The 72089-nt window shown below is 39.1% G+C and overlaps 1 protein-coding gene across 1 annotated transcript; it reads left to right on the forward strand.

Annotated features, from left to right (window-relative positions):
- Window positions 1-32873: 32873 nt before the first annotated feature.
- On the forward strand, window positions 32874-38383 carry LOC125348341 (40S ribosomal protein S3a-like). Its single transcript, XM_048341472.1, has 2 exons — window positions 32874-32878; window positions 37545-38383. Exon 2 carries the CDS (start codon window positions 37564-37566, stop codon window positions 38356-38358), a length of 795 nt encoding a protein of 264 aa, XP_048197429.1. The 5' UTR covers window positions 32874-32878; window positions 37545-37563; the 3' UTR covers window positions 38359-38383.
- Window positions 38384-72089: the final 33706 nt, after the last annotated feature.

Here is a 72089-nt window from a genome sequence, read left to right on the forward strand (position 1 = left end):
GAGGAGGGGGAGGAGGGGGAGGAGGGGGAGGAGAGGGAGGAGGGGGAGGAGGGGGAGGAGGGGGAGGAGGGGGAGGGGGCGGCGGAGGGGGAGGAGGAGGAGGAGAAGGAGAAGAAAAAGAAGGAGAAGGAGAAGAAGAAGGAGAAGAAGAAGGAGAAGGAGGAGAAGAAGAAGAAGAAGAAGAAGAAGAAGAAGAAGAAGAAGAAGAAGAAGAAGAAGAAGAAGAAGAAGAAGAAGAAGAAGAAGAAGAAGAAGAAGAAGAAGAATTATTTTACATTATCAATTATTTGGCAAGGAATATGGCTTAGTTGTAGTGGTAGAGTGCTTACCTAGCATGGACCCTGGATTTGATTCCCTGGTACCACATAAACACAAAAAATAAAAATAAAGAAAATGAAAGTGTTAGATGAGAAAGAAGACAGGAATTAACAGAGAAAAGATGGTAAAGATCATAGGTTCATTAGCTGTTATCAAAATCCAAAGAACACAAAAAGAGAGATTAAAAACTCTTCTCTTGGGGCTGGGGATATAGCCTAGTGGCAAGAGTGCCTGCCTCGGATACACGAGGCCCTAGGTTCGATTCCCCAGCACCACATATACAGAAAACGGCCAGAAGCGGCGCTGTGGCTCAAGTGGCAGAGTGCTAGCCTTGAGCGGGAAGAAGCCAGGGACAGTGCTCAGGCCCTGAGTCCAAGGCCCAGGACTGGCCAAAAAAAAAAAAAAAAACAAAAAACTCTTCTCCTCTTGTGCCTCTTAGCATTATCTAATGTAGGAAACTCTGAAGCTGATCTGTGAAACCTGGAAAAGGTTTGAGAGGTTGGAATGCCACCTTGACAATACCCGTAACACCAACAACTGGCCATAGAAGGGTTAAAACAGACAGCTCTGCGAGGGTTAAGAGACAAGAATGCCACCACCCTTCCTTACTGTTGAAAGAGCTAAGGGATACACCTTGGAGACTAGATAAAGCAAAATATATGTCTGGACTTTGCCTGGGTTGCAGTCTCCTTTCTCAAAACAATAATGGAACCAGTGTCTCCTATAAACTCTGTTTTAGCTCAGATGTTAATATTAATATAGATATTTTACTTCTTGCATGTATCCATGGTAACCTTCCCTGTGTGAATTCAAATAAATATGCTTGCGTGTGGGAACTGGGGCTCAAATGCTGATGAGCCTTGGGACCCCTGGTCCCTGCTGAATTTCTTTTTTTCTCTACACCTGTCTCTGTATTTTCTAATTTTCTTCAGCTCCGGTATCCCATCACTCTGCCTTGGGTTGCAGTTAGTAACAATCTAGAAATGGGAAACACTTGTTTTATTAAATTTCCATAATGCATATAATGTCTCCTACTCATATATACAAATATACATATATATGTATATGTGTGTTTAAGTACTTGTACACAGGACCTGCTGTTCCACAACGCAGTTTATGAACACAATAAATCTTGATCAATGTTACCTCTTTCAACATTGTCATCCATCCATCCCAACTCACCCCCTCCTTATTTTATATCCTATAAAACACATGCTATCCATAGTCACATAGTAACCATATATAGCCACATAATCATTCTGTATTAAGACAATAAGATAAGAATCTTTATTCTTTCTTTCTCACTCTCTCCATTTCTCTTCCCTGTATTAGGCCTTCAGGAAACAAAAGAAATCTCCATCATGTAGAGATTAGCTAATCATAAGATTAGCTAGTATTGAGATTAGCTAGTATTGAAATTAGCTGGTGTGGACTCTACTTCTATAAAAATTTTATAGTGGCTGGGAATATGGCTTAGTGGTAGAGTGCTTGCCTAGCATGCATGAAGCCCTAGGTTCAATTCCTGAGTACCACATAAACAGACAAAGCTCGAAGTGGCACTGTGGTTTGTGTCAGAGTGCTAGCCTTGAGCAGAAGAAGCCCAGAGACAGTGTGCAGGCCCAGAATTCATGGACCAGGAATGGATAAAACAACAAAAAAATGTTGTAGGTAGCTTTGGTGACTCATTCCTGCAATCCCAAATACCGGGCCAGAGATCAGAAGGACTGCAGTAAGATGCTATCCTGGTTATCAAAATCCAGTCTCAACTAATAAATGTGGCACCGTGATGTGTTCCTGTCATCCTTCCTACATGGAAGGGATATATGAGAACAAAGTTCAGAAAGGCCAGGCAAAAAGGCAACACTATATCCAAAAAATAACTAAAGCAATGGTGATGTGAGTTGGGTGTAGAAGAATGACAGTCTAGCTAGTATGAGGCCTTGAGTTCAAACCCTTAAGTACTACCACAAAACCTAACTATAAAATTATCAAATATAACAAATATAATAATTGTGATGACTCTAAAAGTTAGTTTCAAAGTGCACCAAAGATAACATTTTCAGGGACTGGGAATATGGCCTAGTGGCAAGCGTGCTTGCCTTGTATACATGAAGCCCTGGGTTCGATTCCCCAGTACCACATATAGAAAATGGCCAGAAGTGGCACTATGGTTCAAGTGGCAGAGTGCTAGCCTTGAGCAAAAAGAAGCCAGGGATAGTGCTCAGGCCCTGAGGCAAGCTCCAGGGATGGCAAAAAATAAAAAAATAAAATAAAATAACATTTTCATGTGCCTATTTCCAACCATGACCAATGTATAGTATGGCTGTTTTTTCCACTATTAAAACATTACAAAGAGTAAAACTACTCTTGGATAAGAAATGTACTCACTGCCTTACATATGAAACTGTAACCCCTCTGTACTTCACTTTGACAATAAAGAAAAAAGAAAAAAGTAGACATATCTTTTTTCCAACGTAAGGGTCACATGCTCATAATCATTTAGGAAAACACATTAAACTATAAAGAAGAAAATCCTAAAACTCGTTCCTCCCACCATAAAGAAGGTATAAATAGTTCTGAAGCATTCAAACTCCAAATGACTCCCAAATTTAAATGTAATTTTTCACTGGGGACCTGTGGCTTATGCCCACCTACTCAGGAGGCTGAGATCTGAGGATCTCAGGTCGAAGCCAGTCCAAAGAAGTAAAGTGTGTGAGACTCAAGGCCAATTAACCGAGCAACACTCTGGAAATGGAGTTGTGGCTCAAGTGTTAGAATGCTAGCCTTGGACAAGAAAAGCTAAGGAGCAGTGCCCAGGCTCTGGGTTCAAGCCCCAGAACAAAAACAAAGCAAAAACCTTTTATTTCTCTACTGCTCTTATTTTGTGCAGGGAGAACTTGAAGGCTAGAGCTTCCCAAATAAACGTCCAACACTTCACAGTTGCTTACAGAATTGGCAAGTAAAAGAAACAACTATCCAAAAACATGTTTGTTATTATTTTCAGATTTTAGAAATTACACATGTTCATTGCAAAACCGAAAATCAAATACATGACAGAGAAAAACAGAAGATACTCGCTATTCATTACCATTAGATAGTTGTTATTGACATTTTCTTCTGTTTCTGTCTTTTTTTTATTAATATTTTTATTTGAAAATGCTAAAAACCAAGTGGTTACAGTTACATAAGTCAGACAAGGAGGACATTTCCTTTTGGATAATGTCACCCCTACCCTTATTCGCTCCCAGATTTTCCCTCCAATCCTACCCATAAGTTGTATAGCTCGTTGCATTTCTTTACCCTTTGTTTCTCCATTTCTGTGCCTCCCCTTACATTCCCAAAGATATTTTGACAGACAAGACAAGAAGAAAACAAAACATAAACATAAAAAAGAAAAAAAAACCTCTTGTTTCCATTTCCTGGGGTTCATTTTGATAAGATGCATATAGCTATTCTCTCTAGTTTAGTCATATTATTTAACATACAATTTGTGTTCTTTCCTAAACTAGCATAAATATCCTATTATAAACCTTTTAAACTAAATGGAATATTTGAGGAATTTGGAGTTTTTTGTTCTGTTTGCCAGTACTGGGGCTCAAACTCAGGGTTAGGGTGCTGACCCTACTGGGACTTAAACTCAGGATAGGGTGCTCTTTAGCTCAAAGCTGATGCTCATCACTTGCTCTCCCACTTTCAGATTTTTTGGTGGTTAATTGGGAATATGAGTCTCAAGGATTTTCCTGCCCAAGCTGGCTTTGAACCATGACCCTCATACCTCAGCCTCCTAAGTAGCTAGGATTACAGATGTGAACAACCAGCACCAAGCTAAAATGTCCTTTCAAATAAAATCAATAGCTTTATAATAGTTCATCTTGTGGTTAATACACAATGGCCTCAAGTGTATCTATAATGTTAACTATTCAGGTCTCCTTTGTGAGATTAAATGCAATTAAGTTAATGAATATGAACTGATTTCCAAAAGGATGGAATTAATATAAACTTCAATAGCTTTTCTTTTTTAAAAAAATTTTTTTTAGTTTTTATTATAAAACTGATGTACAGAGAGGTTACAGTTTCATACGTTAGGCATTGGATACATTTCTTGTACTGTTTGTTACCTTGTCCCTCATACCCCCCTCCCCCTCCCCCTTTCACCCCCTGAGGTGTTCAGTTCACTTACACCAAACAGTTTTGCAAGTATTGCTTTTGTTGTTGTTTAAAAGCCTGTTTCCCTAGGGACAATTCAACACTGAGGGATGGGGGGTAACACATCTTTTTTCCAGTGCTCACAGTTAAATTTCATGATGTCTTCAATTTGCATTTGTTTGGTGTATTGTCTCTTTACATTCAAAATAGAGATTTTTCTTATTCTCTCTTTTAGCTCAAAATTAAAAATCTTAAAAGTGTTCTTTTTACCCCCTCTGTCTCTTCCTTTCCAACAATAGAAAACGCAATCCATTTGAGCCCCCCACCCCCAAATTAAAAAGCAGTGCAGATGTTTCTGAAAGAAATGTGAGGCCCATGTCAAGTTTTTCAAATGAAGTCATCTATTCTATTCTTGTAGAGAATGGGAATTCGTCACAGAATGGTAGTCCAGAATTACAGCTTTTTTGAATCCCTCAAGAATAGCACTCCACTGAAGTTATTTGCAGTAGTCTCTGAACTCTCACTCAGCTGATACAAATCAGGTTTTCCCACCTTTACTCCATGGTGCTGCTCTCTGCTCAGAAGAGGCTGACTAGAAGAGACATAAACAGGTTTCTACATCCTCTGGCTTCCAGTTGGAAGCCACTGAGGACACCAGTCAGGGCCTTGGAAGGGACAATGAAGAGAAGTCAGAATAAGGATTCCCTGGCTTTATTCTCACAAGTCACTGTATTGCCACAACTTCCATCTCTATGTATTTCTGTCCTGCATCCCTCCTCTTACTCCTTCCACACCGGAAGGTATATTGCTTCCCAACCTCCTGAGCAGCTAAGAGTGCAGGTATGGGCCACCAACTCGTGTCATGAGCCCACATTTTATAAATTCTTTTAGAAACCAGTACTGAACCGTATTCTAAGTATGGTCTGAAAATGAGTGGAATGCAAAATAAGCATAATTACTAGGAGATGTTCTTGCTTTCTTATCTGTCCAGATGCACATTGAAAGATCTTGTACTGGTGCAAGAATAGAGACGGATCTGTTAATAAAAAAAATGACAAATGGCTCTGGAACATATTTATGTGAACAGATTGTGCAAATGATAAAAGTATCATCAAAAATTCACAGGGAAAACATGAAACAAACAACTATGTAATAATTGTTCCATAATTACATTGGAAACACATTGGTGAGTTGTTGTTTTTTTTAATGTAATACCATGCAGTAAAATAGGGAGCAAATTCTAAATCAAACAGAAAACTCAATGAAAATAATGTAAGAGTCATCAACTCTTCTAAGGAGTTTCTAATAAGTTGATGAAAAATTACCTAGAAGAAAGAAAATACTTCATTTGTCTAGAAAAAAATGTGCAAAGGAACATGATTTAAGTAAAAAAATAAAAAGATTAGGCAAAGTATTTGTAGCTGGATTTAACAATTCAACCACATAACTAACCTTTAAATGGGTAAGAGAAATACTAGGACAGTAAAAGTCCAACTATCAAAGGACTTGAACAAATTCTAAAACAAAAAGACAAAAGAATGAGCTACACTATACCCATTAAAATGGGCAAAAATTACCATTCTATGGAAAGTTAAAATGAAATGTGTTTTGACTTTATAAATTTCACTTGGTGCAATAATGTCAATATCAGGAAGGCCTTATAAATATTTTAACTTTTCATAGTTTTAATTTCATTAATTTTTATTATATAATATTGTAAAGGTGATGTTCAGAGGGGTTATGGTGACATACATCAGGTAATGGATACATTTCTTTTTGGACAATGTGATCCCTTCCCCCACTCACTCCAAGTTTTTCCCTTGCATTCCCACTCACAAGTGGTATAATTCATTTTCAACTTGGTGTCTAGTGAGTACCTAATGAATATATGAACAATTCTGAAAGCTGAATGCTCATAGTTAAGTACTTATGGAGCCTACCCTCAAGGACTTTTCAACTAGCTCATATGATGACTTAAGTATCTGTGTAATAACATGAAAAGCAATTATGAGTAATTGAAGGAATACATCTAACTCTAATGCAATACAATAAAATGATGCACAGCAGAAAATGAGCAAAAAGAAAAAATAGTTAAGAAATGACCATTTATTTGGTAAGGACTCATGTATGATTTATGTCTAAATTTTCCTAATTACTACATTTTTTTTCTAAGCACTTAAGCTTTGAATCATGAAACATATTTCAAATCAATCTATCAAATAACCACTCAGCAGCCTCTCCCTCTAACTTCTTCCAGGAATAATAACACTACACAGCTGAATGATGTTCAGACTAAACTGCCAGAATATAATATTATATAAATTAATTTTACATTCATCCATATTACATTTCATCAGAATATATCAATGCTGTAGAACCTCTAGTTTTCCTATTTCAGTAACTCACAAATGCTTTTAAAATCTTTTCCTGGTTGAAACTTGTGGTTAAACACTAAAATTTGAAATTATTTTGAGGAAAGCACTTGCTTTTTAAAATAAAACCTTTTTCTCTTTAAATGATGATAAGAACAATCTATCTAAGTATAACAATACTCAATGCAAACACCACTTCATGACATTATAAATCTAAATAGGAAAGCCTACTGCAAATGTTCAAATCACATACATTTCCTCAACAAACTGTAAGCCTTCAAGTTGTGACTGGAGTTTTTATGAGCCTTGCAAAGCTTTCTTGCTCTATTATTTGTTTTAAGTCATTGTCTCTCTATTGCTGGGCAGATAGTGAGTGCAATTTATTGAATGAACAGCAAACAAGCTTTTGTTTATTCCCCACTATTTACAAAATACCAAGAGCTACATACGATCCTAAAGTTATACTCAGAGAAAGTTTTTTTCAGAACAATGAAATGCATTGCAATGAACATATCATTACGAAGATAGACATGAGAAAGTACTCAAATTGGGGGAAATTAGGATATGATATTATCCATTGAAAAACTCATTTAGAATAATTAAGCAGAAAATAGAGCTGTGGCTCAAGGTAGGAGAGCACTAGCTCTGAGCAAAAAAAGCTCAGGGACAGTCCTCAAGCCCTGAGTTCAAACCCTACAACCAACAAGAATAATAGTAATAGAGTCAAGGGTAGTATCTAGTGCCTATAATCCCAACTACTTAGGAGACTGAGATTGGGAAGATCATCAAGGGTACCACTGGCAAAAATTCCAAAAGATCACATTTCAAGAGAAAAGAGCTCATTATATTAACAGTATCTCATTCCTTCTTATTGTTAAATATCATCCTGTTGTAGAGGCAAAGTACGTTTTAGTTAACCTGTCACTAGTTGGTGAATATTTGGTTTGTTTCTAGTTTTCCTTTTTTTATTAATAATGCCACTAGGATTATGCCTATGCCAGCCTCTGGGTGGATGTGAGTTTCTTCTGAGTATTCCAAGTAGAATTGCTAGACCATGTGATAAATCTACATGCTACTAAGATCATCATGCTGAGGAGACCAGACAATCCTCAGACAATCATGCATGTTTTCCACTTAAGTGATATACGTCTAAAATGATGGTGATGGTGACGGTGATGGTGGTGGTGGTGATGATGTGATGATGATGATGATGATGACGATGACGACGACGACGACTATGGGTTATGAGTATAAAGGGGACCGTCTGCAAAGGAAGGAATACTGAGCTAAGGGAGACCAATATATTACACATTGATGTAACATATTATATCTGTGTGTATATATATATATATACATACATAAGATAGATGGATAGGTATATAGATAATATACAGTTATATTATATAGTACATACCACCAACTGTATTTGAAAACAGGGGCAATATGAAATATAATGGTGGAAGCAAAACTCATTCCAAGTACACTGTACGCATCTATGAAATTCTCACAACAGAACCCCTCACACCATTAATATTTGCTCACTAAAAATAACAGAAAAGTAACTGCCAAAAGTTTGCAAAGTGGCTATCCCATATTACATTCCCACCAACATTGTACAGAGTAGCATTTCTTCCCCAACTTTACCAACACTTGGTATGATCTGCCTGTTTTGTTAGAGCTATTCTGCTCAGAGTATAAAATACACCGTGATGGCTTTGCTTTTTATTCCCATAATGACTAAGGATACTGAACACCTTTTCATGTGCTTCTTAACTGTTCGTTTACATTCCTTGGTGAAATACTCCAATCCTTTCCCCAATTTCCTTCAGGTTATTTGGCTTCTTATTCTTTACTTCTAAAAGTTCTCCTGCTTTAGATTTATGTCCTTTGTCAGGTACACTTTTTTTCAGATATTTTCTCCCTCTCTGTGGGTTTCTTTCCTAGTCATTGAATGACATATCTTGAAGTATAAATGTTTTCATTTTGATTGAATCAAATTTATCATATTTGATAGTGTTATAATTATTATTCATGCAATCATATATCTTTTAACATGTAAGAAAATGCAAAGGGAAAATATTAATATACTCATCTCAGGGCCTCATGCTCTTGCTTTTTTTCACTCAGGCTGTTGCTCTATCACTTAAGTCATGGCTCCATTTATGGATATTTGCTGATTAATTAGAGATGAGAATCTCAAGGATTTGTCTGCAGGGCTGGTTTTGAACAGTAATCCTCACACCTCAACCTTCTAAGGCTTGTAGTCCTTAGCCACCAGCACCTAGCTCAGTATCAACTTTCTTCAGGCTGAAAGATTTGCTTTACTATTTTTCATAAGGCCATTTCTGAGATAAAAACTTACATAGAGTAGAAAAGGTTGAAGTGAATATTAAATAAAGTCATTCACTTAAAGCACACAGCATAGCATTTGCCACAGAACAATTATTCCATAAAGATTATGAAGATTTGGTCATGAAACTTTGAGCTATATTAACCCTCTGGTGTGTTCTCCCTCCTTTACTTCAGCAGTGTTGGAAATGAAATACAACTCTGGAGGTGGGAGGAGAAGGAGGAAAAGCCAAATATAATAAGGACCCAAGAAGATGGAACAGAATCATCTGCCCTTGTTGACAATGTATCTGTATACAGTTTATCAACTATATTTCTACCACTTCTATAGTAATACTGTTTTTCTCTTTACAGATTCTTTCCAATGCACAACCCAGAAACTACAGAGGTTAGAATTCTCCAATACAAATTTGGACTGTCTGTGAATGTTTCCTGTTGTCTGCCCCTGCAAAGGAAGAACGCTGATGAATATGGTCTTGTCTGTGCTAAGGGATTTCTCTGAAACTCTCCTCCATTCCCTTAATGCATAAAGCTCACTCCTTTATGATTCTATCCTGCCTCAGGATACAAATATTTATATGTCTCAGGACCCTTTTTCTCTTGGAGCTAAGCCTAGTCTGCCTATCCCAGAACTTTACTGCTTCATATTTAGTACATTATGTTTACTTATGTTTGTTACTGGCATTCCACCACTTACCATAATACCAGATGGTGGAATAAAAATATGAAGCATAGCTAACTCAAATGTGAAACCTAATTATTTCAAAATATTTGTCCAGGGGAGTACCTTTAAAAATTTATGAAAACTGAAATAAGTAAATGTCTTCTTTGAGTTCTCATGGAGTTGATAATGTAATGCAGAAACTGTTAGCAATCATAAGTTAAATTTGTGCAGTTATTGTGTTGTGCATTACTATGATTTGTCTGTATTATCCCATTGAAATCTAAAAGCCTTCTGATTTTGGTATTGTCAATTTTATGAATAACAAAATATGGTTAATGGAAATTTACAAGCTATCACAAGGGAAGAATGAAGATGAAAGAAGCAAGACGAACTCAGAGCTTAGGCTCTTTCCTCCTCCAGTGAATTTCATTCCATGGTCACAGTTAGCACTCTCATGGTGCTTACTGTCCACCAAAGTGTTCTAAATACAATGCACATCTAACTCCTTTCATCTCAATCTTATACCTAGAAAGTTGTAAAGTTATCAACCCCATCTGACAGATGAGAAAAAATGCAATCATTGATGTCCCTAGGCCTACAAAAAAAAAAAGTGCTTTAAAATTAGTCTTAAAGATGAACCTCACAGGGGCTGGGGATATAGCCTAGTGGCAAGAGTGCCTGCCTCGGATACACGAGGCCCTAGGTTCGATCCCCAGCACCACATATAAAGAAAACGGCCAGAAGCGGCGCTGTGGCTCAAGTGGCAGAGTGCTAGCCTTGAGCGGGAAGAAGCCAGGGACAGTGCTCAGGCCCTGAGTCCAAGGCCCAGGACTGGCCAAAAAAAAAAAAGATGAACCTCACAGCACTTGATTTTTATGATCAGTGGGTTAAATAAGGAAGATTCAAGAGAAATTTTTCAATTGTTTTTTTCTTCTTCCATTTGTCAGAGCATCTGACAGCCCGTGGGACCAGGACTTAATAGTGCTTTTATCTCTGGTGGTGACTCTGCCCATATAGTGCCCATATATGACCCAGACAGATTCACTGCTATTTTTTAATCACAGCTTAGCAAAAGCAAAGAGGGTCAGGGCTTTGTTCACTGAGTATTTTTATTTTATGAGAGAATTGAATGAAGACAACTCAATGTAATTTTAAAAAGAGAAAGAAAGAAAGGTTTCATTTTTATCAAAAAGAAGTTTATGTTGGTCAACTTGGTTCTTTACTCATGTGTTCACAAATACTTAATCCAACAAAACAGTGTGAATTACAGTGAGAGGTTATTAAATCAAAATAAAAATCTAACCACAAGCATGTCCCCGGTATTTTTAAATGTACAAAAGAAATGTAGTATCAATAATAGTCTATCTTACTATCTTCCATCAATGTTTACCAAGAACTACAATGGCAAAACTTCTATTTGATTTTTTTCTAAAATAAAATTTTTCAGTCCTATCATTTGAACCTGCAAAGTCTATTGACAATAACATAATAGTGGAAAAGCTTGGAGAATGGTTGTTTTTTAACCAAGTTGAGGGAGAAAACTATTAAGTTTTAACTTTCCACATTCAATATTACTATTAAGACAAACAAATATTCAGGCCCTGAGTTCAAGCCCCATGATCAGCACGTGCATGTACACACACACACACACACACACACACACACACACACACAAGAGAGAGAGAGAGAGAGAGAGAGAGAGAGAGAGAGAGAGAGAGAGAGAGAGAGATTTGCCTGCTGCCAGTGGCTCATGCCTATAATTCCAGCTACTCAGGAGGCTGAGATCTGAAGATCAGGGTTCAAGGCCAGCCAGGGCTGGAAAGTCCATGAAACTCTTACCTCCAATTAACCACCAGAAAACCAGAAGTGGCACTGTGGCTCAAAGTGGCAGATTACTAGCCTTGAGTGAAAAAGCTCAGGGACAACTCCCAGGCCCTGAGTTTAAGCCCCATGATCGATTAAAAGAAGAAAAAAAAAGATAAATATAGCCAGGTACCAGTGCCTCACACCTGTAATATGAGAATAGCAGTTCTAAGCCAGTCAGGGTAGAAAAGTCCGTGAGTCTCTTTTCTCCAGTTTACTAGCAAAATGTTGGAAGTGGAAGAGCACCAGCCTTGAGTGAAAAATCTAAGCAAAAGCTTGAGACCATGTGCTAAAGCCCCGGTAACTGGTCCAAAAAAGAAAAAAGAAAAGAAAAAGAAAGGGAAGGAAAGGGAAGGGAAGGGAAGGGAGGGGAGGGGAGGGGAAGGAAGGGGAGGGAAGGGAGAGAGGAAGGGGGGAAGGGAGGAAGGGAGGAAGGGAGGAAGGAAGGAAGGAAGGAAGGAAGGAAGGAAGGAAGGAAGGAAGGAAGGAAGGAAGGAAGGAAGGAAGGAAGGAAGGAAGGAAAAGGAAAAAACAGACAAGCAAAAGTGAAAGTATCTACAGACACTCATATTGTACCCACAATATATTAGATAGCATATCTATATCAGCTAACGCTATTTAGTACAACAGTAAATTTAAAACAGTAATAATCTGGGCTGACCAGATTGTTTTGCAATAGGAGTGCATGACCATGGAATCAATGCAACCAGGAAAAATCATGAACTTTTGACAAACAACTTTCAACTTCCATCAGACCAGGGCTCTAATGGAAGCCTCAAGGAAGTATCCCCTGGCAGACACCCACATGAACTCTTCTGGAAAACTCCATTTCTATAGAGAGAACATCTCAGATTGCCATGGGTCATTATTGAAACATGAAGTTGCCTTGAGCCAAGAGTCAAAGAAGAACAAGATGAGCTTTTGAGGAGTCAGAGCCAGAACAGAATAACGCTTCACAGTCTTAAAAGCAGAAATACGTATGTCTGACTGCAGAAGTCTGGGACTTGTTAAATTCTTACTGACTAACAGAAGCTGACCTCTCTTCCCTCAGCACTAATGTGTGACAAAAGGGGACTGGTGATGTTTGATTTTTTTGTTTGAATTTACCAGTGCAGAAATGTCTACTTTTGTGGTGGGGGAGGGGAATAGTATGGAAGTGTGTTGATAATTTCTAATGTATATTTTCAATACATAGTATTTTTTTAATGTGCTTTCATTCAAAAGATGTGAAATTGATCATATAGGGGTCACTTAGTAGCTATGGAACAGTGCTTAGGCATAAATAAATCTTTAAAGAAAAGAGTTTTTAAGAGCTCATACTGGCTACATGTACAAATCTTCCCCTAAAGCCAAGAATAGGGATGCAGAATGCATAGAGACAAAGAGCCTCTGGGCCTCACTCTGCTTTTCCACCTAGGAAAATAGAGCTGGCCTATACATTTACTCAATCAAGAACAGATGGAGGGAACCAGTTGCCAGGGAGAAAGGAGAGATAGACAGCATGTTCTAATTATGAGCTTCAGACACACAAGGAGAAAGAGAAGAATATTGTAAAAACCAAAGGGCAAAATGGCCTCCCTGAGAACCATCTCTCTAGGAAGGGCAAACTAAGGACAATATGACATCTTCTCAGGACCATAAAATGCCCATAGAACGAACTTATTTTCATTTTTCAGCCAAATCCCATTCCCCTTCTTTTGGTTATAACAACCAAAACCTTTACTAATTGTGATTTGGTCAATCTACTCTGACTCTGAAGATGGGCCAAGGACTATGTGGTTGAGATTAGGTCAGTCCATTTAGCCTCATGTGTAGTGCAGAATATGTCAGAAATATCCATGTCATCCAAACAGGTTCAACTAGAGTAAATCCTAGGCTTTATACAGAAGCACCCTCAAAAAGAAATTATATATGTGTGTGTGTGTATATATATATGTATACATATACATATGTTCCTTTCCTTTGAGGTTAAGGTTATAGATGAATGTGGGTCTCAAGGTGCCGAGAGTCATACTGAAACTATCCATAGGTAAAATGGCAGCACAATGCAGGAGGATAGGCTGAAGGATAGACATTGGGGCCTGATATAAACATTGAAGCTCCTTGACCAAACTGTTTCTGAAGCAGATAGTCTCTGGAATTTTGAATCACTAAATTTTGAGTAAATAAGTTTGAATCAATAAACTTTTTTAAATATTAAGCTTGTTTAGGTTCAATTTTTCCTATGGAGACCAGAAAATGTCTTCACGATCAAACTCCAGTAGCAGAAAGAACTATGGCTATATATAAAAGACAAAACTGCATCCTCTACATTTAAGTCCTTAATAACTCTTCCCTCATAAAGGGATTCAGGAAACCTGATGTTGTTCCCACACACACACACACACACACACACACACCTTTTCATTTGAGATAAGGGAAAAAATTGTAAGAAGTCACCATTCTGAAGCAAAGAGCAGGCCTCAGATATGCTATTTGCTGGTGACTTGATCTTGGATTCTCAACCTCCAGAACTATGAAATGAACTAAGACATACCCACCCACCCCCATGACAAAATGATGAGAGGTCTCTTCTTTGCTTTCAGAGAAACATGTGAAGCAAAGTAGTGTTCTGAAATGCAGGTGGAGGAATAAAAATGGTTGTAAATAAATGAGGCTCCACAAGTAAAATCTATGGCACTCATCTTACATTTAGACAAGAAAATACTAAAAGTCCCCAGGCAAGAATAATTCTATGACTAAACAAGCCTAGAACATATTTTGAACAAAGAACAAAAGCCTATAAAAAGCACACTGTGTTCCAAATAGAATAATATTCCGATTGCCACTGAAGTACTGTTGATATACGTGCTCCAGAAACTGAGGCTCAGAGACATGGTGAAAACATTCCAGCAAAATGGGGTAAATCAGTGCTTACTTTACAACCTTTCCATAATTTTTTTGTGATAGTCTCTTATGATCCTTTTTTTGCTGTGAAATTGGATACAATGTCTCTTTTACATTTTTATCTTTTTATTTGAGTAATATCTCAAAAAAAACTTTAATATTATTAGCAATAATCTCTTAACGTTACCTTGCTTTGTTAGGCTTCTAATCTCCCTGAGGATGTAGCACGTTAAATAATCATGGATGATGTGGTAAGTTAAATAATGGGTTCTCCAAAGATGTCCACATTCTATACCCCAGAATTAGGGAATATATTACTAGCTAAAAGGGCGGGGGGGAGGGGAGAAATGTAATTAAGTTAAACATCTTGAGATTAGGACAATATACTGAGGACACCAATGTAGTCACCATGATGAGATATTTGGCTGATTGTGGGGCTTGAACTAGGGCCCTAGGGGCTGTCCCTGAGCTTTTTCCCTCATGGCTAGTGCTCTACCACTTTGAGTCATAGCGCCACTTCAAGTTTTTCTGGTGGCTAATTGGAGATAAGAGTCGGGCTTCACATCACCATGCTCATCTCAACCTAGGATTACAGCTGTGAGCCACCAGTACCTGGCTCAATGTGGTCTATGTAAGAGATAGACAAAGCCCTGTGAGAGAGATGTGTCAACAGAACAAGAGTTCAAACCAGTGTGAGACCACAAGCCAAAGAATGTTTGTAGCCTCCAGAAGCTTGACAAGCAAAGAAAGATTCTCATCCTGAAGCGTCCACAGTAAATATAGCGCTATCAACCTATCTAAGGCTTCTGAACTTCAATATTGTAAATTTGTGCTGCTTTAAGGCAATTATTTAGTGATAAATCATGGAAGAAATAGGACACTAAGATAGAAGAACTAATTGTCCTTGGTTTGTTGGTTATTTGTGTGTATACATGTGCTGGTACTGGAGCTTGAACTCAAAACCTGGCCACTGTTCTTTTAGCTTTTTTTTTTTTTTTTTTTTTTTTTGGCCAGTCCTGGGCCTTGGACTCAGGGCCTGAGCACGGTCCCTGGCTTCTTCCCGCTCAAGGCTAGCACTCTGCCACTTGAGCCACAGCGCCGCTTCTGGCCGTTTTCTTTATATGTGGTGCTGGGGAATCGAACCTAGGGCCTCGTGTATCCGAGGCAGGCACTCTTGCCACTAGGCTATATCCCCAGCCCCCTCTTTTAGCTTTTTGATCAAGGCTCATACTCTACCACTTGAGCCACAGCTCCACGTCTAGCTTTTTTGCCGGTTAATTACACATTAGTGTCTCCCAGACCTTCCTTCCCAGGCTTACTTCAGGCATGAGCCACTGGCACCAGGCTACAACTATATTTTCTTAGTGAGAGTCTATAAGAACATTAAAATGCCAATATTAAAATATCATGAGAAGTAGATGGTTCTCCACTATACAGTAATTTTAAAAGCTAGACACTCAGTTGCCTGGTACCTAAACTCCACCAGGTGAATCTGATGGCTCATTTTTTGCTAGACCATCATTTCTCAATCAATATTCAAAAATCTACTTTATGTATACAAAACAAAGAAAAATTTCAAGAATTATAAAATATAATTATTGAATATTCAAAAGTAACAAATACCCAGAAATAAGTCCAGTAAAATATATATATATAAGACTTGGGCTGGGAATATGGTTTAATGGCAGAGTACTTGCCTAGCATGCATGAAGCCCTGGGTTCAATTCCTCAGCACCACATAAACAGAAAAGGCCAGATGTGGTACTGTGGCTCAAGTGGTAGCGTGCTAGCCTTGAGCAAAAAGAAGCCAGAGACAGTGCTCAAGCCCCAAGTTCAAGCCCCAGGACTGGCAAATATATATACAAGACTTTACACAAGCAACACTAAAGGAATATTGGAAGAAATTAAAGAAGGCATATACAAAACTACAGAAGGGTGACACTAACTGAGATGCACTATACTCATAAGCCGACTTGTTAAATTAAAACTACTTTGTACAAATACTTAAAGAGGAAGGAAGGAACAAACGAAGGAATGAAGGAAGGAACAAACGAAGGAATGAAGGAACAAAGGAACGAAGGAAGGAAGGAGAGAAGTGAGTTCTAAGTATACTTTATAATACTAATATTGGTAAATCAAGTTAATATAATTTAAATTCAAAGATCACGGATTTTATTTTAAAATCTGTATAGTGTGTGGGTGTGGGACATCCATTACCTATTCATGAGCATCTTGGTTGATATACCATGTTCTTACTTATCTAACTCTCAGAAGCAATTCTAAACTCTAAAACTAATTATAAGACGTAATTCTAAAACAACTTGGCCAGTGTTCCATACATATGAGTAATCCAAACATTAATCAGAACATTAACTGTTCTTGATGATTTGACTAAATCATGCACTATAGCAGTATACTTCTTTTAGGAATATTTCTAGCAGCCTATATTAAGAAGTTGCATCTTAGCCAGGCACCGATAATTCACTCCTGTAATCCTAGCTACTTGGGAGGCTGAGATCAACAGTATTGCAGTTCAAAGTCAGCCCACGCATATACCCAACACTCCTTCTCAACTCACAGCTAGACACACGGCCACATGAAAGGGTGAGATTAGGAGGATCATGGTTCCAGACCAGCCTAGACAGAAAATTCCACAAGATACCATTTCAACAGAAGAAGGTGGACATCGTAGTGTGTGTGTATCATCCCAGCTCTGAGGGAAGCCTAAAATACAGTTGAAATATACCCTTGGGCAGGAAAAAAAGGATATTCTCTGAAAATAATCAAAAAGAAAAAGGCTAGAGAGATAGTTCCGCAGGAGAACACCTGACTAAGCAAGCACAAGGCCCAGAGTTCAAATCTCAAAAGAAGTTGCATTCCTGTTTGTCAGGTTATGACCTGATAATCAGAGTCAATCACTCCAGACAGCATCTTAATGTCTTTTTGGATTTCTTCATCCATAATACAAGGAGCAGAATTGTTAGAACTCAATCTAATTCTTAGAAATGCTCTAAGAACTAAGACTCAGAACTGCCTTCCTCCCGCTGCTAGTGCTACTCCATAGACACATTTAACCTGTTGATAAAAGAGAAGAAGAAAAGTATGGACTTAACAAATTCTCTCAAGCCTCTGTGTCCTGGGCTACTATCTTCTCACATTGAGGGAACCTAAGTGAGCTTTACTTGAAACTCCAAATATTAGAGCAAAAATTTCAGCATGAGGATTATTATATTTTGAATCACTGAATTGACTTCCACATCTCAGGTACACAAGCAATTTGAACGTTGTTACTCTGGTCTAATTATATGTAAAACACTGAGCAGCAACTTTTTTTAGACATGCAAGAAAGCTGCATCCAGACTGGCTCTCGCCTAACCAGAGCTGGAGCAGCAGATTAATACAGACAGTCACAATCTGCCCAAACAGAGCTCCAGGAGCCAGACCTCAGCAAGAGGCACCGCCAGGCTAGGAAGGCATGAACTGCACTTGGGAAACTGCCGACAACCCAATGAGGATAAGTCAGACAGGTAAAAACTCCAGGGAGCCCAGCGAGAGGGAAGCCTATCCCATGTTGTGAATTTTACCTGAAGGAGTTTATGTGGGCTTCACAGTGAATATCAGAGAAAACTTCAATCCTGCTTCCAGAAGAGGAAAGAGAACAGGAATTCCTTTGAACTAAGTCCGTACCGACCTATTCTTAATAAGACCTGTCCTCCAGAAACAATTTTGTTCAAGCCTCATCTACCAGAGTTTCATCTAAACCTAAATAACTTGGAGAAAGAGAAATACCTAACGTGAGTCCGTTGCAAACTCTGTCCCATCAAAGGCAGCAAAAGGGGACTGAGAAGCATTTTTAAGCTATATCATCCACTCATGCTCACTGAACACTGGGGCCTAATCATAGGACCACAGAATGCTCCCCTCCCACATCCTCTAGCCACGTGACTCAACATCTACTCACAGCAGGGTCTTTTCTCCAGTACATCATGTACCTCTATTAAGAACTACAGAACATTGTAAGAGGCACCCCACCAATTTTTTTTAATAGGGGCCTTAGCATCATCATCCAACTGGATGTAACCGACATCTGTAGCAACCAAAACATATTACACACTGTTCTCAGGCTCACATTTGAACACTCACCAAGGTAGACCATGTTCTAGGGCCTGAAACAACCCTTAGCAACATAAATAGAGAATATGAACTATGTAATGTCTACTCTAAGACTAGAATTAGACTGAATATCAACAACAAAGACCACTTATTGATCGCCAAACATGGAGATAAAATAAACTGTTAATAAATGAGTCAAAGAAGAAATTTCACCAAATAAATATCTTCCTCTAAGCAAATAAGCAAGTTTTCAAAATCTGTGGGATGCCATATAAACAAATGCTTAATAGGAAAAGAACAATCTGGGAATCAATTTTCTACCTCAAAACAATAAAAAAGCAAATTAAATCCAAAGTATAAATGAATAAAATAATGAAAAAAACATAGAAATCAAAAATAAGAAATCTATTTTAAAAATTGCTTTAGAAAGATAAATAAAACAATAAGTCTCTAGCCACCATAACTAGGAGGAGGAAAAACTATAAATACTTAAAATGAAAGAAAGGCCGGGTCTGGGTGGCTCATGCCTATAGTCCTAACTTCTCAGGAGGTTGAGATCTGAGGATTGCCGTTCAAAGCCCACCCAGGGAGAAAAGTCCCCATGAGACTCTTATCTCCAATTAACCACTCAAAAAATGGAAGTGGAGCTGCACCTTAAAGTGATAGCACACTAGCCTTGAGCAAAAGAGCTTAGGGACAGCACCCAGGCCCAAGCCCCACAACCAAAAAAAATAATGAAAGAAAGGACACTACAGATTACATATTTACAAAGAAAAAGGTAATCAAGAACTTTAATGAGCATTCTATGCCCTCAGATTTGAAAACCTAGATAAATAAGCTATACCAAATTGCTCAAGCATATAATCTTCCAAAACGTATACAAGATGAAACAGGCTTATATCTACTAAATCACAAATTAATAACTTCTCAAGACAGAACTGAGTAAGCACAGATAGATTAATTCACTTATTCTGCCAATTTATTGTACCAATTCTCTAATTTCTTTTAGAAGATACTCAGATGGAATGCTTCCTAACTCACTGTGTGATCAACATTTCCCTTATAGTAAAACCTAACAAAAATGTTCCAACAAAAGAAAAGCAAATTCCAGTAACTCTAATAAATATAGATGCTAGAATTTGCAGCAAAATTTTAGCAAATACAATCAATGCCCACAATGAATATACACTAAGATCAAATGAGATTTATTCAAGTAAAACCTAATTTACCATTTAAAAAGCCAATTGAAAGCTGGGTGTTGGTGGTTCATACCTGGTGTTATAGCTATTGAAGAGGCTGAGATCTAAGGATCATAGTTTAAAGCCAGCCAAGGCAGGAAAGTCCATGAGACTTTCATCTCCAATTAAACACCAAAAAGCGAGAGGTGAAGCTGTGGTACAAGGAATAGAGCACTAGCCTTGAGTACAAACACTCAGAAACAGCATCCTGGCCCTGCATTCAAGACCCACGATTGCCTTTTTTTTTTAAGTCAATTGATATATACATAATATCAACACACTAAAGAAAAAAATAATGTGATCATATCAACAGAGAATTCAATATATATCTTACAAAATTTAATAAAAGTGAGGGAAGGGTAGGTTAGGAAGGATGGATGAGAATGTTGAAAGCTGTGACATTGATCAAGACATGTTATATTTGTAAACTGCTTTGTTGAATAACAACTCCTTTCTACAACTACCTAAAGATAATAAACACCTTTTTTAAAAGAGATAAATATCTTATCACTCATTCACTAACTTTTAAATTACCATGAGAAGAAGAGCTTCCTCAACTTAATAAAGAACATCCACCAAAACCCATTGCTGGCATTATGCTACTGGTGACAAACTGAAAATATCACAATGATCAGGAACAGGGCAAAGATGTCTTCTGCTGAACAATGGAAGTTCATGCCTATAATCCTGACGCTAGCTCCTCAGGGGGGCTGAGAGCTGAAGATTACAGACAAATCCACAAGGCTCTTATTTCTGATTAACCAGCAAACAAAAACAACAGCAACAAAAAAACCTGGAACTGGAAGTGTGGCTCAAATGATAGAGCATTAGATGTGAGTTAAAAAGCAGTGTAAAAATGTGAGACCCCGTACTGGCACACACTCATAAAAATAATACTCAATGCCCCAGTAAAATAACAATAGCACAGAAATAAAAAAAATCATTCATAGAAATAAAAAAAATCATTCTAAAATTCATATGAAATCTCAAGAGATACATTCACAGAAAATGCTCCAAGATAATCTCTTTAAACTTTTAATATATTAAAAAGAGGTGAATTAAATAAGACTTGGTTCAAACAAGATTAATTCTGAGTAATAACATAGAGGTCTTAAAGAGCCTACAAGAAACTCATGACCTGGTTCCAATCAAAGCTCAAGTATAGGGCTGGGAATATGGCCTAGTGGCAAGTGTGCTGGCCTCCTATACATGAAGCCCTGGGTTCAATTCCTCAGCACCACATATACAGAAAATGGCCAGAAGTGGCACTGTGGCTCAAGTGGCAGAGTGCTAGCCTTCAGCAAAAAGAAGCCAGAGACAGTGCTCAGGCCTTGAGTCCAAGGCCCAGGACTGGCAAAAAATTAAATTAAATTAAAAGCTCAAGTATATACTAGCTCTAAAACCCTGTGTTTTTTTTCTTATCTAAAAATATAATGTATATGCCATGATTAAGTCACTAAGCACATAAAATTGCTGTAAATGTTCCCTAGCCTTAAAAATTATATAATTGCATTATAGTTGGTATTGGGTAGTAGTTAAAATAAATAAAGCTATAAAATACTGCAAATTACTATTTGCAAGACTATCAAAATGCCTCTGTTTAAGTTTATTAGAAGCAAATGTTCACCTGCAAACATGTTGAATGATAAAATATAGCATGAGTGTGTGTGTGCAAACACAGACACACTCAGAACACACATGCTCTGTAAAATTGAGCATTGGTTTTGGGTTTTTTGGTTTTTTTTAGGTCAAGAGAGGCTTTGATGGATTTGTTTTAATTTTTCAGTTGTTTGCTTTGGTCTAAAAAGTCTGAATTTCTCCAAAGAATATCTTTCTTAAATAAATATGCCCCATGACACAGAAATGATAAATGTATTTCTTACTGTGGAAGATTTTCTTTCCAGAAACAAGTTATCAACTTCTTAAATAAACTCCCACAGGGAAGAAGCAATCACGCACATGGTCAATTCACTGTCTCTCTTCAGTCTTTTCACTGCCTTGGACTTGAATCTGGACTTAGCACAGGAAAATATGATGCATAGAATTTGCTTCAAAGCTGAGAATAGTAGACTGTCTTTCAGAACTACTTCCATATAGCAATAATTTTCTGGAGGAAAATGTGTGTGTTTGTGGGAACGTATATGCAATGGGGAAAATGATAATAAATAAATAAATAAATAAATAAATAAATAAATAAATAAAATATTCTCCAAAGGAAACAAAAGTTAAAACTCTCTACTGATTAGCTTAGCTTTATTTCAAACCTGCATGTCACTTTTTTTTAATTGTCATTTTTTTCAGAATCTAAAAGTCAGTGAGGAAAAGAGTGAATGCACTCAGTGGAATATTTTCTGTCTTATATATGTGTCAAATTTTTCTTGTATTTAAGACTTAAGATACATAACTATTCCCATGCCACATACTTCCCCAGAACACAGGCTCCTGGCAATGAGTTTAGCTTTTTGTATCATTTCAGGTTTTTCCCTGTACCTTTTTAAGATATGTGCATTCTGACAAGTACTAATAATTCATGCCTGTAATCCTAGCTACCCAAAAGGCTGAGATCTGAGGATCAAGGTTCAAAACCAGTCCAAGAAGACAAATCCATGAGACTTTTATTTCCAACTAACCAGGACAGAAAAACCAGAAAATAATGCATAGCCTACCAACCAAAAGTGAAGAAGTCTAACAAGAATCTGAAGCCCCAAGTTCATGTATCAGTAACACCACAATCACACACACACACACACACACACACACACACACACACACATTTTAAGCTAAAAGTATAAAATAACAGAAATATTTCAATCTTAGATTTAAAAGCTATGCAGAGATTATTTACAAATGTTCAATTTCTACAAACAATTTCTCAGTCCCAAGAAATTAATATGAAATCTTGACTGGTATTTATTTAAGTCTTCTAAGTGTCCCTAACATAACAAAATATGTCTCTGGTTTTCTAAACATCTCCTTCTTCCCAAAGTAGATGCTACAAAAAGAAGCTCAAGGTCTGGGAATATGGCTTAGTGGTAGAGTACTTGCCTAGCATGCTTGAAGCCCTGGATTCAATTCCTCAGCACCACAAACACAGAAAAGGCTAGAAATGACACTGTGGCTCAAGTGGTAGAGTGCTAGCCTTGAGCCAAAAAAGCTCAGGAACAGTGCCCAGGCCCTGAGTTCAAGACCCAAGACTGGCACAAAAAAAAAAAAAAAGTAACTCAAGCAGGTAACAGCTCTTACTTATCCAAGAAAGGTGAACTGTCAAGACAGGGAAATCCACTTTAAAAGTCTGACAAGGTACCCAATAGACATTATGGTAATTTAGCTATAAACAACACTGCCTGTATTAGCAACTATGATAGTGGAGAAGTCATAGCCAGATGTAATAGTACTAAGAAAAACTCCTAATAGATCACACATATAAAGAGACAATATTTGGACTCCTGCCACAATGAACATTTTGATTGTCCAATTAATGCAAGTTAAAGAGAAAAGGGCCCCAGCTGAACAAATGATTCTGTCCCTTAGAGAATCTATATTCTGTTTTCCTAACCCTGGGAAAACCATGAGATAAAGCTAGAGGAAAAGAATGTGCATGAAGGGACTGGGAATATGGCTTAATGATAGGTAGAGTGCTTGCCTCGCCTCGTATACATGAAGCCCTGGGTTCGATTCCTCAGCACCACATATACAGAAAATGGCCAGAAGTGGTGCTGTGGCTCAAGAGGCAGAGTGCTAGCCTTCAGCAAAAAGAAGCCAGAGACAGTGCTCAGGCCCTGAGTTCAAGCCCCAGGACTGGCCAAAAAAAAAAAAAAAAAGTGGTTGGTGCTGACCCTGGATGATTTGAGGGCAAATAAATCTTTAAAAAACAAAAAATAAAGAATGTGCATGAAGAAACCAATACTTGCTGCAGCCAAGGAGGGAAAAATCTTTGAATTATGTACTGAGATTAAAACTTTGATATAGACTTGACTGGACTTTTAGTCCATTACTTTAAAACAAAAAGTCTCAGAGCTGAAAATCACTGGAATGTTAAGAAATCTATGTGAGCTGTCATCCAACGGCCCGGAAAGGAGACAGACAGACTGATAGTAGAGAGCATTTTTGAAGCTACTGGCAATGGGGAGAATAAGGAAGAATCATTTCCCATTTGTACATCAGAATCCAGGTCATGAAATAACTAGGCTACAATTAGAGTAAACCTTCATTCACTGATATAAACTGTTTCTCTATTCTTCAGAACCTAACAAAGAGCTTTCCTGTTTTCATTTAGTCCATCTCTTGTATAGGTAATTTCTTAAGTAAGGAAGTCATATATTATTTTAACTTTCTCTTCTGTCTTAAAAAAAAAAAAAGCCAAAGTACCATTGTCCTTTTCAACAGCTATCTTTGGAAGTACAATAGTCAAGATCAACTCCAGTTGTATTTTTTTAAGTGACAGAAAGCGATAATATTCAAACTAATTATTCTCCTTAGAGTTTAAGTGTTCCTGTGCAAATCTTATAGAAAACAGTCAAGAACATCCTCTAAATGATCTCTGTGACCACTCAATTCTCCGTAAATAAATACTTTTGTGTTCACTGTTATCCAGAAGAAATGTAGCTCAAATAAAACAAAACGTTTTGCTAGTAAAATAAAAAACAGAGTAAAACTATATGTATTTTTATTACCTTGAACTGATGTTTGGTTTTTATCTCCCACAGCAAAGGAAAAATAAACATTTCCTGCATCAACATGAGACTGTCTCACCATGTAATGTCAAGGGGCTGGAATCTACAGTCTATACACTCAGACATGAAGAAATAGGATTTTTGGTGTTTTATATTACTTACCTCATCTTGGCTCTCAAGGTTGCCAAACAAATGTATCCTAGTGGCTTTATTTGGTAATAGTCTACTTGTAGTAATTACTCATTTCCAGATTTTTGCATTCTCTCCAATTTCTCCTTTCCACCATGGCCTCTAAGTACAAGGTTAAATTTAAATTTCCAATTGGAAAAAAGCACAAAGTGTCTGATCTTTGGGATTTTTCTCTAGTTGTAGTGACTCGCCTCATTTAGTTAGGTCATTGACCACTTTGTTCACTGTGTCTACTAAAGCACTCTAATCTACCTGATTACTGTGCAGTATAAGACCCATGCCTATAATACCAAGTACTCAGGAGGCTGAGCTCTGAGGATAGCAGTCCAAAGCCAGTCTGAGCAAGAAAATAATGTCCATGAGACTCTTATCTCCAATTAATCACCAAAAAACTGGAAGTGGTACTGTGGCTCAAGGTGGTAGACTGCTAGCCTTTGGCTGCAAAAGCTCAAATATAGCACCCAAGCTGTGAGTTCAATCACCACAACCAAAAAGAATAAGATCCATAGAGCTGTGATTGCTCTTGTTTGCTCTGTTTAGAGTTAGGCTACATATATGTTGCTAATGGAACTTCACAGCCCTAAATAAGACCTCTTTGTCTCATCTACAGCCTTCTTATGAACCAATGAATCTGACAAACTCTACCAACTCTACTACAGTAGTCAAGGCTCTTTGTTATAACCCACAGAAGCAGGTTCATTCTAAATACAATGGTTATTAAAAAGATTTTGTGGGCTGGGGATATGGCCTAGTGGCAAGAGTGTTTGCCTCGTTTACATGAAGCGATTCCCCAGCACCACATATATAGAAAATGGCCAGAAGGGGCGCTGTGGCTCAACTGGCAGAGTGCTAGCCTTGAGCGGGAAGAAGCCAGGGATGGTGCTCAGGCCCTGAGTCCAAGCCCCAGGACTGGCAAAAAAAAAAAAACAAAAACATTTTGTATGCCAGGTACCAGTGGCTCACACCTGTAATCCTAGCTACTCAGGAGGCTGAGATCCAAGGATCATGGTGAGAAGCCAGTCCAGGTAGGAAATGCTGTGGGACTCTTATCTCCAGTAAACTACTAGAAAAAAAACCCGGAAGTGATACCATGACTCAAATGGTAGAAGGCTCACCTTAAGCAAAAGAAGATTGGGGACAGCACCCAAACCCAGGACTGGTGAAAAAAAAAGGATTTTTGTGTATGGCTTACAGAAACATTGAGGAGATCATAGTAACCAACTTGAAGCCTCAAGGAACATAACACAATTCAAATTTACATCACAGGTCTGCCGAGTAGATTGTAATAGATGGTACCAGACCAATGTTTCCAGTTATAAAAGCTAGGAAAAAAGAGAGATGAAGTACAATAACCCTATTGTTAAAGATGTCAGAGTACTATTGAAATAAAGATGATTAGAGGAACTGAAGTTCTAGTCCTTCCTAGGCAAAATGATCATCTTGAGGTGTTTTCATCCATAGGGGGATCTGCTGATTAAAAGAGTAGACTAAGAATCTAGCTTACATTTAGGTGAGGGGTTCTACAGAAGAAACGATGTCAGTAAAGCCCTTGAAGTTCCCATTGACTGAGTGATGTGTTTGTATCCATAGGAAGTAGATTCACAGACTTTCTTTCCTCCAAGTTACCTTTTGTGAGTGCTAGAATAACACAAGACTATGGTGATCTCTGATAGAAATGAAACTTCCCAGTCTCCTAGTGCATAGAATACAAAACCATTAGAGACAGAGAGCCTTCCTCCAGCATTTCGCTGGTCTTCCTCTCAAGATCTTTGCACAATTTTGAAGCTAAGAAACCAATTGAAGTAATAAACCAATAAATTATGCTCAAAAACTCTGAAAGATACCACTGAAGGCCATATATCTTCTAGGGCTACAAACAAAGGGATATCTTAGGCATTTACACAAATATAGGATGGCACTGTGCTGCAAAGCTTAGGTAAAAATCCTAAATTGACCAAGTCTTTCTAGAATTAGAATCTAAAATCAACCCAGTTGAATCCTGGTTTGGAGTAAGATAATCTGTTCCTCCTGAATATCATTGAATGTACATTCTGCATCTACAGAATATAATATCTGAAAATTTGAACTTCTCAAAGTCCTTAATAGCAAAGTAAGCATAAAAATATAGGAATATAATATACAATTTTAACACAGAGACAAGAATGTAGATTATAAAAGATACGTGAGACACATTCAAAAGGCAATACACACATAAAAGTACATATGGGCAAAGCACCTTCCCTCAATCCCCCATCCTGCACCAGCAACCCAGCTAAGCCAGGAGAGTGGCCTCACAGCTGCCTGGAACCCCAGGACCCAAGCATGGAGATTGTAGCATCCAGACTCATCCAGATGCAGAAAGTTTCCACAGCATGGCCAGTCAGCCCACAACCAACTCCAGGATCACTGAGTATCCAGTTGGGGACCCCCTCCCTCATGGGAGACCCAGAGCTGGTGGTGACCCCAAGAGCTTGGCCCAGATGACCACCTCCCACCCAAGAAGGGACACCACACTTGAAGAGGACAAATAGGCCAGAACTCTTCCTCACTCTCCCCACCCTACCTGTCAGCTTCCAGGAGACCACTTGGATTCATACTGGGTGTGTATTAGGACCCTGCAGCCTCCACAGCCCTGGCTGCCATCAGGGAAACATGAACTGCTAGAAGACAGCAGAGACAATCTCTCATGCACCTGTAAGAGCCTGTCCCTTCCAAAGCTCACTGCCACCACAGAAGTCTGAATCTAGCCCTCCCAACCCTGCCTTAGACTAGACCAAGTATAGTCTAGCCAGCCCACAGAGATCTTTCTGGCCTGGGGGCTGAGAGTGAACTAGTTCACCCAGTGTGAGCCAGCCTAGGCCCCATGTGGGCTGCCACCAGTCAGGTACAAGCAGGTCAAGCTCAAGACACAGCCCTAACAATCCCTGAACCCACAGTGAAAAATTACAAGAGTCATGAACCAAGACAACAAACCAAATCTAAAAACCAACAGCAATCCAGAGAAGAACCCCAGAGAGAGTGAAGGAGTATAGATGAAGCAAAATAAATAAATAAACGGTTGAAGAAATGATGGCAGAATTGGCCAGTGAAATAAAGGGGAGAAGCAAAAACAATTTCGAGATTACAAAGAAGAAACACTTTTAGACACATCATAGTAAAAACATTAGACTTGAAAAGCCAGGAATTGATTTAAATGCTGCAAAATCAAAGAATTAAACTTAGGGCTTCAATCTTGGCAAGCAAGTCCTCCACACCTGGCTCACAGCCTCATCTACTTATGAATTTATGGTGGTCAAGTTGTATCTATAAGAACACTGAATCTCCAATAACTTAAGCAAGATATTCGAGTAAGAAATGCATTGTTTCCGAAGGTATGTTGCATAAAAGCTTGAAAAGAATAAAACGAAGGACTGGCACCAAAATATAAATAAATATTTTTTTAAATCCTGGCCCGTAACTGACAACACACTATATGTCATTTTACTATGGTTTTTCATTGCCCTGAATTAATTAATTCATGTTCTTTAGTATGAATATACTGTGATGCATAATCTACTCATCTCTCCTGCCTTACTTCCTACCAACTTTTTCCCTTTTGCTTTTTCTGTATCAAGAATTCCTAGTCTTTTGTTCTTCTATATCCCAGAAAGATTCTTCACCAGGTCTTTGGCATGGAGCTCTCTGGCCTCCCTTTCTTTTGTACCCTTTGACTAGATGACTTCTAGACAATATCTGCAATGTCTTCCCTGACCATCTTTGCCTAAAGTTCCCTCATTCTGTGCTGTTACCAGGCCCTCTGGATATAGCACATCTTGATACTTAGATAACATTTAATATTTATTGAATGAATATGTGAATGAATGAATTCTACATAGTTCCAGCACAAACTGTTGTCATTTGTCCCTTGTATTCTTCAAATGCAAGGAAAGTATGTGAAGGGTACCTGCTTTTAATTCACCCATTCAACTGAGACAAATGTAAGAATTGAAATATGCATTTTTCTCTCCTAAATTCAATCGTCAATAAAATTCAATAGCCAAGAGCAAACTTTGCCACGATATTTTCAAATGTGCAACCAAGAATTCAATGTATATACTACAAAACTAAGAAAAGTAGGAGAATGGCTGAGTCAAAGAGGGGTAAGAATGTTGAAATGGGTGATACTGATCAAGAGGCATTATAGATAAAGGCTTTGTTAAATGAAAACCCCTTTGACAGCTATTTAAAAATAACAAAAAGAAGAAGAAAAAAAACAGTGTAGTCAGCACTCCAGTGCAGAGCCAAATTTTCGTTATCTGTTTGTCATCTTTACTCCTGCCCTCAGAAATTTGTTGCATTTTTCTCTGGAATATGTATATGCACACACATATATATGTGTGTGTTTGTGTGTGTATATGTGTGTATATATATACATATATATGTGTGTGGCATGAGAAATGAGATTTATATTTTGAATTAATCAGCCCCTAGGGTTTCTGGTAGAAGAAAAGTCTCCCCAGTTGCTTTGTTTTCCTGACTAGGGACTGCCTTTTCAGGATAAGAAATTAGCTCAGATACATCATCAGCCATACCTCTGGATATCTTTTCTCACATTTTTTAAAGAGCCAAGACAAATATCTGTCATCCTATCTACTCAGAAGGTTGAAATCTGAGAGCTGAAAAAAAAAAGCTGAAAGTAAAACTGTAGGTGGAGTGGTAGAGTGCCGGCCTTGAATGGATAGGCTAAGAAGCAGTATCCTAGCCCCTGAGCTCAGGCTTCAGTACCAACACAGAAAGAAAAATAGGGCAAAGATAAAGTCACAAAAATTGCTGCTGCTGAATGCAGAGGTATAGCCCAGGCCAAAGCAGCTATAATTTTTTCTGATCAAGGTCACTCCTCCAGTCCAGTATTTCATCTTTTGTGCTCTCTTCCTTCACATCGTGATGGAAAAACAGACAAGAATGAAAACAAATTCAATCAGTAAAACGTAGATATATCAAGTTATCACCTATAAAGAACTGCAAAATGCATCAAAAAGTTGATTTTTTTCCTCTTCTATGCTTTTGTTGGAGATATATATATATTTATGTGTGTATATATATGTATATACGTGTGTGTATATATATATGTATATATATATATATATATATTGCCTGTATATCTGCATTGAAACTTACGATCTTGTAATTTTCCTACCTTAGGAGGCATGATTTATCTCTAAGGGAGGGACCATTATAAATACCAGCTCCACTTCATAACAACATCTTCTGTCTTCTATCTGCCAACTGTGTGTGTGTATGTGTGTGTGTGTGTGTGTGTGTGTGTGTGTGTGTGTGTGTGTGTGTGTCCTGGAGCTTGCCCTCGAGGCTTAAGTGCTGTCACTGAGCTTCTTTTGCCCAAACTTAGTGCTCTAGCACATAGCCACAGCTCCACTGCAGGCTTTTTTTTTTAATAGTTTAGTTGAGATAAAGCATCTCACAGGGGCGGGGCCCTGTGTGGGCGGGGCCCCACACTGACCCCGATGGGCGGCCCTGTGGCCCCGCCTCCCCTGCCTGCCTCTTCCAAAGCTGCACTTCCAGCTTTGGCTCTAGACAGTAAAGAACTGAAGTGATTGGGAAATGTTAATGCTTGTATAAATGTCATATAATTAATTTTCAAAGGAGTATGTATTAAGTAAAAGTCTGTAAATATGTTAATGAGGCCAATTTTTTCAGCATTTATAGTTATTTTTTTCACTTGTTAGGAAGCTTTTGTTATGTATTTTCTGTTAATAGTACTTAAAACTACAACTTCTTAACAGAATAAATAAAGAGAAACTATTTATAGGAAAAATATTAATTTGATATTCTTTAGTGAACTTGTATATACAGTTCTTCAATGAGTATGATTTATTTCATGGGAATAGTCAATGATCTATGATAATCCTTTAGAGAACTTCTACATATTTTCTAAAAATGTGAAAATGAAATGAAATCTAAGGCATTTTGAACTAAGGCATCTTCATATGCTTGAATAGAAGGAAAGAAGTAAAAGCTTTTGATTCATACATGTGTTCAGAGAACCCCAAAATGTAAATATTAGTGACTTTACACAGCTACTTAAGAAACAGTATTAAGAGCAATTTAAAGAACTCTACCCCTGAATTATACTAAAAAAAAAAAACAAAAACAAAACCAAATTCTACTTTCATTGTTGGCAAATGTATGAAGACAGTGAAGACTCAGGTTAAAACTATTTGATAAGTACAGCTTGACTTTCAAATATCCAATGTTGGGGCTGAGGATATAGCCTAGTGGCAAGAATGCCTGCCTCGGATACACGAGGCCCTAGGTTCAATTCCCCAGCACCACATATACAGAAAACGGCCAGAAGCGGCACTGTGGCTCAAGTGGCAGAGTGCTAGCCTTGAGCGGGAAGAAGCCAGGGACAGTGCTCAGGCCCTGAGTCCAAGGCCCAGGACTGGCAAAAAAACAAAACAAAACAAATATCCAATGTTACCTTTCTATATTACAGCTCACGGTATGCTGCAATCTGTGTGATATATATGACAAACATTTTTAATCTGTGTAAACACAGGCTTTAAATAGGAATTTACTATTTTTTGTAATGTCTTTTGCTATTTTTTCATTGATCATTTGTTCTTGTTATTTTGATAAAGTATCAAGACATTTTGCTTTGAAAAAAAAAAAAAGCATCTCACAGACTTTCCTTCCTAGGCTGGCTTCTAACTGCGATCTTCAAATCTCAGCCTCCTGAGTAGCTAGGGTTACAGATGTAAGCCATAAGCACTAGACTGCCAACCTATTTTTAGAGAGATTGCAAAATCACTGTTTCCCAAGCATCCTATATTAATATTAAATTGTATTTTGTAAGGTAATTGCAGCAGTGGGCCTAATCAACCCTGAACACCTTCTAATGTGTCTCAGGCTGAGAGACTAGGCAAAGACTCCTTTCCCACTCTTGAATTGTCCCTGGAGTTTCCTCCCACATTCTCTTTGCTTTGTGTGAGTTGAAAGAGGCTGTGGGTGGGAAGTATGAAAGTTTGAAGAACTTCCGCCCCTGGGCTTGGAAACAGGCATAATGACTTCTCTGTAATGTCGCCTTCTTCTGCATGGGTCAAGGGTCAAGGGAACTGAGCCAGATGGAATCAGAAGCACATGCCACCATGATGGTTTTAGAAATGAGTTAAAGGTTATAAATATCTGCTTGATACCGGAATAGCTTAGAATATGACCTAAAGTACTTTTCCCTGGGGATACCATGGAAAGAAAGTAGAGAAAGAGAAAAAGAAGGAAAGAAGAAAGACATTCATACTCATCATTAAACCAAGTCAAATACTATAATAATCATTTTTTCTCTTGCTCTAATAGTTATCCCTAAAAAATAAATGATCCCTTACACACTATCCTGATAAGAATAACTTACTATATCCTCCTTGCACTCCTGGCTTGCATATGCTGTTTCTCTCCCTCTTTCTTCTCAAAGTCCTTTGGAGGGAACATGATAGTTTGATGTTCTCTACCTTAAATGGGATAGTCCAGTAACTCTTTTACTATCCATATTCTCACTAATTTTCAACATTTTTACAAATTAGGAGTAAAGATGATTTCTTTGATTTAGATAGATATGTTTTGTTTTGTTCTGTTTTGTCCATGTAAGTACTGGGGCCTAAGCCCTGAACCCTGCCTGTCCTTTGCTTTATCTACTCAAGACTGTGGCTCTAGTACTTAAGCCAGTTTAGTTTCTTTCACCTAACATGTTCTATCCATTTTCCTTATAATTTTTGATCCTAGACATAGTGATAGAAATCTATAGTAGCTGCTACTTAGGAGCCTAAGATAGGAAGATAGTGATATCAATAAATCACTGTGAAACTGAATAAGAATCTCAAAATAAATAAAAGACTAGATGTAGTTCGATGGTAAAGCACTCTTCCACTTAAAACTCTTCCTCCAAGAAAGCAGAAGAATCCACTATACAAGGATAAGGAAGTAAGAATGTTCCAGATGCAGATTCCAGTCACTGAGGAGCCTCCTGACCCCTTAGTACCTGAATCCAGGCTCTGACTATGTTGAATTCTACCTTCTGTAGGGAACTCTGAAGCTGAGATGTGAAACTTGGAAAAGGTATTAGAGTTTGGAATGTCACCTTGACAGTACTAAGAACGCTGAGAACTGGCCATTGAAGGGTTAAAACAGACAGCTCTGGAGAGGATTAAGAGATTGGGGGGCTGGGGATATGCCCTAGTGGCAAGAGTGCTTGCCTCCTATACATGAGGCCCTGGGTTCAATTCCCCAGCACCACATATACAGAAAACGGCCAGAAATGGCGCTGTGGCTCAAGTGGCAGAGTGCTAGTCTTGAGCAAAAAGAAGCCAGGGACAGTGCTCAGGCCCTGAGTCCAAGCCCAGGACTGGCCAAAAAAAAAAAAAAAAAGAGAGAGATTGGAATGTCACCCCCTTCCTTGGTGCTGGAAGGGCTGAGAGGTAAACCATGAAAGCTAGGTAAAGCAGAATACATCTTTGAACTTTTCCCGGGTTGCAGTCTTCTTTCTCAAAATAATAAGGGAACTAGTTTTTCTCACAAACTCTGTGGTATTCTCTGATTATAATAAGTATAAATGTTTTATTTTCTGTAAGAATCCATAATAAACTTCCCTGTATGAACTCAAATAAATATGCTTGCTTCCAGAAACTTGTGCTCCAAGTGTCATGGGCCTTGAGTCCCCTGGTCCCTGCTGAATTTTTCTCCATATACCTGTCTCTGTGCTTTTCTCATTTCTATGGCTCCCGTATCCCATCATGCTGCCTTGGGCTGTGATTAGAAACATCTTCAAACTCTCCTAACAAATTCCCTTTTCCTCCTTCAACTAGTTGTAATCAGAGGAATGTTTAAAGAGAGAAATCACATGGAGGAAGTGAGTAGGCCAGAACTAAGTAGGAGAACCAGGTAAGAGAGAATCACAAATCAGTCATTAGAAAGATGGCCAAGCGCAAATATAGATGAGGTAGAATAGACCTAGACTCAAAGAATCAAAGAGTTGATTCTAGGTAATCATTCATATGCTCTTCATGACTTTGGTCACAAATAAATAACCAAAGCTATAAGATGTCTCTCTCCTCTCATTTTGATCATTCTTTTCCTAAGGAAAGCAAGAACATAGCACTTACTTTCTTTTTGTTGTTGTTGTGGTGGTGGTGGTAGTGGTGGTACTTGAACTCTGGGCTTAGGTGCAGTCCCTGAACATTTCAGCTCAAGGCTAGTGCTCTGCCACTTAAGCCACAGCACCAGAAGTGGTGCTATGGTTTATTGGAGATAAGAGTCTCAAGGACTTTCCTGCACAGGCTGGCTTTGAACCATGATCCTCAGATCTCAGCCTCCTTAGTAGCTAGGATTACAGGTGTGAGCCACCGGCACCCAGCTTAGCACTTACTTTTCTAAAAATAGAAAAAAAAATTATCTTTTCCAATCACATAAATTGAAAAAATATAGTAGATTGCAATTCTGTCCCTTCTTGCCCTTACTCAGTGAAATAGTTGTGTTTTGCATCCCCCCCCCCAAGTACTTTGTATGCCAAGGACACATCCTCAGACATTCTCTGGCTCCTCAGTCTCTCCTTATCATATGACATGGTGCCCTCTCAATTTAATTTATTTTCTCCTCAATATTTCCTATCCAGTAGCCCTACCCCAGCTTCTCTCTCTCCCTTGCTCTCCCCCGCCTCTCGCAGAGGCCAGTGCTTGATTTTATAGCCTCCTATATAGTTACCTTGTTCCCAACCTACATTCTTTCCAATACATTCCATATAAAATGTAAATAATAAATAGGTGTTTAATATTTTTCTCCATATAAAATAATAAATTATCTTCAAAAATACAAATTGTCTGGATCTATTATCATTTAAAGACTATTGAGTCTTTAGTTTAAGCTATACTTTTTAAATTTTTATTATCTATAAGTAGTTGTGCAAAGGGGTTTCAATTGAATATGTCAATTTATGACAATGTGTCTTGATCAGTGTCAGCCCTTTCATCATTCTCCCCCATCTTTCCCAATTCCATTCATCCTCTCAAGTTAACTGGTTCCATTTTAACATATATACACTTACATAAAATTAATACCATGGCTGTATCCCTGTACTCTGTATGTGTGTGTCTGTCTGCCTATCTGTCTGTGTGTCTGTGTGTGTGTGCTCTTGTGTGTCTCACACATGCACACTGGTCTTGGGGCTTGAATTCGGGGCCTGGGTACTGTCCCTGAGCTACTGTGCTAGCATTCTACCACTTGAACCACAGCTCCACTTCTGGTTTTTGGCATTTATAATAGGAGAAAAGAGTCGCCAGGGATTTCTTACCCAGTCTGGCCTTGAACAGAAATTTTCAGATCTCAGTTTTACAGACATGAGCCACCAGTGCCCAGCTCCTATATTTTTTAATGTGACTATCAAAACAACTTCCAGTCTCACCTCAGCTTTTTTCCCCCAATTTTATCTTCCACAAGTTCCTCCCCAAGTATTATATTATTACAGACTGAACATTTGTGTTCCCTCAGTTCTCATATGTTCAAACTCCATTCTCCAATCTGACAGTATTTGGAGATGGTAGGGAAGGTAAGTAGAGCCTTCACATCCCTCATGATCGGATTGGTACCCACAGGTGCATTATGCATATCTGATTGCCAGGTGAGGACACAGAAGCTATCCAAAAGCCATGAAATTGACTCCTCAAGACACTGTAACCTAAGACTTCTCAGCTCCAAAACTATGGGAAGTAAATAAGCCACTCAGCAAATATCATTCTTGTATGAGTAGCCTTCTTTGAATAAGACAAATACTCAACCTGCAGATTTTAAGAATATCATTTCTAGTCTCTATGACATTGACATGGAAATGGGTTTTTTAAATAACAAGTCAACAAAATCACTTGTATATTCATGTGTTTAATTAATTCTTTGTTCATTCCATCTCAAACATATAGTAATTCATAGGTAAATTGTGAATCAATGTCTTCAAAATCCTTAATATAATAATTTTTACTTAAATAGTGAACAAAAATGCCAAATTTCACAGTAGCCAACAGTTCCAACTAAATATTTTATCCAATTAAAATTGGGCTATGTAAGCAAAGCAATGACTGTGATGTTTTCAAAATGTCTTTACTTCATTTGAAACCACACAAATTTTATAAAGCATTAATTAAATGTTTCCAATTTTAATGCAAATATATATAAGCCTTTTCTAAATACATGTCCATTAACAAGTATAATTTATGAAAGCAATTCTTACTCAAAATACAAACCCTACATTAAGATGAAGAAAACTTGCTATTATACAATGGACACGCACAAAAAGATTCATATTAAAAAAAATTAGCCAGTATAATCTAGGAAGAATCAAACCTTAGTGCAAAAGACCTTGCTCCAAATAATTTTTTTATTTTTATTATTATTATTTTTTTTTTTTTTTTTTGGCCAGTCCTGGGCCTTGGACTCAGGGCCTGAGCACTGTCCCTGGCTTCTTTTTGCTCAAGGCTAGCACTCTGCCACTTGAGCCACAGCACCACTTCTGGCCATTTTCTGTATATGTGGTGCTGAGGAATCGAACCCAGGGCCTCATGTACACAAGGGAAGCACTCTTGCCACTAGGCCATATCACCAGCCCCCAAATAATTATTTTTGAAAGGCATAAAGGCAGAGAGGAAAATCTAAGACAATAGATTTTGATGCCTAAATGATTTTCCACCTAGAGGAATTGTCACCTGCTCCAATTTGTGATTTGTTGAGTCTTTCCAATTGCTTCCTGTCCAAGTTGTCTGGAATAATATTCTCATTGTTAATGGCATATAACGTTAGTATGGCTTTAATGTTTCTGCCAAATGTCATTACTTCATCTCTCAAAGAAAGCTGTGGAAATAGATGGAATCATCTTATACAGACCTCTGGTGATCTTCAATGAAGAAATGAGAAAAACAAAGCTATGATGTCTGGCAAAACTCTCCTTTGCTTTGTGATTCTGGTTATATTAACATGACTGATCAAGAATACTACTATTTGCTAATTGCAAGGCATGGGGCTACATTACTGTTGAATAAATGATTAGACGTTTATACAACCCAGATTTTGTAGCATTGTTATCCAGCAGATTGCTTCATTTTATCTCACAGAAAGGTCAACTAGCCTTACAGAGACAACATGATATAAACCAGAGATATGAAAATGGTCAAAGAATTTCATTAGTGACGAAGTTAGAGATAATTACAAAGATTCAATGACCATTACTTAATTCCAACTTGCTCTGGGCCCTCCCCCCTTTCCTGTTTCCAAATGCTGAACATGATTATGTGCACAGCAATGTGTGTACTTGTGTTTTCATATACACATCAACTCTTACCATTCACAGGTTTCATAATTGTGAATTTAAACAAATTTAACTCCATAAATTGCATTGATAGCTTCAAAGTCAATATACTCTGCATTGTTTTTACAATGGTATATGGGCACATGCCAAGAAGTAAGAAAAATTAAGTTTCCCAAAGTACTATATTCTGGCTAAAATCAAACAAGGTGATTCCATGCCATCCCATTGCTATTCTCATACAGAGATAGCCAGAGAACAGAGATAGTTGAAACAGGAGGCAAAATGATTCAAGAAGCTCCAGCTCAGGGCTTAGTGGATGGCAACTGTTAGAGGTAGGCTCAAGCAAGTTCCTTAATGCCTCCCCATCATGCTTTCTTCTTTGTAAAAGAAATAAAACAGCGGCTCTCTGACCAGTACCATGGCAGTCGGCAAGAACAAGTGCCTTACAAAAGGCGGTAAAAAGGGAGCCAAGAAGAAAGTGGTTGATCCATTTTCTAAGAAAGATTGGTATGATGTGAAAGCACCGGCCGTGTTCAATATAAGGAATATTGGGGAAACACTAGTCACGAGGACTCAAGGAACCAAAATCGCATCTGATGGCCTCAAGGGTCGGGTGTTAGAAGTGAGCCTTGCTGATCTGCAGAATGATGAAGTCGCATTCAGAAAGTTCAAGCTCATTACTGAGGATGTTCAGGGCAAGAACTGTCTGACCAACTTCCATGGCATGGATCTCACCCGAGACAAAATGTGCTCCATGGTCAAAAAGTGGCAGACCATGATTGAAGCTCATGTTGATGTCAAGACTACAGATGGTTATTTGCTTCGTCTGTTCTGTGTTGGTTTTACTAAAAAACGCAACAATCAAATCCGCAAGACCTCCTATGCTCAGCATCAGCAGGTGCGCCAGATCTGGAAGAAGATGATGGAGATCATGACCAGAGAGGTGCAGACAAATGACTTGAAAGAAGTAGTTAATAAATTGATTCCAGACAGCATTGGCAAAGACATAGAAAAGGCCTGCCAGTCTATTTATCCACTGCATGATATCTTCGTTAGAAAAGTAAAAATGCTGAAGAAGCCCAAGTTTGAATTGGGAAAACTCATGGAGCTTCATGGTGAAGGTGGTAGTTCTGGAAAAGCTACTGGGGACGAGACTGGCGCTAAAGTCGAGCGAGCTGATGGATATGAACCACCAGTCCAAGAATCTGTTTAAAATTCAGAGTTTTAATGGCGACAAATAAAAGGCCTATTTGTGAAAAAAAAAAAGGAATCTATCAAGATAATTTGTTTATTTGGGGTTAGGGATGGGTCACGGGGATGAATGAAGAGGAGAAGACAGGGAGAATGAAGTTAAGAATCCAATTTTAATTGCATACCCTATAAAATTAAGAAGAGTTAGGGAAGGGGTGGGGAGGGGAGGGATGGGTAAAAGAATGTTGAAAGGGGTGATATTGATCAAGATATATTGTACTCATAAAATGCTTTGTTAAGTGAACAACAGAGTAGTATAAATATGTAAAGTATATTTCATCAACAGTTTGCTCTTTGCACTAGAGTTTTGGGTGAATTTTTAGAGCATAACTATAATAAACATCAAGAGTATACTGTATGTAGCTGAAAGTTTGTGTACATGCCTGTAATACCAGCACTTAGGAGGTAGAAGAAAGAAATCCAAGTGGTTTCTTTTTCATTTAATTTTATTTTATTATCTTTAAATAGTTGGACAAAGAGGTTTCAGTTCAATGTGTCAGTTTATAAGTACAATTCATCTTTGGCAATATCATCCCCTTTATAATTATCCCCCATCAATCCCCACCATTCCCTTTCAATTTTCCTAGTTCCATTTTCTCATCTATACATAGAAAGTTATGACTCCATTCAGCCACCCTTCCTCTCTCTATTAGTCTGCCCTCTCCCCCCCTTGTCTTCTCCCCTTGTCTCCAATCCACTAAACACAAGTTTCAGCTTCACGAACACTAAGAGTTTGAGGCCATCCTGGGCCATCTAGCAGGACCTTGTCTCAAATAAACAATCTACTACATCTAGACACTGATAATGACAATCTGAGATGTCATGATGAGTCAAGTCTTCCCTCTGAGAAAACTGAAGAAGGTCATTTGGAATCCAGGCTGATATGAGCTTATTTTGATACTTCAAATGTTTTCATATTGTTTGACTGCAGAAATGTATATACTGTCTATCTAGCTCTTACTACTAAATTCCATGTCCTTTATCCATACAAGATTGTTTATGAAACCACCCAAACCATGCTGGATAGTTGGTTTATGTAGGCTACTACTCTTAATAACATTACTATCTAATATGTATCACAACTTCACATCTTCTGGAAATGTAATCGAAAATTACCAATAAGCAATTTTTAGCAAATTTCAGATCCCACAAAGATTTTTTAGCTGGCCCAATTTTCCTGCTAGAATTAGATATGGTCAAAAAGTTACAGGAACTACCAAATTAAGTAAAAAACTTGACTGCCTTGATCTAACAGAAATATAGCACTTATAAACTAGAATACATATATAGATACAGATATAGATAGATACATAGCATATAAAAAGAATTTTGAAGCCAGGCACAAAGGTGCATATCTGTAACACCAGCTCTCAGAAAACTAAAGCAGAATGATCAGGAATTTGAAGTCAGCCTGGGCTATGTAGTAAGACCCTGTCTTAAAAGTAATAATGAGCCAGCCATCAGTAGCTCATGCCTGTAATCCTAAGTACTCAGGAGGATTGCAGTCCAAAGCCAGTCCAGGAAAGAAAGTCTATGAGACTCTTACTGTTATTAATGACCAAAAATCCAGAAGTGGGACTGTGGCTTAAGTAGTAGAGTGCTAGTCTGGAGCAAAAAAGCTCAGGGACTGTGCCTAGGCCCTGAGTTCAAGCCCCAGGACTGGCACAAAAGAAAGAAAAGTAGGAAAAACAAGAAAGAAAGAGGGAGAGGGAAAGTAAGATGGAAAGAGAAAGAAAGAAAGAGAAAAATGGAAGGAGGGAGGGAGGGAAGGTTTGAAAGATAGCAGATGGTTGCAATGGCACCTGTCATAGTCAGATAAAGGAAAGTTTCAAATTCATCAATTAAGATGGTATTTTGAGGAAATAATCTGACCAGAGAGTAGCTAAAGATCACAGAGTCAGTTGTTCATCTTTTCTTATCATTAATGATTTCTCTGGTTTCTTGTACCATTCATCCAATGCACCATGTATCCTATTGAAGAAACATCTAGCTGTGGGCCTCCAACTTGACCAGCTTATATTGGACTACCCAAGCTGACCCTCCTTTTGGTTCCCTTTCTTCCAGATTCTCAACCTTTCACTCAGTCTTCTTTCTGTCCCTCTGTGTTAGTCATGAATGTAGGTAACTGTCATTTCTCTCCATAAAATATGTCTCTACATGTCCTCTCTTACTCCTAGAAATGCATACTCTTAACCTCCTTTGCACCCCCTACCTACCCTTGAAGGAGGCTTGAACTCATAAATCACTATAACACAATTTTAAGTGAAGATGCAAATTTATTGATACACACAAAGCTTTTATTATCTTTTATTGCTGTAATCTTGCTACCGTATTCCACACATGGCTTACTTGGAAGTCATTTATTTGGGCTGGGTGAACTTATGATTAATTTAAAACTCAGACTAGATTGTATGATTTTTAAACTATGTAGAAAAAAATTCATCTTGATGAAAGAAATGGCAAAAATGCATTCAAGATGGGCACACTATAGTTCCTTCTTAGTCAATGTGGTAGTGATAATGACTTTCAGATTTGGTTTGGAGGATTTACAAAGGCTTTTTGATTGTGTCATATCTTATTTTTGAGGAGTTCTATGCTTTAGAAGATTAAAGTCCTTTTCAAGAGTGCCATCTAACCACTCTATTTTTATGCTGGTAGTGGGCAGAAAACATGCTCTATTGACTAATGGGTAATGCCTTAAGCAGTTTTATGAGGTATGAAGATTTATGTGCCTAAAGTTGGCCTGAAATATCTTCCTGGAAAGTTATAGGATGATGATCCTTTCAGTTTACTAAATAGCTACAGTTATATCAAACTTCAGAATACACTTTCAGACCACTGCTTTCTTGCTATTGACCTTGATTCTTTTATAAAGCTTCTGCAACTGCCATCTCTACCCAAAGTTTGTCTGTCCTTCTTCAGAATTCCCAGACCTTTTATAGGCCTTTCTTTGCTCTCTTTCACATTAGATCTTCAAACCTCAGGTTCAAAAGTAGAAGAACAGGGAAGCAAAAACAGAACACACACACACACACACACACACACACACACACACACAAATTCAGATCCTGGGTAAAAGTGCCTACTGTGGTATACAAGAGCTCAGATATCTAAATAATAAAATAGAAGTTCTTGATCCCCACGTGCAATAGCCAGCCCTCTTTTTCTTCCTCCTGCTCCTCTCTTCCTCTCTCTCTCACTTTCTCCTATCTCTCTCTTCCCCTTTATTCACTCACTCCCCTTTCTCTCCCTTTCCCCTCTTTCTCTTTCTGTGTAGCACAGCCTGGCCTTTCACTTAAGATTCTCCAGGATTTGTGGGATGCAGGAATAACACTTGCCTGAGTATTTAAAGTGCAAATATGCGTTAGTGATTTTTACACTTTCACCAACTAGGTAGTACTTGCTATGATTCTGGATTTAATTTTAGGAATTTTGTGGCTGTCCTAAAATCAAAACAATATGAACTTTCATGGAATCTCTCATAGAAAGGTATTCTATGGCCAGAGTCAATCAAACTTAATAGGAAGAAACCACTTCCAAATTTATTTTGCTCTGACTGTACCTAACTCTACTACTTTCCTAAAGGCAAGAACTATTTGCATGGATGTGGCTACAAAAGAAGAAAATAACCCTAAGATATTTTAGCCTGGCACTTTTCATTGTCCTACTATGTGTATCCTTGTAATCACATCATCCCACAAAATGGGTAGCTGTGCTTGTCAGGAAGATTTTGTTGCAACAGTGTTTAAGTTTTTCAAACTTGCTTTTTTCATCTCCTTTGTCTGTGGTTTTATAACTAGCTTTATAATGGAAACGGGTAGGTATATTTGCAAAGATTTAGCAATAGATCCGAAAGAGCTCAAATGCTGATAGTCAACTTTTCACAGGACCAGACCGTATTTCCTGTTTCATCAATCAGAATCAGTAGGAAAGTCTCCATTTTTGTGGTCCCAGCACTTCAACTTTCTGTAGTAAGTAAAAACCAAAACCTTTGAGATCATGTGGTGCTGGGGGTGGGGAGGAAATACTGTTTTGCTTTCGCTGATTTAATGTCTTTCTTTTGAAAATCGTACTTGGAAAATATATCACACACATTTCAATTGTATTACTGGTATTTAATATGGTTCTAATTCATTAAAAAATGTCAACCTATTAGAGAAATAATACATAAACATCAATGTTCTGAATACTATCCAATACCAAAACAAAAAATGAAACAGAATCAATGCACTTGATAGCTGAGGACAAAGACTACCCATGGTACTGTAGACTCTGTAGGTTTAATGCTGGAAGGTGATAGGGAAGTTCCATATTGGAAACTCTGGGAAGAGAAGTATGATAGATTAAAGAAAATAAAATTATGTAGATTAAATAAAAATATGTAAACCAGCTGGGCACTGAAGCTTCATGCCTGTAATACAAGCTATTCAGGAAGCTGACACCGGGAAGTTCAATGTTTAAAGTCAGTTGGGAGAGAAGTCCATGAGACCCTATGTCAATTAACTGGCACAATTCTAGACGAGAGGTATGGCTCAAGTGGTAGAGCACCATCCATGAACAAGAAAGCCAAGTAAGAGCTCAAAGCTCTGATTTCATCCCTTGCTGCCTATATTGTCACACACAAAAAAATCTATGTAGACCAAAGCCACTATGCATATGTGATATTTTTGAATATTATGAATGGGACAGAAGAGCTGTTACACTTGTTTGGGATTTCCTCATTCTGAATACTAACCAGTGCTGACTAGAGTTTAAAGCCCAATTATTAAGTTTAATCTTTACTTGATCACCCATAAAAGAATAAGAGGTTACATGTTACTCCATTCTTTCCTCACTGCACCCTATATTAGGGATGGAAAGATGAACTTGCATTTTTTGCCTTTATATCTTATAAACTGTGTGATGTTGGGTGAGTTGCTAAACTCTAAGAGGCTCAGTGTCCACAATGAAATGATAATTTTTTTTTTTTTTTTGCCAGTCCTGGGCTTGAACTCATGGCCTGAGCACTGTCCCTGGCTTCTTTTTGCTCAAGGCTAGCACTCTGCCGCTTGAGCCACAGCGCCACTTCTGGCCATTTTCTGTATATGTGGTGCTGGGGAATTGAACCCAGGGCCTCATGTATACGAGGCAAGCACTCTTGCCACTAGGCCATATCCCCAGCCCCCATGAAATGATAATTCTAGCAACCTCATGTGACTCTTATGAGAACTAATTAAGTCTATGCACTTAAAACTTACAACTGCTTAGAATAGTGACCAATCTCAGGAGGCCACCCCCAATTGCAAACTATTATTGTTGAACAAGTAACATAGTCAAAGTGAAATAATATGCACCAAAGATTTAGGAATGCATCAAAACTTATTGGAGAAAAGCAATTGGGTAAAAAGTAAGATCAGTAAACAGAATAGTACAGTTTCTTCAGTATATGATAACTGAGGGATAAACTGAGGTGTTATAAAAGAGAAAGTACAGAAAAGTAAAGAAGCCATATATATTCCAAAGGTAAATTTACCAGGACTTGAGGCTTATCTTTGGGCAATAATTAAAAGAAATGGACCAAGGAAGGCTCCAAGATTTTATAATTGAGGAAATAAGGCCTCTTTCTATAAAAATCAGAAAATAAATGAGGAGGTAATCAATATGGAGGGAGGATGTGTGTGTGTGCATGCTTGTGCACGTGTGCAAGTGTGCTCCTAGGACTAGAACTCAGGGCCTCCTGTCTCACTTGACTTTTTCATTCAAAGTTGGTACTGTATCCCTGGAACCAAGCCTTCACTTCTGTGAGAAATAATTTGAATGAAAATAATTGTTTAAATTTAAGTATAACAAGTTTCAGGGGGCTGGGAATATGGCCTAGTGGCAAGAGTGCTTGCCTCCTATACATGAAGCCCTGGGTTTGATTCCCCAGCACCACATATATAGAAAACAGCCAGAAGTGGTGCTGTGGCTCAAGTGGCAGAGTGCTAGCCTTGAGCAAAAGGAAGTCAGGGACAGTGCTCAGGCCCTGAGTCCAAGCCCCAGGACTGGCAAAAAAAAAAGTTTCAGGTTCATATAAAATATTCAGAAGAAATTTCCACCACAGTCCAGAGATGCAGAGTAGCAGCTTATAAGAAAAAGCACCAGAAGGATACATGACACCAAAAACATGGAGCACAGATGGGCTAGGTAGACAGAGAAGGAGAAAGACAGAGATATGACTGTAGAGACTATCAATTTGGCAATTTAGGAGCAAGAAAGAAAAAGCATAACCCACACTTTCAGAAAATGGACTATCCACAGTAAGAAAGGAACGTGTTTCCAGAAGCCAAAGAATAATAACTTCCAAGAAATTTGTATTCGTTATCAATGGAAAAATGCCATAAAGTATAGGAAGATCATTTTCTTTGTGTATGTGCCAGTACGGGGGATTGAACTCAAGGCCTGAAAGCTGTGCCATGGCTTTTTCATACAAGTTTGGCACTCTACCACTTGAGCCCCAGCCCCTTCCAGGAAGATCATTACTAATGAAGGACATTGGCAGATGCCTGAGGACAAAAGAGAAACAGATTTCAAGAACTGAAGGACTTTGTACAGTGGGTAAAGTAAAGGCATCAGCTAGAGACCACATTTATGAGTTGTAAAGTGGTTAACCTAAAAGAAATTGAGCGGTGGTCTTTTTTTTTTTTTTTTTTTTTTTGCCAGTCCTGGGCCTTGGACTCAGGGCCTGAGCACTGTCCCTGGCTTCTTCCCGCTCAAGGCTAGCACTCTGCCACGTGAGCCACAGCGCCGCTTCTGGCCGTTTTTTCTGTATATGTGGTGCTGGGGAATCGAACCTAGGGCCTCATGTATCCGAGGCAGGCACTCTTGCCACTAGGCTATATCCCCAGCCCGAGCGGTGGTCTTAAATAAGAAGAATGCTTCTGAGGTTAACTTGGGCATGTATTTTGTTGATTGTTTTAAAGAGTGAAGAAATAACACAGGCAGGGACATACTAATGAGAACAGAAACTCAATCAATAATAGCATGGATGCTGTCAGGCATGAAACATTGGTGCAGAAAAGTAAAATAAGTCTTGATTATTTTAAGCTCTGGAAGGCCTGACTGTGATTACAAGATAAGAAAGAGCCAGTGAAAAGGTACTAACATAAGAAATAAAGAAGAGGACTGATTGAATGATTTTATGGAAGAGCTTAACAATAATGGTAGAATCGCAACAGCTCAATAGCTATGTACATATGACCATCTAAAATGATGCTAAGCAAAATGAACTCCAAGATATGGAAACAAGAGGTTTTTCTTTGTTGTTGTTTTTAATATAGTATGTGAAGTTATTTCTTTTTTTCTTTCATGTTTTTCCTATGGTTTATCCCCTCTTGTTAGTGTATTTGATTTTGACATCCTGGGTATTTATCTGAATTAGGGAAGGGAAAGGAACATCAAAATGGTGCAACGAAGGACAAAGGGTAAACCAATGCAACAGCAATACTCACAATATAGTATGTTTCCAACCCCGGGGGTGAGGGGTTGGGGGAAGCTGAGAATGGGAGAAAAATGAGGGAAGGAGTAACAAGTTTGACAAGAGATGTACTATCTTACGTATGTAACTGTAACCCCTCTGTATATCATCTTGACAATAAAATTAAAATTTTTTAATAGTAGAAGCTGTGCACCAATAGCTCATGCCTGTAACCCTTGTTCCCCAGGAGGCTGTTTTAAGGACTGTGGTTCGAAGCCAGTCTGGACAGGAAAGTCTGTGAGACTCTTAGCTATAAATTAAAAGGTGGAAGCCAGAAATGGTGCTGTCGCTCAAGTTTTAGAGTGCTACCTTTGAGTGAGCAAAAAGCTCAGGGATAGTAGGCACCCAAAACCAGGACTGGTACACTGAATAAATAAATAATTAATTAATTAAAATCAACAACAACAAAAAATGATAGACCTCAGTGACTATTCATAGGAAAGGAAAAGACATGGTTCCTTAGGAAGTGACAATAGAAATGGAGATGTGGGGTATGAAGAAAGAGTAGGGGTAGAGCTATCTGAGGACATGGGGAGAAAGCATTCAGGAGCTCCCGTTAGATCACACGTTCAGAGAGAAGCAGGGCACATCTGCTCAGACTGCGATGAGGTTGGAAGTCAAGAGCACAGAAAATCTACAACAGCTGCCATGAGGAATGCAAAAAGAATTTAGCAAGCAATGAATAAAGAAAAGGATTGACAAGCAGCATTGAGCACCAAAATGAGGTTAGATAGCACAAAATTGCTATGGACTGAGTCTGCAGCTTTGTGACTTTCTGAAACACCAAGCACACTACATCATCTTATCGCCTCATCAGATTTTCCTCCATGCATACTTTCCACCCTTAAATGAATCCAGAAATGACTTTAACAAATCTATAACGTTTGGTGAAAATCAGCACAGCATAAGAAAGATAAAAATTCATTTAGCCCAAAATAAAGGATATTCAATATAATTGAATTCTTATTTAATGTTCCTTCCTTGATCCTTATGCTACAATATCAAATGAGTATTCTTGTCTAGTCAAGTAAAACTATGACTGTATATTGTCATATAATTACCAAAATAGGTTTAAAACTTTAATACAAGTGTTTAGCTTCACTGAGATTCATATTTTACTTATAGGATAAATTGGGTCCACCATCTGTTCATATAAATCCTGTGAGATAAGAACAGGTCCTACATTTTTAAGTGGTTTTTTAACCAGAGTACTTCATGGCATGTGAAAAACACATGCAATTTAGATTTCAGTGTCTATAAAACTTTTCTGTTGGTTCTGAGGTTTGAACTCAGGGCTTCATGTACTGCTTCTTTCACCAGACATCCATGACACCAAATCCTAATTTTGCTGGTTAATTTCTGAGATAGTATCATGCTTCCTCCCTGGGCATTCTTCTGGTCACAACCTATTTTAAGCTTTTTGTCTAAATGAGATAAAGTGCCACAGCATACAGCTTTCCATTGAGAAGGGGGTCTCGGAACCTTTTCAGTCCCAGCTAGCTTCCAACAAAGATCCTTCCAATCTCAGCCTCCCAAGTAACTAGACTCATAGTGTGACCCACCTGCTCCCAGCTATTGTCCATAAATTATATTGAAATATATCTATGCTCACTATTTACATACTATGTCTACTTTTGTACTATACAGAGAGCATATGGCCCACAAAGCTTAAAATGTTGACTAGCTGGTTCTTCAGTAAACACAGTTGCCAACTTTTGTCTCATTCATTCATTTAACCGGTATTTACTGTGTATCTACTAAGCTTAAGGTACTGTGCTAAGTGTTTGTGTATCCAAATGCAGTGAATGTCCATCTTGGTGAGTGCTAAGCCAAAACAAGCATGGCCAAGAGATTAAAAAGTGGACTGCAGGCAGACAGTGCAGAAGTTATTTCCAAACCTAAGCTGTCACGGAGCAAAGACAGCATGGTGGTTCTATTCTGGGAGTGCATACATAGTCATAGAGGAAAGAACTTTGGGAAGTGGTCACATTCCTGAGCATGCCTTTCTCCAGGTATACAGACTGAGCATGTTCAGCTTAAAAGGTCTTACTTCAAGAAGGAAAATGGCCAATAGGAATACCTGGATATGTTTAGCACAAGTTGTGAAGATGGTAGACAGAACTGCTCTGGACACCTTAGTTTCTTTTGTCAAAAAAAGTTTTAGGTGTAGATAAAGGAAGGGACAATTAGGGTTTTTTTTTCTGTTTTTTGTTTGTTTGGGAGTGTTATCGTTATTATTATTATTATTATTAACGACTACTATCTTTAAGTAGTTGTAAAACATATTTCAACTCAACTTGTTAATTTATGAGTACAATATATATTGATCATTTCCACCCCTTCTGTCTATCGTTCTCCTCCATCTGTCCCAAACCAACTCATCCCATCAAGTTACTTAGTTCTATTTTCACATATGCATATTAAATAGTATGACTATACTTGACCACAGGAAGGGACACGTTGAAAATGCACCAATATGAGTTTTTCCTAAGCACTCTTCCTCCTTAGTCTCTGTCAGAATACTAAATTGGCTTAACTGTTTAAGTCAATGCCACTTTAATAGTGTTTGAAAGGCATCAAATAAATCTGAGTTCATAAGATAATGCTTCATGCCAATGGACTCTCTCACAGTACTGTGTTCCCTTTACATATTTTCCAGAATAAAAAATAGAAATTTCAAGTGTACAAGGGGCCTATTTACAGCTGTAAGCTCATGCATAATATAGAGAATGTTAGAGCCAAAGCTTTTTGTACTGACTCATTGCACCAGCTCATATCCTTCCTGTGGGAAAAGTGAATAAACATTGAAATACAGAGTCTATGAAAGAGTGATATAACATAATATAAATGAGCTTTTATAGAAGTAAGCTTTTTTTTTAATTCTCAAAGTTGTGTAAAAGCTATGCTGGGTGCCAGTGATTCACACCTGTAATCCTAGCTACTTAAGAGGCTGAATTCTAGAGATCTTGATTTAAAGCTAGCCCCAGGCAGGAAAGCCTAAAAGGTTTAGCTGTGGGCTCCCGGTACCTGAAGTTGCTTGCTTGCTCGTGACTAGCACTCTACCCCGTAAGCATTTTTCTGGTTCTTTGGAAATGGAGTCTTATAGACATTTCTGCCTGGCTGGCTTCAAGCAGTTATCCTACAGATCTCAACTTCCTGAGCTAATTACAGGTATGAGCCCTCCAGTGCCTGGCTAAATAATGAAATTTTCTATTCCTCAGAATCATTCTCCTAGCTCATCGAATCCAATCTCTGTTTATCTACAAAATCATAAGACCATTAAAATTGCATACCAGGGAGTGCATAAGAACTTCTGTATGTTACTACTGTCAGTTCTGGAAGGCCACAAGGAAGAAGCTTCCAGTCCATACCCAGACAGAATGGGCACTAATTCCTGAGTGCAAGTACTTAGCCAAAAAGAAGTTTTCCTCACTGTTTCCAAGGCAGAAAAAAATCCTACCTGACAACTCAGGACATTAAGAGTCTAAGTGGTTAAAAACTACTTGTACTCCAGAAAAATTTACTGAGAAAACTCCTCTCATTGAGTTCAGTTTCTTTGGGAATGTATCCATCTAGTTTAATTTGGTCTGTTTATAGTAGAAAAATTATTTCCAATCGAATATATGTACTCTTCACTAAAATTGAAATTTATAATTACCCAGAGTTGAAATACCCTGAGGCACATTTTGATAGCAATTTCAGGTATTTGGGGGTTTGAAATGCATTTCATGATTACAATTACTCTACTTCTCAAGGTAAATTTAGGAAACTGCTCATCTTCATTTCTGAAGCTGTCTTTGGCACACAGGGAGTCCAGATACTTAGGACTAGTTCATTTTTACTAAATAAAGAGGTAAGAGTACCATAAGCTAAAAATCTCATAAATCAACTGGGAGTTGAAGGGCACAAACCAGTAACCCTAGCTACTCAGGAGAATAAAGTCTGAAGGATGGAGATTCAAATCCAGCCCAGACAGAAAAATCCCATGAATGTCCGTCTCCAAAATAACTAGCAAAAAGAATGAGGTGCATGGCTCAGGTGAGAAGTTTCCAGCCAAGTAAGCAAGCCCAGCAAGCATAAGGCTCTAAGTTCAAACCCCAGTACTGTGCTGGGGGAAAAGAAAAAGCTTCAAGAATCTAAATGTCTCATGAATTCTTTTTTTCTTAACACTAGTAGAACATAACCACTACTTATCTAAGTCATGCATCACTTAGCAATAGGAATATGTTCTGAGAGAGGCCTTGTTGTGTAAACATCAACACATACTTACAAAGATTAGATGGTATGTCATTCCACATGGCATCTGGTGGAACAGCACACTATTTCATATAAATGTGTTTTATCTACGAGACTGCACTCTTGCCGGGTGTTTGTTCATGCCCATAATCCTAGCTACTCCAGAAGCTGAAATATGAAGATCAAAGTTCAAAGCCAGCCCAAGCAGGAAAGTCTATGAGACACTAATCTTCAATTAACCACAAAAAGCCAGAAGTGAAGATATAGTTCAAGTGGTAGAGTACTAGACTTGAGCAAAAATGCTAAGGGACAGTGCTCAGGCCATGTTCAAGCCCAATACTGGCACGCGTGCACACACACACACACACACACACACACACACAAAGTGCACCTTCAAATGGTTAGTTATTAACAAACAGTATGTAGAATACATAATTGTATTGCTAGACTTACAGTAAATCGCTTTACCAGCTTCACTACAAACCCAAAGTAATAGATCAGGCTATAATCTTACATCACTAGGCAAAAGGAAATTTTTTAGTCTATTTTTTTTCAGGACTGCAACTCTACATACCAACTATCACTGACCAATCAAAATGTAAACACAGACTTATGTCTTTAATCCCAGCTTCTTGGGAGGCAGAGATAAGGTTGTAGTTCATGATCAGCCAGGACAAAGAAAGAGCAAGCTAGGCAAGAAGGCAAGTTTTGACCCCAGTTGTGGGAAGCAAAGATAGGCAGTTCAAGGTCCCAAATGGGCTCAGACAAAATATTTAAAACTCTACCTGAAAAATAAATTAAATAGTACATAATTTAACTCCATAAACTGCTAAAAAGAAATAAATACTAAGCAGAAGTATTCTAACACTATGCAATACCTATGCTCTGATTCACATTTTAAAATGGCCTTTAGAGCCAAGTACCAGAGGCTCATGCCTGTAACCCTAGCTACTCAAGAGACTGACATCTGAGGATCACAGTTCAAAGCCATTCTGAGCAGGAAAGTCCATAAAACTCTTATCTCCAATTGATCACAGGAAAAGCCAGATGGGGTGTTGTGGTTCAAGTGGTAGAGTTCGGGGCTGGGAATATGGTCTAGTGGCAAGAGTGCTTGCCTCCTATACATGAAGCCCTGGGTTCGATTCCCCAGCACCACATATATAGAAAATGGCCAGAAGTGGTGCGGTGGCTCAAGTGGCAGAGTGCTAGCCTTGAGCAAAAAAGAAGACAAGGACAGTGCTCAGGCCCTGAGTCCAAGGCCCAGGACTGGCAAAAAAAAAAAAAACCAACACAAACAATCAAGTGGTAGAGTTCTAGTCTTGAGCAAAAAGGAGCTTAGAGACAGTGCCCAGTGCCCAGGTCCAGAGTTCTAAGACCAGGATCAGAAAAAAAAAAAAAAAAGGCCAGTAGAGTTACAATCCCATGTCCCCATGCCAAGCTGTTCTCTCCCCCTCCTCAGAACTAATTTTCATTTGAAATTGGGCTTTGTCTTTTCTAAACATTTTTTCCATATAAACACTTACTTCCCTCCTTCACCCAAGGGTCTGGGTTTCTTAAGGAGACAAAAGGATACAGAGAGCCTATCATCTGAAAAGGAAGAAAGTGTTCAGAGGCTGGTGATTCCTGGGGATATCCAGAAATTCAGGTTTCTTGGATCTGGTGAAGGGTTTGCTTGGTTATCCCAAATCACAGAAGTCCTTGTACGTTTGGAAACTAACTCAGAAGCCAGAAGACCAAAGGCAAATCCTATCCCTCTACAGATTAGGAGGTGAAGCCAGAATTTCCTGTCCTGGCCACCTGTGACCCTTAGCTCCTGAGTCTTGTTCAAGCCCCACTCCCATTCCATTAAACTCAAATGAAAATACAAGCAAAGATGCTTAATAAACTTTTATTTGTGAATAAAAGATAATATTACAATCCAGGACACATCTTTATGGGCTAGGATTAGTGGCCCAGAGAACAAAAGAAAGATTGAGGGTTTTATTAATACAATAAAGCCCTACACAAGTTTATTTATGTGTTTACACATGCTTAGTAACTTAGGATTCACTTTTAAAACATGAACAAATATTGAATGTTATAGATGCATTTAGAACATTTACTTGTGTTTGGTAACTCACAATTTACATTTATAAAAATATAATAGCAAATATAAAATCTTATACCTACATTTAGAACATTACAGCAAATATTAAAAATATTACACATTAACACTAACCTCACACTAACTTGAATTTAAATACTGAATTTTATTTTATATAAAGAACTTTTGAAATAAAGAACTTACAGTTAGTGCTTATAACATGAACTATTATTCCTTATCAAATCTCCGTAAAATTTAGAAAGCTGGTATTAAAAAGTTAATTTTTATTGTATATTCTAAAATATGCCAGTATAGATTAGCCTCCACATTTCCAGAACATGAAATATATACAAATACAATCCCCAAAAGTTTAACATAGTTATAATTTAAAATATAACAGAAATACATTCAGCTTTCAGGTACCATTTTGAATTCCATAAACAAACACAAAAAGTATTTGGGTTCAACTTATTTTTCAGTGCAACTAATACACCCTGTCAACTAAATTCTTAAAAACACTCAGAAAAACTTTTATATTTTATAATTGTTAAGCAATACATTTACTTAGTAGAAAAAGATACAAGGAAATTTTCAGAAAAAAATGAAACTATCTCAATTGGTAAAATAAATTTGCAAATTAAGTGATCAGTGTTGCTTAAAAAAAATCTTACCTATAAGTACTTTGAACAAAAATTAACTGCGAATAGCAATGTTAACCTGAACTGACAAAACATGGCGGTTGGTAGGCAAAGTTCGTCCCAAAGTCACGGTTAAAACTAAATAAAGGGTCTCATATTTATTCTCTCAGGTTGCCAGCTGTTTTCCTCATCTTTGCAAGGTGTGATGGGTTAGCATTTGAGATTCTTTCTCCTGTGCAAAAAGAGGTCTAGGAGGAATTGATGACAGGAGAGGTAAAACTATGGCTTGCAGAAATAGTAGGCACTGATCAAGAATCATGGCTGCCGCCGGCATCTTCTTGAACCTTCCAGAGCACCAGCTGCAGGCAGGCGCTGGCATCCTCTTTGGAGTTGTGCCCATTCGAATTGGCCTGGATGACTTGGCTGAGGTGATGAGACATGAGATTTCTCAAAGAGCACTTGTAAGGAAAGCCCAGGGGATGTGGGAAGAGCAGGGCCGTATCTACCACGGTGCTGTGGATGACCTTCAAGGCCAGCAGGTCGCTCTCCAGGCTGTGTCCGATGAGGATGGTATCCGCACTGAACAGATTCAGCAGGAAGGCCTGGACATCCTGGAGCGTGGTGTTGGTGCATTCCAGATCCTTCTCGGTCACCCCGGAAAACTTGGTGTTGTAATCGACTATCTCATTGTAGGGCTTGACGAAAGTGTCATACACCACGCGCATCTCTTCATCCACCACGGTGACACGGGTCAGTTCCAGGCCCAGCGTGGTGTAAGACATCTCGCAATCGAGGGCGAAGATCCCCGGGTGGGCAGCATTGGCAAGTTCTTTCGAGGCGGTCTTCACAAACCCTTCAAGATTTTCCTTCCTGCCATCCTGAACATGTTGCTTGGCAACCCGGCAGCCGGTGGAGCCCATGATTGCCGAACAGCAACTGTAATGCATGACCCAAGCACCATTCACCATGCCAGCGAGGAGCCGTCCCCAGTGGTAGCAACACTCTTCCACCCGGACCACTAAGCCGGAGGAGGAAGACACCATGTACTCATGGCCGCACCGGCAGCAGACCTTGCGCGTGGAGGATTTCTTCTTGGGCTTCTCGGAGGTGAAGAGGATGGCATCCCCTTGGCGCTCGGGATGGGCGAAGGGGTAGCCATTCACCTTGCGCTGGTCCTCGGTGAGCAGGTACTGCCGGAGACGACTATACAGGTCGGCCTTGTCCAAATGTGGCAGCAGCATCAGCGGGCCGGGGAGGACGGAGACCTCCATGTTCTCATCGGCATTCACGTCGGTTGTCTTCTGGCTGGAAGCAGAGGCTTGGATGGCCTTCTCCTCGCCCAGTGCCTTTTCCGCAGCCTCCTGGAACAAAGAAGGAGGAAAGAGGAGGAGAGAGGGAAGGATTGGAGGCACGGTGTGAGGGGAACAACTCACAACACATGATGCGCATAGGATCATGGCGGTCGCCGCCCCACCCTGCCCTCACCCAGCCCCTTCCCCAACGCAAACCTGGTTTTTTTTGTTTTTGTTTTTTCATTCCGTCGTGGTTGCTTTTTAAAGGAAATGAACCCCTACATGTACTAAAGCTCCCAGTCTCTAAACTTTTTGTTTATATTTTGGGGGGGTGGAGCAGCTAGTTTACTCACGGTCTGTGGAAGGGAGCGGCTGCGCGCCGCGGGCTGCATGCGGGGTGCGGCGGCAACAGCGCCAGAGGTGGTCTTCGACGCCATCCCCGACAAGGCGCGCATCTTGGGCGGCTGGCTGTTAGGCCGAGGGCCATGGACCGGTTGTCTCCAGCTAGTCATGAAGCTCCTCTTGGCGCCCGAGGAGGAGGGGGGGGAGGTGGAGGTGGAGGAGGAGTTGGAGGAGGAGGGGGCAGAGGAGGAGGAGGCCAAAGCCCCCGACGCCGGGTTGGGAAGATGGAGAACACTCCCCCTCGGCCCGGGGCGGGGGACTGCGGCCAGCCTCTCGGGGGTCCGCCGCGGGTTAGGCGGCCTCCAGACTGCCCAGCGCCTCTGTGCCGGTGGGGGGCGCCCGCAGAACCCTTTGGGCGCCTCTCCCACCGCGGGGTTCCATCGCGGAGGTTCCCCCAGAATGCTGGCAAAGCCTGGACAGTGGCCGATTATCTGAGGTACCAGGAGGCCACGGCCCCGGGCGGATGGATGACAGGAAAGAAGTAGATCCGGAATCGGGGGGAACAGGGCTTTGTAAAGCGGGAAGTAGCCCTGTGGGAACCAGGCAGGTGCGCAGGGTTTCAAACTCATTTCGCCTCAGCGTTCTTCCGGGGGCTTCTCCTCCGCTGGCGCCGCCTACTACCCCGGTGACGCAGCTTACAACACCAACATCACCGCAGCAGCCCACATGCCCACGGCTTCTCCCGGCGTCACTGCGACGGCCTGGACGCAGCCTCTGCCTTTTATAGAGGGCCGCCTGGGCGGAAGTGGCCAGGCACGGTGATTGGACAGGCCCTTTAATTCCGTCTCTCCCCCGCCCCCACAGGGCTTTCTCTCCCACACCACTTCCGGAATCCCCCACCACCACCCCCTAGCCCGGGTCCCTCCCACCCGGAAGTGCCCTGTCATTGAGGGAATTCCGAGTCGTGGTTTCTAACCACCCCTCCCCCATCGGGTTCTGCACCTGCAGCGCTTCCTGTGTGGACCCGCTGTTCCGCCATAGTGGCCCTCACCACCCTGACCAACTGCGCAGTCGCACAGCTCCTATCCAGGAAGAAACTGAGACTTAAGAGCGGGGGTGTGTGCGCGCACATTGAAATTGATCCAACATTACATATAACGTACCCCTAGGGCCAAAATGTGGGCCTTATACCGCCTCCCTGGCACTCGGGAAAATCCAAAGACAGACGGTCAAGGAGGAAGAGCCATTTTTGCTCCCTGGACACAGGCAGTGGTTGAATACAAGTCGAATACGAGGAGACCTTTTTGTTTCTTCAAGGAAGTTGGGCTGGGCGAACAAAACCCGAGACTCTCCTACAACCCAGCGAATCTCCCTTCTTCCAGCCTCAAACCAAGACCCACACCCATATTCCAGAATCGTTGTGCATGCGCGAAAGCCCTAGGGCTTTGAACTCGAGGCCTGGATTTTATCTCTGAGGTACTTTTGTTTCTTTTGGGGTTTTTTTCCTCTCTCTCTTTTTTTCCTCAAGGGTAGCACTCTACCACTTGACCCAGAGCTCCACTTGGGGCTTTTGGTTAGTTTGAACCAAGATCCTCAAATCTCAGCCTCCTGAGTAGCTAGCATTATAGGGATGAGCCATTGGCATCTGGCTTCAGACATGTTTTTATAATATGACTGTGATGTGTGTATGTTATAAAACATTATACTACTTATTACTTTTTTAAAAGGCAAAAGAACAACAAAATAAGCACGTGCCTATGAGAATAATCTCAGGACCTTTGTAGGAGACCTCCAAAGCTAAGACAAGCTTTAGGAAGAAAAGAAGTAAATTAGTTAGACACTCCCGGAGACTTTGGAGCTGATACTCTCTTCCAAAGTCTAGATAAATAAGCTGGAACCTATAAATGATGTCAGTGTTGCTGTTACCCTAGCAGGTCTTCAGGTTTGGAGTAAGGCAGAAAAGCAGCCTAATTTTCCTGCTTTTGTAGCACTAGGTGCTGGGGCCTAAATAATATTTTCTGCTAAGGCAAGCACATGGTGCTGAAAGCCTAGAGCCTGATTGAAATGCTGACCATTTAGGGGATAAGTGTGGAAATCAAACATACCCAAGTAGGTAACAGATGAGCAAGTTACATTTCCACAAGTGATAGCCTGGACAGGTGCCAAGCAGCCAGTGCTCATTGCTGTCCAGCACCCTTATATGGAATTAAAACTGAAATTATTGTGGGGTTCCTTGTTGTTGCTTGGGTTTTATTCACATTTATATAAACATCAATTAAGCAAGGGGCTTTTATTTTAACATGTTCATATATGCATATAACTTGGTCATACTCATCCGTCACCCCTTCCTAAACAAAATTCAACAAATGTCATTGTTCCATTTTAGGACATGGATATAAATTAATCACTCTGCCCCCCCCAACTTTCTCCATTCCTCTTTCCCATTAGCACCCACCCTCCCACCCCATGCTATCCTACCCTACTCCATCCTTGGTAGGATCTGTTTTATAATCATTCCTTTTTAGGTATATGTTAATTCTAAGTTTACCCAGAATGTACCAGAATGTTTTGTTGTGTCTGATGAACTGAAATACAGAAATTCGTGTAAATTATCTATGGAGTAAAAGAATTACTTTTGTCACATGAAAGAAACTGGCATGAAAATACCGTACACACTTCATGAGCAGTTATGAAACTCAGATATTCTCCATCTTAAATCTACTCAGATATTCTCCACCTTAAATCTTTATGCCACAATTTCATTTCAAACTTAACTTTAAATGTTCCTTAATTTGAAATAATCAACCTGCAGGATGTCCTGGTGTAATCCCTGTAATCCCTGCTACTCAGGAGGCAGAAGCAGAAAGATTAAGTTCAAGGTCATACTAAGGGGAAAGTAGCCACAAGAAACAGTTTTAAAAAAAAATACAGAAGACGTGGTATATATACATAGTGGAATTCTAGGCTTCCATTAGAAAGAATGACCTTGTCCCATTCATATGGAAATGCAAAGACTTGGACAAAATTATATTATGCGAAGTAAGCCAGTGACAAAGAAACATAGGCTGCATGGTTTCCCTCATTTGTCATAATTAGAATGTGCCTATAAATCTACAGGTAAACCCAATGGATAGTAAAAGACAAAAAATTACATTTGGACATGATTAATTAAACAAGACTGTAAGCATTCACCCAGTGAGGCCAAAGGAGTATATTCTTAGGAGAAGATCATAAGGACCCAATAGCTGTGTGCATATGGTCATAAAACATTCAAATGAACTCTTTTTTTTTTTTTTGCCAGTCCTGGGGCTTGGACTCAGGGCCTGAGCACTGTCCCTGGCTTCTTTTTGCTCAAGGCTAGCACTCTGCCACTTGAGGCATGGCGCCACTTCTGGCTATTCTCTATATATGTGGTGCTGGGGAATCGAACCCAGGACTTCATGTATAGGAGGCAAGCACTCTTGCCACTAGGCCATGTTCCCAGCCCTCAAATGAACTCTTAAGAAATGGAAACAAGAGGGTTATCTTTTATTGTATGGTTTGTGGTTCCCTTTTCTTTTGCATTTGTTTTTCCATTTGTTGCTGTTCTTGATTTCTGTACCTTTTGTTTTCTATATAAGTGGTGGGACAAGGGCTGAACTAACTCAGCAGTGATACTCACTAGACACTATGTTGGAAATGAACTGAACAACTTGAGAGGAAGGGGTTCAGGAGAGAAAAACTGGGAGAAAATGAGGCATGGGGTGACACTGTTCAAAAAGAAATATACTCAAGACATGACTTAATGTAATTGTAATGTTTCTGTACATCACTGTTACAATAGTAAAGGAAGAAAACAAAAGGTAAGATCTGGAGGCATAGTGTAAATGGTAGAGAACTTTACTAGCATGCTCAAAGCCCTAAAAATTCAATCTCAAGCTAGGATGGAAGAAATGAAAGGAAGGAGGAAGGAAGGGAAGGAATAAGAGGGGGAGGGAGGGCAGGCCTACTTGAAACAATTATAAAACACTAATAAAAGCTATTAGATGGGCATTAATGTCACAGAGCATAAACATACAGATTATTTCAACTTAAAACTTTATCTCACCTCTGTACATCACATTGGCAAAAACAATTTTTAAAAATGTTATCTCAAATTAAAAAGCCTTAATTTTTTCCATTAGTTTCAAAATCACAAATCACTCAAGATCTACCACTGCCACTGTCAGGAAAAAACACATTTCTAGCATTCTACAATTTGGCTTCCAAACTATAATGCTAAAAATTTGACTTCTTAGACTTTCTAAGTGTGCATGTTTTTACAAAAAATAGCATATTATTTAAAGAATGTTTCTCTTTTCATTTTTTGTAGAAGAGATTGAATTCATGGCGATAATCACTCTAACACCGAAGCCACACCTCCAATCCTTTTGCTTTTATTTTGTTTTTCAGATGGAGTCTCACACTTTTGCTCTGCCAGCCTTAAACTTCCGTAGGTTTACCTCTGCCTCATGAATAGCTGGGATTACAGGTGTATGCCACTGTACCTGGCAATTTTTATGGAATGCCTAAAATATATTAGGCACTGATTATGGATACTGGAAATGGAAATTAAACAATTGAACACGGTCCTCAAGGAATTTGACCTTATAGCAGAAAGAGTGAGATAACAAAGATTTATAAAGTCATGTCATATTTTTACTAAAGGAAGTTGCAAGGAAAAGAAAGCAAAAAGGCACACAGTAGGCAATGTAGATTATGCCTGTAATCCCAGTTACTCAGAAGGCAGCGGATTGTGAGTTCTAGACCCACACAGGCAAAGTTAATGAGACTATGCATCGCAGCACAATTTGTCATAGCTAGAATCTGGAACCAACCCAGATGCCCCTCAGTAGACGAATGGATCAGGAAAATGTGGTACATATATGCAATGAAATTTTATGCTTCTATCAGAAAGAATGACATTGCCCCATTTGTAAGGAAATGGAAGGACTTGGAAAAGTTATACTAAGTGAAGTGAGCCAGACCCAAAGAAACATGGACTCTATGTTCTCCCTTATAGGGAATAATTAGCACAGGTTTAGGCAAGTCACAGCAGAGGATCACAGGAGCCCAGTAGCTATACCCTTACGAACACATAAGATAATGCTAAGTGAAATGAACTCCATGTTATGGAAACGATTGTTATATCACAGTTGTAACTACTTTCAATGTGCCATATGTAACTGTAGCCTCTATTATTGATGATCTTCTTGTATCACCTTCCTGTGGTTGTACCTATACTTTCTCTGTATCTTATCTGAGTATATTGGGAAACCGGGTATACTGGTATTAGAACTAGGAAATTGGAAGGGAATACCAAAATTGAGAGACACAGGGTAAAAAAAAACAACTACAAAAGCAATACTTGCAAAACTGTTTGGTGTAAATGAACTGAACAATTCATGGGGTGGGGGAGAAGGAGGAGGGGGGAAGGGGAATGAGGGACGAGGTAACAAACAGTACAAGAAATGTATCCAATGCCTAATGTATGAAACTGTAACCTCTCTGTAATTCAGTTTGATAATTTAAAAAAATATATATATACATATATGTGTATATATATATATATATATATATATATATATATATATATATATAGTATAGCTAGGCACAGTGGCTCAAGCCTGTAATGCTAACTTCTTGGGAGGTAGAGATTGGAGATGCATATAGTGCAATTGGTAGAGCACTTAACTAGAATGCTCAAAGCCATGGGTTTAATCTTGAGCTGGGAATAAAGAAAGGAAAGCAGTAAGGAAAGGAGGGAAAGAGAGAGGGCTGAGATCTGAGGACAACAGTTCAAAGCTAGCCTAGGCAAGAAAGTTTTTTGTGAGAAAATTATCTCCAATTAATCAGCAAAAAGCCAGGAAGGGAGCTGTGGCTCAAGTGGTAGAACACTAGGAACCTCAGGAATAGCACCTAAACTGAGTTCAAGCCTCAAGACTGACACAAACACATACACACACAAACACTCGTACACAGAACCTGAAAAAGATTAATCTGATCAATCTTGATCAATAAGTGAACCAGGCACTTTTGGTATATAGAGTAAATCTGATTTAAGTTTTATTCAAAAATTACACAATTGACAGTAAAGTTGAAATTGGGCCACTAAAATTCAACTAAACCATTAAAATATGAAAGAGTGTGGTACTTCCAATGTGTTTTATAATGTTAAAAAAATAGGGCTAGGTGTGGTGGTTCACTCCTGTAATTCGAACTACTTGGGCAAAAAGTTAGCTACAGCCCATCTCAACAAACAAGCCAGGCACAGTGGTTCCTGTCTGTGATCCCACCTAAGAGGAAAGATAGATAGGAGGATCATGGCCTGAGGCTAACTGGAGAAAAAATGAGAGTCTATCTGAAAAAACAAAAAACAAGGCTAGGAACATACATCAGGTGTATTGGCAAGTGTCCATACAATAAAAGAAATGTGTTTACTAAACACATTTCAGCCATATTTTGCACTTGAGAAAATTTATAATATTGAAGTTAAAATTTACATACAGAAAACAATACAAACTATATACAAAATAGTACAAGCTTGTATATAACATATGCCCAAACTACATAATGCAATGTAAATGAATTAATAGTCCATAAGCAAAAAGAAAGGCTATGGATTTCTTTCTTCCTTCCTTTCTTTTTTTACCTAGACTAGGACTCAAACTCTTGATCTGATGTTTTCACTCTACCACCTGATCTGATGTTTTCACTCTACTGTCTCAAGCTCTACCACCAGAGCCATGCCTCCAATCCCTATGTCACCTGGAAGACTTTTTTTTTTTGCCAGTCCTGGGGCTTGAACTCAGGGCCTGGGCACTGTTCTGAGCTTCTTTTGCTCAAGGCTAGCACTCTACCACTTGAACCACAGCGCCACTTTGGCTTTTTCTGTGTATATGGTACTGAGGAATTGAACCCAAGGCTTCATGCAGGCTAGGCAAGCACTCTACCACCAGACCACATTCCCAGCCCCCATCTGGAAAACTTATAAGTCTTATAAGTACATTATGACTTACAAGTCAAGAGAAAGAAGCAGCTGGGAACATGGCCTAGTGGCAAGAGTGCTTGCATCGCATACATAAAGCCCTGGGTTCGATTCCCCAGCACCACATATATAGAAAACAGCCAGAAGGGCACTGTGGTTCAAGTGGCAGAGTGCTAGCCTTGAGCAAAAAGAAGCCAGGGACAGTGCTCAGGCCCTGAGTCCAAGGCCCAGGACTGGCAAAGAGAGAGAGAGAGAAGTGATGTAGGCATTCAGCAAACACATGAATGGAATATGAGGGAAAACACACCAACAACAGACTTTGGTTCTGAGTAGCATAAGTTCAAGTCATCATAAACATATCCTTCCTCAGTGCTAACCTCTAACCTCTAGGTTGGTAATATTTTTATTAAATCATGGAATCAATCAATCTTCACTATATCTCAATTGTACAGTTAAGTCTACAACAATTGAAGTTTGGAACTGTGGCCAAGCCTGGAATCCTAGCTACTGGGAAGGTTCAGGTCGGGAATCACAATTCCAGGCCAGCCTGACTTTATTTTAGGTGGAAGTGGCACATGTGTGTCATCCCAGGGGATGGCAAACAAGATGACATTCGTAATTTCTAAAATTCACAAGGAATTAGTACAACAAACTCTTAGAGACCACAGAGGCCTGGCTCAAGTGGGAAATTGTCAGCCGAGCAAGCAAACCACAAGAACACAATGCCCTGAGTTCAAACACTATGACTGGGAGAAAAAAAATTACAAATTCAAAAACTCAAAGCACTACAGAAACTAAGGATATGAATTGAAAATTAGAGAATATGAACCCCTCACACTATTAAGCTGAAGGCTTATGACATATTTCTCTAACTTACTAGTAACTAGACATGTCACCCAATAATGAGATATTATTATATCCTCAAAATCGGGTGGGGGGGAGTTTAGAGGTATAAAATGAGAATGAAAGGAAATAAAAATGTTCATATCCCACGGTCATTCTTGAGAGCAATCTGGAAATACTAAAACTACTTAAAAGAGTTGGCTTATTTTTTTTTAATTCAGGATCTGCTGACTCCTAATTCTTTTTATCAAGACTGGCACTTTACCACTTAAACCACAACTCAACTTCGAACTTTCAGGTGGTTAATTAGAGATAAGCGACTCAGGGACTTTCCTGCCCCAGTTGGCTTTAAACCATAATCCTCAGAACCCAACCCCCTGATTAGTTAGGATTACAGGCATGAGCCACCAGCACTGGTTGAAATGTATTCTTATTTGAAAGTGAATGCTTATTCTGTTCCCTTTAGAGAATTACTTCTTTGAGATATATTCTCTATCTCAACGTTGGAATTATTTATCTTTTTATTGTAGTCTTTATGCTCATTCTTTATTATGGCATCATTCATCTTTGAATTTGGCCAGCTGTTTACTAGAGGGAAAAAATTAGAAGAGGTGCTTTGATAGGAGTTTATGCAAGCAAAGTGTGTTAATTTTTTTGGCTTAAAATTTTCAACATTACAAAAGTTGGTGTGACTCACAGCAAAACCCTTAAGTCCCAACTCTGTGGCCGATGTTCCTGTTTCCCCACCCTCATTTGGCTTTTCCTCATTTAACCTCTGGCACTCTTTATAAACCAGAAGGCAATGTTATAGCTCATCAAAAAGTCATGTCACAGAACTCCCAAGCAAAATGGTAGCCTCAACAGCAGTTCCCTCTTCCACTATGAATCCAATGGATGGATGTATTAGTCAAATACTTGTTTTATTTGTGTATGTGTGTGTGCACGCGCGCTGTGCTGTGGCTTGATCTCAGGGCCTCTCTTTAAGCTTGTTCAGTCATTATTGACACTCTACCGTCAGAGCTATGACTCTAGCCCAGCTTTTTGCTCATTCCTTAAAGATGGAATTCTGAGGACTTCCTTGCTCCATTGGCTTCCATTGTGATCTTCTGATCTCAGCCTCCTGAGTAGCTAGGATTATAGGCATGAACCACCAGTGCCCTGCTGTGCATGTGTGTTTATTGATTAACCTACCTTCCTCTTCTGTAGATCTCTCTTTGTTACTGATCTTTCTACCTCATGCCTCCCAGATCCCTTACCAAACAGCCTTTGCATTGATGTACATTTTCTTCTGTGGCAGAAAATGGAAAGTTCAGTAGCTTAGCATGATAAGTCAGATGACATAATTTCTAAAACACCAGTGTGGCAGGTTTTTGCATCTTTGTAGGTTTTATCTTTTACACTGCAGAATATGTCTTACCAAAACTTCCAGAGAACTCCATAATAGTCATGCCATTCTTAAAGTTCATTAACATGATGTCATTAAAATGGTAAACCAGCATAAGTTTCAGGCAGAATAGCCAGATAACCAAATTACCTTTTTACTGCATTATAATGAGTAGTAGACAAGTTCATATAACTGTCTGCAACAAGAAAACCCAGAGAAAACAATTCAAATATCCATACTTATTTGGTAGATGCAATAAACAGTGGAGAAGGAGATATGAGACAGGGAAAGAATATAGACAATGGGCTAAATAGCACATTGGATAATGAGTTCAGTCCCTTGTGGAACAGCTAGGAAATTATATATAATATATGCCTCAGTTATCCTACCTGAGGGACAAAGAACTGGGATATTTACACACCAACTTCTCTGGTTTTGGTTGAAAATATATCTCAGAAGCTATTGATACCCCAGCATGTTCAGTCTACCACGCTTACAAAGAAAAGGCCTTCCACAAAGTAGTGAGACATCATTCAATACTGGAAGTTGAAATCAACCAGAAAACACAAAGGAGCAAAGGCATAAGGATATACCTGCAGCATTGGCTATACCTTCCATTCTTGATCCCAGAAAATTGTGCATTTTGAACCTTGGTGCTGATTAAACATGGAAGTCAGTCTCCATGTGAATCTCGATCTAGGGAATTCTCTACACAACAAGGCCATCAAGGAAACTGGAGTATTAAATCCCGAACTGCATTCTGCTAAAATTCTTATGTTGAATTCTTAACCCCAAGCCATCACAATCTGACTAGATCTGGAAAGAGAGCTTATTTTAAAGATGTGAAAAAGTTAAAAAGCCCATGATTGTGACCAGTGGACCATCCAATATGACCAGTGTCTTTATAAGAACAGGAAATTTAGACACACTGAGAGACATGACAGTATACTTAGCATTAAAGATGTTTATGAGAGGATATTATTTTTTAAAAATTGTCTGATACCCAGTGAGAAAGGCCTCAGTAACTCTGCTGACACTCTTCTTCTTTTTAAATGTTATTATTAAATCCATGTCTAAAGAGTTTACAACCCAAGTCAGGTGAAGTTTGCATATTGAACAATGTCACCCCTTCTATCCTTCTCCCCCTTATCACCCCTCCTATCTATTTATTTTATTTTATTACCACCCAACAGAAAATGGGCACATCTGAGGGAGGGAAGCAAAGGGATATGGGGAAAACAAATGAAGGGGTTGGGATACAGTCAATTTATTGTATATAACACAAAATTAAGTAAAGGGAAGGGGTGAGTCTCAGGAAGGGAAAATTTTGAAGGGAGTGACACTGATCAAGATTCGTTGTATTCATTAACGGCTTTGTTATATGGCAACTACTTTGGTCACTCTTGATCTCGGACTTTAATCTAGAACTGCACAAAATAAAATTCTGTTGCTTCAGTATTTGCTGTCTGGTGCTTTGGTACTATTGTCCTCATAAAATTGGAATAGCCCAATAATCCTGAGACCCCATTCTCATGAGAGCAGGATCACAAACAAAGAATCCTTCCATCAAGCCAGTTCTAACATGATCCAGCAATTCCCCACAAAGAGCAACACAGAACTTGTCCTGGTTCTCAGCGTACTGCCAGGATTTCAGGACAAGCAGAACTTGTAAATTTCACTGTGCCTTATTGGATAACAGAAAGGTTGTCCATGTTTAGAAATGGAATCCGGGAAAAATGGTACCACAGACAGCCACTCCCATCTCAATCAGACTCAATTGGCCTAAACTCATTCCCCATTGTGCACTTCAGTCAAATGCTGCAAAGGACTTCCTGTTGCAGAGGGTCAGTCCATGGTCACTATGTCCCATGGTGAAGCAGAACTTAATACCAGAGGAAGCATGTGGGAGAGAAGCTTCTTAACCTTATGGAAGGCAAGAAGCAGAGAGACAGCCAGAGAGGGACCCAGAACAAGGTACAGTCCCAAGGTCACAGCCCCAGTGACCTACTTTCTACAATGAGGTCCTTATTCTTAAGGTCTCTAGAACCTCACAAAAGTGCCACCAGCCTGAAACATAAACTTGAGCAGGAATATTTCATATGTAAGCTATAATACCTTATTCCTAAATTGTTCCCATTTTGTGAATTTAATTAGAATCCAATTCAAAGGTTCAGTGAAGTTGAATTAGTATTTTGTTGTGGCCAGTAGTTATTTTTATCAATAAAGCAGTGCATCTTTTCATTTCAGGGCTAAAGCCAAGTAATTATACAACTGTTTGAACAGAATCTTGGTAGAACTATAGTTCTTAAAACACTCTTTCATAACAATGGAAGACGTGTCAGATATTTAAGAGTGATGTGAATTAAATATTGTTTCATTTTCTTCTATGTATGGAAGTGGTAGTATTGTATTTGGGTTGATGATGCTTAGATTGATTTTCTGCATTTGATAATACAAAACACCACAAAACTAGATGATTTAAAACAATAAATTTATTGTCACACAGTTCTGGATGCCAGAAGTCCAAAATCAAAAGTATTAACTGATCAACACTCCCTCTGGAGTTTCTATGGAAAATCTTTTTTTACTTTCCTCTACCTTCTAGTAGCAGCCAGCCAGCATTCTTTAGCTTCCTGTGTTTGTAGCTACATCTCTGCTTCTGCCTTCCAATTGCTGTATCCTTTGGATATCTATATCATTAGGAAAAATTATCATCAGATATAGGATACACACACACACACACACACACACACACACACACACACACGAAGTTATTCCAGATAAGCTCTTCATCTGAAAATTGTTAATTACAGCTGCAAAGACATGAGAGAAAGAGAGAGAGAGAAAGGCAGAGAGAGAGAGAGAAATTGACAGGGTGTGGATATAGAACAGAATGGACATACCTTTTGGGAGACACCATTCAGCCAACTGTCATCTTTCACAAATCTCCCATACATGAAAGAAATGAGTAGTCTGATAAGAGGTAATATTTTCAAACCCAAAGGGTATTTCTATATGCAAAATCTCTATTTTCACTCAATGTCAGACTAGTATGTTTAGGTTCAAAACGACAATCATTTTTTGAGAAACAAACCTGATAGTAAAATGTTCATGAAATAAAAATGTAATCGAGCTGAAAGTCATAGGACATTAATTTATTTTGTGTGTGTGTGTGTTTAAATATTAAAATGTAAACAATGTTATGGAAGAAGGATAAGAATTGGAGGATGAGGAAGGAAAAGAGTATTTTGTAGTTTTTTCACACAACATTTGCATGTTATGCAAATAAGCACACATGATACACACAGAGGGAGAAGAAAGGGAGAGGGAGAGAGGATAGGATGGAGGAAGGGAGAGGACAAAGAGAGTAAGAGAGGGAGAGAGGGGAGGAGGCTGGAAGGCTGGGAGGGAGAGAGAGAGGGAGGAAGGAAAAGAAAAAGATTTTACAGATGATACAGAGAAAATTAGCATAGTTTAGGAGATGGTTCGTAACTCAATCTCCAAAATATAAGTGCTCCAGGACAGGCCCCTTCTGTGTGGGCTAACACACTTTCGTTAGCAAGAGGCAAAACTTCAGAGTAGCAAAACTCCAGCAGCTGGAAAGTGTTGGACAAAGAGACATGGTTCAATACATATAAATTTCACCTGCTTCACAACTTGTCCCAGGGCTGAAATTAAACTATGAGGGCATTCACAAAGTTCATGAACCTAGACTATGAACATAAACATTGGGAATGAATTTCTAATAAAATGAATGTAGTATAAAAAAGACTTCATTTACACAGTCCAGTCACACATGCACATACACACACACACACACATCATGCACTCACATATATTTACACAGTATTGAAATGATTCATATCAAATCATCCGTATGGAGAGGATAATATTAGACAACACAATTTTACACCAAACCATCAGCTGTGATTATTTAGGATTTGGACATAAATTGAAGGTGAATTTTGTTTCTTCAGTATTTTTTCTTTACATCTTCACAATCTTTGAAGCATTATGTCACAAATATAAAAAAAATGCCTGATAAAAATGTATCCTATGGCTACTTAAAATGCCTTCTGGAGCACAGATTGAATGTCTTCTGATGTATGGAAGTTTGAAATAGATGAATCTGCTGATGTGACTTTTCCTTTTGTTTCAATAATGTCCTTTATGATCACATGTTTTTCCAGCCCATGCCTTAAGCAAAACACTCCTGATATTTCTTTTCTCAGCTACTCTCTCAAAAAAGAATCCATTAAAAGCTTTTCCAAGACAAAGGTCCCGTCTACATCTTTATATTATATAAATCAAATTTTCATGAATATAGATGCTGAATTCTACCAACAGATAAATTATGATGACCAATAATATGTTTTCTGGAAAAATTTTCAGTGTGAAGTTCTGTATATCTTACTTGAACATCAAGAGGCCCTGATGGGGATTTTTTCTTCACAATGGATGTTTATCCTAGTTCTTGTCATTGCCAGAACTTTTTGCAGCCAGCCAGCAAATTAGAGGCCAGTTAATTTCCCTAGAGGTATGGTTGCATTAGTCAGTCTTGAATTAATTTTGTTCCAAGGTTTTCTAAGGAACTCATTCGATAATCTCTGGATCTGGAAATGTTAGTCACAGGGCCTAAAGAAATTCACCTTCACTGAACCAAAAGGGGAAAAAATTCAGTAGCAGAAAATAGACTGAAGATAGTCTTTCTAGCATTTACAAACTTGCAATATAATATATTCATGGTATGTTGAATACTTCTACTACAGAACAAATTCTTCTTTTATAATTGCATTTATTAGCCAGGCAACAGTAGCTCACATCTATGATCCTAGCTACTCAGGAGGCTGAGATCTAAGGATCGAAGTTTGAAGCCAGCCAGGGTACAAAAGTCTCTGGGACTCTTATCTCCAATAAACTACCCAGAAAAAGGTGGAAGTGGGCGCTGTGGCTCAAATGGTAGAGCGCTAGCCTTGAACACAAAGAGGATCAGGGACAGTGCCCAGGCTCTGAGTTCAGGACCTGGACTGGCAAAAAGAAAAAAGAAATTTCATTTATAGTATCATATGCTAGATGTCCTAAAATGTCAAGATTTGGAATCCATCAGTGATTTTCTTGGAGTGACAGAGCTCTAGGACAGGTAGCCATTACAATGAGTCTTCATCAAAGAACAATTTAATCTCAGAAACATGAATCAATGTTATTATATGTCCCTAATAAAGCTTGATGCTCCTGGGAATATCTTTCAAATAAATAGCCAAATTATAGTTCTCTTCTTACTGAGAACTTTTCTCTTATTATCTCTGAAGCAAAATAAAGCAAAATTAGAAATGGTGAGGAAATAGAGCTGAATCATTAAATATTCACAAATTCCATCCTTACCAACTCTCGTAATGGCACACAAAGTTCTGGATGATTCATCTCAGAGAAAACACAGACAGGAAAATGGCAGGAATTGTTGTTAGACTCCAATCTCAGAAATATGTGCTCCATTTCCACCACTGCCCCCAGAGTGATGGGAGAAAAATTCATTTAGCCCCACACAAAATGATTCAGAATAATTTTCCCATTATATTTTTTATTCATAAAAATTTCAAAATGGGGGGCTGGGAATATGGCCTAGTGGCAAGAGTGCTTTCCTCCTATACATGAAGCCCTGGGTTCAATTCTGCAGCACCACATATATAGAAAATGGCCAGAAGTAGCACTGTGGCTCAAGTGGCAGAGTGCTAGCCTTGAGCAAAGAGAAGCCAGGGACAGTGCTCAGGCCCTGAGTTCAAGGCCCAGGACTGGCAAAAAAAAAAATTTCAAAATGGCAATAGAAAGTGTGTTAATCACTTTTGTCCAAAAATGAATTCCAAACATAATTATTAAAAATTACTCTGATGGGCTAGGAATGGTAGAGTGCTTGCCTACCATGCATGAAGCCCTGGGTTCAATTCCTTGGTACCACATAAACAGAAAAAGCCAGAAGTGGTGCTGTGGCTCAAGTAGTAGAGTGCTAGCCTTGAGCAAAAGAAGCTCAGGGGCAGTGCCCAGGCCTTCAGTCCAAGCTCCAGGACTGGCAAAAAAGAAAAAATATTAATTTGAAAAAATTAGTGGATCATGATGGCGGTGGTGGGCCCTCCCTGATCACTACTCTCTCCACAGACACAGGAAGCACGACACGTTTTCATGTCTCTAAGATGTTTTCCCAGCACGGGACTCTGGGTCATCCCTGTGTTTCCAAACCTGGCATGGGTGGACAGATGAGAACAGAGATGGTAACCAAGCTGGGATTCAGTGAAGCCACCATTTTTCAAGCATCTCCTGATGACCACATTCTATTTCTGTGAAACTTTCCCAATAACTAGTTAAGATGAATGTTGCTCACACATTCAAGTGCAACAAAAAGCCTTTACAGTTGCCATTTTCATTTACATTTCTTTTGTAATTCTCTGGAACATGAAAACTAGGAACACCTATCTACTTAGGAAGAAGCCATTTGTTTCCAGTTTGATTACTAGTGACAATATGCTGTGTGAACATAATTTCGACACTAACTTTGCAAATGTTTTGTAGGATGTGTGGCCTGTTAATTCTTGGTATGATTTCAGAGTGGCTTTCTTCTCATTTTAAGGAGTGACACCCTGTGACACTTTTAAAGTGGACATGATAGGGTGGAAAACATTCCTAGTGGATCACAAAGTACTTCACAAGGAAACCTCCCTCAGCTGGCAGCTGATGGATCTCACTGAGTGAACTCAACTTCCTGACCAAGCAAAAGAGAAAAGTGAGCAGCAGGATTCAACATGAGAACACCTAAGGGAAGAAATGGCAGGTGACAACTCAGGAGGGTGAGCAGCAAAAGAAGTGGTATGTTGTTATCTTTGTATAATTTTCATTTACTCTCTACCTAGTGGTAAGAGCGCTTGCCTCATATACATGAAGCCCTGGGTTCGATTCCCCAGCACCACATATATAGAAAACAGCCAGAAGTGGCCCTGTGGCTCAAGTGGCAGAGTGCTAGCCTTGAGCAAAAGGAAGCCAGGGACAGTGCTCAGGCCCTGAGTTCAAGGCCCAGGACTGGCCAAAAAAAAAAAAAAAAAAAACCTCAAAATTAATCAGTTATACACACTCATCATTAACTGGTCAGTTGGTGAAATTATTCATAGTTACTACTAGCAATTCAGAGGGTTTCTTTCTAGTCTTCATTACATGTATTAAAAAATTAATCTACTTTATGAAACAAAACTAGCCTTGTCCATAGTTCATGTCTTTGTTAGCAGCAATTTTTTTTTTTTTTTTTTGCCCAGTCCTGGGCCTTGGACTCAGGGCCTGAGCACTGTCCCTGGCTTCTTCCCACTCAAGGCTAGCACTCTGCCACTTGAGCCACAGCGCCGCTTCTGGCCGTTTTCTGTATATGTGGTGCTGGGGAATCGAACCTAGGGCCTCGTGTATCCGAGGCAGGCACTCTTGCCACTAGGCTATATCCCCAGCCCCCTGTTAGCAGCAATTTTAAAAATAAGAATTGCCAAACACTCTAGAGGCTGAAGCAGGAGGACTGAACGTTCAAGGACAGCCTACATTACATACCAAAACCCTCTTTAAAAACAAAAAAATGGCGGTACCATGAGAAATTATAAAAACAAGTTAAAATTAGCATTGAAATACTTTTTATATTGTCCAATAGCATTCCTCTGACTAAATTAGCAGTGAATAGTTAATGGAACTCAGAAAGTTCTTGAATCATGTTTGCTTTTTGTCTTCAATACAAAATAGGAGAAATATGTCTGTTTTTGTTGAGGTCTGGCTCCACTAAAATGTGTTCCATTTCTTTCTAGCCGTGGCAAATGACAATCAACATCTAAATGCTTCTTCCATGATCTTTCATTACCACTTTCCACTGGAATATAACATCTTATAAAATAAAATGTGTTATGTAAATATTCCAGCTGGCCTTAGCTGCCTTAAGAAATCAGAACAGCTGTGCAAATTCCCTCATAAACTTCCCCCCTTTGGTGAAAAGAGAAGCTACAGAACCACAGTGAGCAATGTAGGAGGGCCAATGTTGCTGAGGGCCCCTGCTCCCCACACAGATGTTCAGTCACCGAGAACACAGTCAGCACCCATTTATCCACATAGTTCTTTAGAAAGACTTGGCTGGAGCAGTCTCTGCTCACCCTGAGAACAGACGGGGGTGAGGGCAGGGAAAAAGTGGGGGAAGGGAAAAGCAGAAGGACAAGGATCTTGCCAAGATTGATTCTCTCCAAGAGCCAAGTGTTTGATAATTCAGAGCAATACGCTCTCAAAGAGTAAAATAACTTTGTACTTATGCTATGGGATAATGTACTCAGATAGTTAGGAAATAAATAATTGCAGAGAGTCTGTGATG

This window comes from Perognathus longimembris, chromosome 3 (genome assembly GCF_023159225.1).
Source record: "Perognathus longimembris pacificus isolate PPM17 chromosome 3, ASM2315922v1, whole genome shotgun sequence".
Classification (NCBI taxonomy): Eukaryota; Metazoa; Chordata; class Mammalia; order Rodentia; family Heteromyidae; genus Perognathus; species Perognathus longimembris.

Coding starts and splice junctions, on each gene's coding strand:
- LOC125348341 (XM_048341472.1), top strand. CDS start 37,564: ATGGCAGTCGGCAAGAACAAGTGCCTTACAAAAGGCGGTAAAAAGGGA.